This window comes from Argiope bruennichi, chromosome 2 (genome assembly GCF_947563725.1).
Source record: "Argiope bruennichi chromosome 2, qqArgBrue1.1, whole genome shotgun sequence".
NCBI classification, from domain to species: domain Eukaryota; kingdom Metazoa; phylum Arthropoda; class Arachnida; order Araneae; family Araneidae; genus Argiope; species Argiope bruennichi.
The window spans coordinates 132,504,369-132,576,457 of record NC_079152.1 but is presented as its reverse complement, the minus strand read 5'-3'; the positions used below and the strand labels follow the sequence as shown (position 1 = coordinate 132,576,457).

Below are 72,089 nucleotides of genomic sequence, written 5' to 3'. Positions count from 1 at the left end.
TTACATGACAACCAACGGATGATTTAAATTATTTTTAGGTTCATTGCATGCTTTTGTAAGTAAATTGTATTTATGTTAGTTATATATTTTTTGTATATGCTTATAGTTTTAAGTACATCGTTTTTTAAGTAGTTTTTTTAAACCTGTTTTCGACCGATTATTTTAAACGATTCATTTTATTTTCTTAGTGTTTGATGCATTTAAAATTAAACATTGTTAATGAATCGATCTGTTCATGATGAATCTGAGAAATTTTTGTTGACAAATTCTGGAGATATTACATAAATTAAGAAAGATATTCTTTAGTGCCCATAAAGTTTAAACGCTCAGTGACTCTATTATCACTAATCATATTATTAAAAAAATGCTTTGTTTCAGTAAAAAATATTATTATATTAATTGCAAATTAATCATTTACACTTTAATTTAAAGCATAATTTCTACGAGGGGTAACAGAAAATTAGAGAGATACATATCACGCTATGACTGAAGGCCTTTATAATATTATGAGTGAATTATCTGACTATCAAAATTTAAAGTTTTAAAATATTTTGCTGAAGAATGTATTAAAGTTGGAATTGCGTAAAATATTTAATGGTACGACCGGAGTTTAACTCCCTGCTTGGCGCAATTTTTAAAAATCGCCAACAATGGGCTTGCGAAATGTTTAAAAGCAAAGGAGCAGATGTTCAATTATAGTGCATAATAAAGATTGCCAGCTTTGGCGCGTTATCGCAACTTGGCGAAGAAGGGGATTAAACTCCGGTTCAACCTATTTGATTATTAAAATTTAAACGAACATTAAGATTGGCAAACCGGGTGGTTGCCAAAGGCGGCTAGTATTTAATAAAATATTCTGATCAGAAAAACGTTTGCTCACTTCTGCGTATTTTCATTTTTGTATAATACAACAATTTCGGTTATTTTATGAATATAGTCATAGCCATAGTGCCAATATCCATACATAGAAGTAAATTTTCTCTTTAAGAATTATTCTGCCGTAACCTTCTGTTATTTCCGTTTCTTCTCTGATAAGACTTGAGCAACTTTATGAGGAAGATGTCTATAGGACAGATTTTGTGCGCGTATAAAAGGTAACACACACATACAAATATACTGTCTTCCAAATATATGGATATAAACTTATAATTGAAATTGACAGAAAAAATATTTAAAACTTACGGTTTAATTGATAACACTTCATCTGAGCTAAAAGTGATCTAGTCACTAAATAAGTTTTTTTTTTTTTTTTACTTATAGTGTATCTTGATGACTTAAAAAATGATAATAAATATCAGAATAAATAGGAAATTAGTGAAAAATACAAATAAACTGAATTATTTTTATCATTCATGTCTTCCTGATGGGTGACTCTCATCATTCCTCTGAATTCAAGATCCGGATTTGAGCAAAAAATGTACTAAATATTGCATTTATTTCTAGGTGAAATAAATGAATGAACTAACGAAATTTAATTTGTGTTCATTGAAATTATTTAATTTATATTACAATTTTATAATAACCATTTTATTGCTTAACTGAACATGCGTTTTGCTTTTCCAAGTTTTTTCGGTCACACAGCAGGTCCTAATCCTTCAATTTCGGAGAATTCTGTTTACTTAAATATGGGAGAAAAATATAGAGAAGATGTTGTAATTTTTCTGGTGTCATGGTAGATACATATCTATTAACATGTGTATCTATGCAAGCTTTAGCTTAACTATAGATTCCATATCGACATTGCAATCTCAGAAGCCAAAAGAAAACTATACAGTTTTAGCTACTGCTGTTCTAAATGTATGGATATAAACTAAAGGTTATATTGCAAATTTTGCATTTTTTTTCTTCATTTCCAACGTTGATAACTCTGCACTGTACTTTACAGATGTAGAATCTTTCTCCCACCAGATTTTTCAGATATTCTACCAGAGGAAATTGAGAAGAAACTCTAACTTATGATCAGTAAATGCGTCGGAATACCTATGATAAAACCAAACTACTGTAAAAATGTGGCAAGTCATGTTATCACAAGTCTCAGCCTTTATATCGATGGATCGAAAACAGAAAAGGTTCAAGAGCAACGTATTGCTTTCTTAAAGACAATAAAAGAACTCCAAATGTACAGTTTAACATCTCAAATTCTGTTCTGCCACAAATCAGTTCAATATTCCATTACAATACTTCGCCAACAGTAAACGCTAACTTATGATCAGTAAATGTGTCGGATAATGTAAAATCAAACCAAACTACTGTAAACGATGTGAAAATCCAGGTTATCACAAGTCTGAGTATTTACGCAGAGGGGTCGAAAACTAAAACAAGAATGTGTAAATGGCATATTGGGTAATAACAGGAATCCAAAAATAATACTTACCAATTGTTATACTAATACTGTTTACAAAAATACTGAAATTATACTCTTCCATAAATCTGTTCAATATGCATAGCACTTCTTTCCAACAGGTGACCGTCTTTGCGGGCATCCAAGCAACACTCAATCCAAAAAACGATAAATAGGATAAAATACAATAACTCGAGTTATATTTAAACTTCTTCTCCACCCTCGCATTGGAGTGATGTGGAACAAAGCCCGTGTTGGTCACTGGGAATGAAGCAGCCTATCGACTGGTTAAAGAGGATAACAATTCAAAAATCATGGCAGGTAGAAGATATCGTCCTTCCCAGATAGTTTAAAATGAAGCAGGAGACATTGGTTCTTGGCAAATGGGTTGCGATAACAGAAGTACAAGATATCTTACCGAAGTAAGCCTTTAGCCGATCCCCTGGAGGAATGAGACATTATGTTACAAAGGGCATGGGTCCTTCTCTTCGTACTTCATAGATTCTAGAACTAAGATTGGTGCAATGTGAACTTTTTAAATGGACTACCCTGCTGGACATTGCCTTTGAAACCTCGATGGAAAAAGACCCTCTCCGTCTCCTCCTTTGCATACAAAGCAAGATCAGGAGATTAAAAGAAGGTCAAAGTTTTTTAGCTTATTTTCATCCTCATGTCCACAACATTGTCCGAATAATTGTAAAGGTTATAATCAGCCAGAGTGATGGGGGGGGGGAAGGTATGAAGAAGTTTATGTATTTTGGTACATTCGCTGACATCATTATCTTCATTAGCACCTCAGCAAAAGTAAACTCATTAGTAACTCATTTGCTCACTGATAGTACTTTATGTGAAAATTAACTGCAGTTTATCATTTTCCAGGGAAAGTGAATGGTTTGAATATATACAAAATATATACAAATTAACCTCAAATTTGATTTGCATGTTTCATGTTGTGGAACTGAGAAAGAAGTTCTGATTTCATCTTCTGCAATCAAGCTCCCACAACCGTCAGTATTAAAAATTATTTGTGACGAATTTTAGAGTGTGTATACAGACCAAATAGAGATGATAAAGCCGATGGACAAATTTCGGATTAGAAGTACAAAAACTTTTTTATGATTAAATTAGTCATAAAACTTCATTCCATTTAATAGACTGCGAATAATTTGTAGAAGTAAAAAAATATGATAGTTCAAATTTTCAAATTAATAATAATTTTTTGTCAAGTCCAGTTCAATCAATTTATGAGGATAATAAGTGATTATAAGTTAAATAAGGGATTGTCTGATATGTCTGGACCTAAGTGGATGAAACTTTGCATATATATTGTCAAAGTTCATATATAGAATAATAGTTAATAAAGGTTATGCCCCCTCTTTCATATTATATGGGGATAAATTACTGAAATATATTTAATAAATGGACCAAGTAATATGATCACCTAAAATTATTGTGAAATTAAAAAGATAGAGTTAATTCCTTAGTCATTTTATTATTTAAATAGTTTATTTAAATATTATTCTCAAAATAAAATATTATAAATAAAAATATATGTTATATACTATTATGCTTTCTCTTCTCTTACACAATAGCTTCGTTTTAAACGAAAAAAAAATTACATACATTTGCTCATTATTACAAACACCTTTCTCAGACTTCACATAAAGAATATCAAATGAACTTCAATCAAATTTTGTACCATTTAATGTAGATGACACTTTACGAAGTTTTGTTACATAAATAATAATTTTTATTATGTTGCAAAGTTGCTTTTGTCTTTGGCAAACGCACAAATTTCTCAGAATGATTGTGTTGAACAATCATTCTGGTTATAATTAAACTTCTCCCATAAACAGCAACCTGCAACGCAAGCGGGTGAAAGGATTGCAGCGAAATTTGGTATATAGACTATACACGAGATGCGCTCACAGAATTTCGAAAGAAAATTTTAGTTTCGAGATGTCCACCAGAGAGCCCTTTTCTGGAAAAACCTTACATTTAACACAATAAACTACCAAAATGAAATACAGAAACAATATTAAAATTTATTGACTAGTATCTGATCATCTTGTCATCGAACCACAATAAGTAATGGTAAAGAAAAAATAACAGCAGGCTGTTTGAAAAAAAAAGTTCAGTTTGCAGAAAGAAGAACAGATTAGGACGAAATTGCACAAGAGGAACAGTTGTTAATTGTATCCAGGATGATGTAGATAAAGGTTCTCCAAGTGACCACTTTCATTCACCTGCAAAATTTCAAGTTAATGGACAGCGTGTTCAGTAATACATCAGTTGTGAAGCTTCGCGAATGAAGCGTTGTTGAGTTTCCAGCGTTTCCTGGTTTTCCAGTTTATTACTCATAATTCTTGTTCTGGATTATAAATATTGTTTCTGTATTATGTTTTCATCGTTTATTGTGTTAAATTAATGTTTTTCTGTAAAAGGCGCCCTCTACTTGACGTTTTGGAACTAAAAAGTTTTTTTTTCGAAATTCCGTGAGCGCATCTCGTGTATAGTCTATATACCAAATTTCGTTGCAATCCTTTCACCCGCTTGCGTTGCAGGTTGCTGTTTATAGGAGAAGTTTAATTATAACCACCCTGTACATATTTCCTACTTTTAATAAAAAGAGTTCTTTTTTTTAATTTAAAAAAATTTTTAAACAACTAAATCAATTTCTACCTTAGATAGGTTTCTTGATTTAAAATACAAGAGAAATTTTTATTCGCATGATTATAATTTTCAAGCATTTCTTTGTTATTTCTTACCTGAAAAATGTTACTGATTCAGTGTGACATATTTAATGATGTTTTGAGTAATTATTTTTCTTTATTGCAGGAACACATCCCACAATATTGGGCAACGGACATCATGCTTTTTGGTATCGTAGCGGGCTTCTTCTTTACTAAAAGTAAGTTTGAGTAATTTGAAATTTTGTCATAATTTTTACAATTTCTAATAATATTCTAACCGAATGTCTTTTATAAATGTCAAATAATTTAATTTATTTGACTTTTTTATTTAAATTTTGGTCAGGAAACAAATAAGTTGCATATTTTAATTCTGCTCTTTGTTCTTAAGTACCTGGCGTTAACTATTAAGTTGTATGACATGTAATTAAAAGTTAGTTCAAAATTCTCCCCAATATAAATAGTTGAACTTAGAATTATAGAATTTGCACGCAATTATTCCTACAGGAGAGTGCGGTTATTAAGAAAAGAGATTTCGAAATTTTTAAATGGAAATTAGCTGACATTTCAACATTCGAATATCAACAGATTCGAAGCCTTTTATTGCATATAAACTACTTTTGTTCCTTTTTATAATTAACAATTTATCTTTTTTCTTCTTATAATTTCATTTCCATTCAATGTTTTTCAAAAAATTTTAAAATATTTCAAACTGATTGAAGTGTATCCTAAATCAGTGCTTTATATTGTTGCATTGATATTGAATACATTTTTTGTGTGCGTCATCTTTGCTATAATTAAGAGTAATTTTTATATATATATAAAGACGAATGAAGCTTATGAAATTGTCATACTACAATGTTTTGAACAAGTAGTTTGAATCTTATGGAAATGTTTTTAAAATTAGAATTGCTGATGAAGATTTTGATAGAGAGCGATTACTTTAATTTTATATTTTGCATATATTTATGATTTTCTAAACAGACCAGACTTTCTGAATTGGGATTCGAAAGTTCTGCAATCCGGACATTATTTAAGAGAAATTGTAAGGAGTATCAGCAACCGGACATAAACATAAGGTCTTCATCCGTAATATTAAAAATGTAACTAAAAAATCTGGAAACGAAATATTGCCAACAATTTTAGTAAATGCATCTTTTTTTAGTGTCAAGAAAACTTTTTCAGTCAATAGACAAAAGAAAGAACTCTTTTTTTTCGTTATCACAAAACAAACGTAGTGAGTTGCTGAAAATTCGATAAAATCTGAATGATACTTTAAAAGCTCAAATTCTTTATCTTAGAACAATTTGCAAACAATTAAATACACATATTTCTCTAAACAAGAAGAACATTATAAACTTGGAACTTCTGAGTAAACCCACCAAAATTCAATTTTCAAAATGATAAAGATTGAGAGACCCTGAGATCTTCAATCTTAAATTTGAGGAGAACAGAAAAACTAAGAGAAAATGGCTTCTTAAAAGAAAGCAAAAATCAATTTTCCCACATACTAACTGTCTCACGGCGCCTAAAACAATCTTTTCTCAAGGCTAGTGCCTCGGTTTATTGCTTTTCAAATTTTAGTACTTCAAATTTTGTCACAGTCTGTTTGAAACGATACTGGTGAGTATTCAGTTTGTGTATAAACTCATTGTCTCCCAACATTTATTATAAAACGAGCAGGAGCAAAAGAAAGTGGGTTTATTGACAAGATATATTCACAAGAAGAGAGTTAACGACATCAAATTCAATAAACCAGAATATTCTTATTGCGCGGGAAGAACGTTATCATTTAGTTGCGTAGAGAAAATTCGAAGAATCATAATTCCCAGTAGAATCTTGTCATTTTTATACAACCCCAGAGAATCTTTTACTTTTGCTCTGTACATTTTTTTTTGAAGTAGGTCAATTTTTGTTCTACTTCAACATGTATGTTTCTGACAGCATGTTCTGCAATGGATCTTTTAGCAAAAAAACCCGCTATACTGCAGTTAATGTAACACAATTAATTATCACACTATTTTGTAACATACCATTTCCTTAAAAATACTAGTGATAGAAAAAACTTAGAGATACAATAAGAGAGAGAGAGAGAATGAGAGAGAGAGACAACCACATGGAAGCACTTGTTTTCTGCAAATTTTCAATTTTAGCTTCATAAAATATAATTTTACCATGTATGGAACTATATTATGTACCATGTACCGCTACCATGGTAAATATATATATTTACCATGTATTTCAGTATCCTAAGACGATTTGTTTTCGATGATTCTATCTCATTGAGGGGTGAGATGCGGAAGGATGAGAGGGTTTCCGGAACTCTTCGTCATTCTTTGACCTTGATTTCTGCCCAATTAAATACTTTTCGATTAATTTTTTTCAATTTTTTTTTCACTTATATGTGAGTATTGTGCCGATTCTGAATGTATCATTTTATTTTATTTCAATCCGCGACTAATCGCAACTTATTTTTTTGTGAAATATAAATGTCTCCTCCTTTCATCTTTCCTCTCACCTCTATTTTGAAGAATTGAATCCATCCTAACGGATTTGCGGAAGCGTGGAAGGTTTTATAATCCGTTGGCAAACAATGCTGTAAGATAAATGTGTAAAATCCATAATTTTCGCAAATCCAAAATGAAGGAAAACATAATTTTAAAAAAGTAGACGAAATTCGAGATACAATAAGAAGAAGTGTACACGTGCAGGTTTTCCTTTCCTCACCTGATCGCCGTATCACGCTGAATGGATTTGACGAAAGTTGACAGCTGATATTCAAAGTGGAAGTTTTATGGAAAAGAATTAATCCACGAACTGAAATTCTTCCTTTAGCAAAAGAACTTTTTGAGTTTTTCTATGATCATATTAGTCGAATGATGAAAAAAATTCGAAAATTAACAAATACACTGGTAATCTACCATATTGTACAATATTAAGGAATATTGACCAGGGATTTTAACAATAATTAATTGACCAGGGATGTATAATATTAAGGAATTTTGAAAAGGGTAACTGATAGGGTAAAACTAAAATTTATTTAGGGACAAATATGTTAACTTTTGATTTATAATTCATTTGATTTGAGATCCCATTCCAAAACTAACTGAAACAATCCTTCATTTAATGCCAAATATTGTATAATTTTGTGTAAACAATACTGAATTTTCTGTATACTATCTTGTATATTCTGTATTTAATACTATCTTGTATTTTTCATGCATTTTCTCAATAATGAAACTTTAATTTTCAGAAACTGAATCAAAGCCAAAAAATGATAAATATTTAAGAAAAATGATTTTTTTAAGTATCTTATTAATTTAAAACTTATTCTTTTGAGCTTAACTTTCATAATTTAGTTTAATAATTAATCTTATGTACGACGAAAACCACTTTCCCTTTGATTTCAAATCATATTATTAACTCGAAATTTTAAAACAGTAATTGAAATAAAAGGACAATCCAAAATTGGATATACAAGTACATACTATCCATCATTTGCTACTCGCTACTCTTAAACAGTTGATGAAATTTTGAATTTATATCTTATTCACTTTCACGTCAGTTCCGAATGGACCCTGGTCTTCCTCTTTGAGTATATTTTTTTTTATGACAAGATAGTTACAGACTGCTCTGGTTTTCAGAAGGTTACGAAAAAAATTGATAATTCGTATTACAATAGTAAGAATTCGATCACGAAATTGTATAACAACGTCGTAATCTGAGACAACATATAACATTTCTAGAGTTGTTGTTGTTGTTGTTTATAATGGCACTTGCCATGAGCAAGCTCGAAGTCGGCGATTTTAAGCCAAGGGAGCGTCTCTTGTTTTAGTAGCGCCAACTAGGGCCAAGAGTACGTCTTAGCTACTCACACATCTCATTCGCTTGCACAACCCCTTTTTACAGGGGGGCACATTCACACATCTCACAGATAGAACGGAGGAAGAACAACCATGCCCGAACCGGGACTCGAACCCAGGACGCCCAGATCACGGGGAAGACGCGATACCCCTATGCCAGGACGCCGGCACATTTCTAGAGTAATAGTAATTAACAATAACATTGATACAGAAGGATTAAGGAAAGAAGGAATTTAAGACACAAGAAAATTAATATGGAAATGTTAACAATGTTTTACGTTAAATAAAAGTAGTGGAAATTGACTTGTTGTTAACAATAATATGAACAAAAATAATTAAAACTAAATTTTTAATTCGAAATAATTTAGTTATTAATAAATAAAGAAATTGTTTATATTTTTAATTTTCTTACTACATTTCTTTGCTTTAAAAAATACTTCGAAAAAATTAAACAGAAATTACTAAAAAAATTAAACTATGTTTATTTTAACTTTAACTGAAAAAATTATTAATAAAATTTATATATTAAAATTTCAGTTTGTAAAACGAAATTCATTTAAATACTTAAACTTGTTAAATTTAAGAATTATTTTTCTATTTTTCTAAATTTTACGATATTTGCTTATCAATCTGTGCTTCAGAAATACAAGGATCATGCTATCTAGGAATGTTGAATTTAAATTCAAAAAATATTTCAAATTAACAATAAATTCTTGTTCCTTGTATATTATTGCATTTTGTATATTTTCACACTATTTTTGAGTTGACATTTAGTAATTTAAAAAATTAATCAAATATCTGTTTTAGCAAACATTTAACATTCTGTTCTACTGAAAATCATATCCCTAAAAACTGAACTAATGCCCATCACAAATTTTTCTGTTATAATTTTAATTATATGCATCTTCTCCAAATCATAGTCTTGTTTAAATTTAGCTACTAAAATTTTCTAGTATGTTTTTTATGTATTGCTATTTAAATTAGTTTAAAAATATAAAACAATGATGAAGGAAAAGTTAACACTGTACAGATATACCGCTGGGAGAAAAAAAAATCCATTATAATTGATGAAAAAAATTAAAAATTAGCTATCTCATAATATTTGAGAGTTTGTTTCAATGAAGAAAAGGCTGGAACTTTCACTAAATGATTTAGAAAGTGCTGAATAGTTTTTAAACTCTTGCATATGAAGTATAAAAAAGAGAAAGTCTTGCAATTGATAAAAACTTGGATCTGGACATATTATTACAATTCAAATCTTCCCGAATGAAAAAAAGCGAGGGGAAGGGAATTAGGTATGACTGTGCGTGCGCACATATGGACTTCATTACTGAAAAATCTCGACGAGCTAACATAATATTTTTGATGCGCAATCTTGACTTCAATATAATATTTCTGGATCAATTGGGTCAAATTCCTTGAATAGAAGTCTTTATACTCATTTAAGGATATGCAGGTGATTCAAAACTTATCGTTCAAATTTCGTCGGGAGGTAGGGAATACGTGAGGAAACCGATTTCACATAGGAAAGTATGTCCGCCAACGTCTTCTGCACGGTCAAAATGGACAAGTGAAGTGATCACAAGGAAGCAGTACAGTTAAATGGTAAAGAATGTGACTTTTATTCCAACAAGGTAAAGTACAAGTTAACAGTAGGTGCTCAAAATTGCGATCATTAAAACGGACACAGGATTCACAGCGCCTTTCATTGACCGTCGAACATTTTCAAAAACGCCTGGCTTATCACATACAATGTCTGTGGCAGCAAATATTCGTGCAACATGGTTCATTTCACAGTTTATGTGGGTCTCATACACATGGTCTTTCATGACCCAGCGCAGAAAGAAATCCATGGGCGATAAATCAGGTCACCTGAGTGGCCAAGCGATCAGTCCATCTCTGCCGATCCATTGAGCTCCGAATGTTCGGTTCAGATAATCACGCGCAACAATTGTGTTATGGTATGGAGCTCCGTCATGTTGATATCACGTATCTCGTCGGATATGTCGGCCGTTTTTGGAAATACTCGGTGCTCGATGCAACGGAGCTGTGAATCCCGTGTTCGTGTAAATGGTAGAAATTTTGAGCAACTAATGTAAAGTACCAACTGGTAACGAATGCACTTTGTCTTGTTGGCCTCTGGCTAGGTTGGGGTATCGCACAGTATTTTATCATGTTTAAATAAATAAATATATTTAGAAAAAATTTCTAAGTTTTAATATATGACCAAGATTCTCTTAAGTATATTTAATTCAATATTCTTGACATACTGACTTAAAAATGTCAATTCTTCTTTGACCCAAACTCCATCTGTACTTCTAGTTGCCAAATTTTTGAATATAATTATTGTGAATTAATGAATGGTTGCCTGAGAGATTTTCTTGAGGCGAGAAATGAATTGCTTAGGTACCATCTAATATAATATATGAAAATATTAATAATCCCGAAGTCGCAGTCGCATTTAGTCGCAGAATTATGAAACTTCTCTAAAACGTCACTGAGTAAAATATATATTGTTAAATATCACTAAAATAACGGGAAACTGTATAGAAATTTAAACTTAATTTTTACAAACACATTTATTAACCCAAACCTAAAATATAGTTATCCTTCATAACATTTTTCAGAATGGGAGTATTTGGCTTTCAGAAACTATTTAAAAATGAACCATTGGATCACCACTATTAAAATGCAAGTTCCGAACTTGATATAAACATCGATTAGAAACACTGCAAACAATTGCATTGCATAGGCGAGTAATGAATTGCAAATTACATTGAACGTTTAATATGCCTGCACTTAACTATGCTTTGTAACGGTAGCCAGGCTCAATATACGTATAACAGAAGAATGCTTTTCTCTTACAAGTTGGCACTCTTTTGTAGAAAAAGTTTCTGTCCCCATGTAACCAAACTAAACAAGATAATTTTTTTTCCTTGGTCTCAAAGTGCACCATATAAATTATCTTTACACAGTTCACTAGTCCCTCGGGGGGGGGGCACCTCGAAATGAGGATGAGATGCTTCCGGCATGGTGGTTGGATGTCGCCACCCTGGAGGGTACACTAATAGGTGGGGGATCTGGCTCCTCCCATCGATGACGGGACGTACTTCCTTCAGGGAGGGTTGTACCGTGGCCGGTGACGGCCCTTAGGACTCAACCACAGTTCCCGCCAATTGCTGTTGCGGCGGTCAGGTCATTCAGTTTTATGGTTTAAATCCGTGTGCCTTAGGGCGGGTCGGAGAGTTTGATGGCTGACTTACACAGTTCACTATATTAATAATAATTGTTTTTATTTTATGGTAGGGAAAACAAAATTAATGACATTAAAATTATTCAAAACTTCGAGGATAGGGATCAAAGAATGGTACACAAAATCTTTTCGTATTTCTTTCATATTGAACAATATACATGCATATTTCTTTTTGGTAACATGCAAATTCTTTTATAGCTATCGGAAAGTATTTGAACGAAAATGAGTATCAGTGCTATGGTATTTTGGTTGGATACGTCCTTTTCGTGACGTTACTCGGCCCATCTTGGATAAGGACCCGGAAGCCTTTCGATTTAAAAATACCCATGATTCTATACAATTTTTTCATGGCAGCTTCCAATTTAGTTTTGGTGTATCAAGTGAGTATGACTGCAACTATTCTGTTTAATTCCTAGTGAATGTACGGTTAATGTTCATAGGATATGTTCAAATTCATTAGATATGTTTATGTTAGAATCCTCCGGATGTGTTCTTGTTAATGATAATAGAATTATAGTTAGTAGGCTATGTTGCTGTTTTTATGAATAGGATATGATAATGTTCACAAGATATGATTGTGTTGACATTTTTGGCCATAATATAAATTCATATTAATATTCATAAGATATATTCTTAATAAACTAAATAGTATAGAAAATGTATCTAAATCTGATTTATGTCAATATTCATAGAATAGGTTTGTTTTAGTGTAAATGTTCATAGAAAATATTCGTATTAATGTGAATACGATATATTATTCATCATAGAATGAATTCGCATTAATTTGAATATGATATATGAATGATCATTGGATATGTCATTATTAAGATAATACGAAAGCATATTTTTATGTTGGTGATAATATTAAGTGAATATATTGATGTTCATAGTAAACGATCGTAATAATGATAATAGGATTCTTTATGTGAATGCTCATAGATTCATAAAGCGATGGATTTAACAGTTCTTCTCATTTATTCTATTTTACATATCTTTATGATATATCATTGACTCCGAAATGAAACCTTCTACTGAATGCGATGCCATATTTAAGACATATTAAGTCTCATTAAGACTTAAGGAATGTATTCATGATCTCTTCACACCAAGTTCATAGAATAGTAGTATTACGTGCATTTGTATCCTACTAGCCACATTTAGGTAAATAAATCAACAATTCAATTCAAACTTAAGCTTCAATTCAAACCCTTGGATTCACGCATTATTAGAGAATTCCTAGCCTCTCTTAACCTTTCCCTGCATTCATGAAATGTCCATTGTAATTGGAGTTGTGGAAATGGAGTAATGGAAATTTCCATTCCAAGGCTTGGTTGTACAATCACCCACACTCAACAATGCTAATTTGCATCGATTTCATCACTAAAGATCCGTTTTTTAGTGCTTTGGTTGTCAACTATTGGTTTTAAAGTAATGCATTTAACATCCAGAATAAAACTGGGATGTATTTTGCAACATACAAATATTTCCACTGAATGTAAACTATCAGAATAAAATCAACTACTTCATCAATTTCCATTCAAGAAACACAGTTTTATCATTGCACGTGAGAGGAAAAAAGGAAAAAGTATTCCGACGATATGCGTGAAAACATACAGTGACACATTGGAAGATAAGAGAATATAACATTTGAGACACGATTATAATCTATTTAACCTAGTAAGTAGTAACGCATTTAACATTCAGAGTAAAACTGGGGAAAATTTTGCAGCATTCAAATATTTCGAGAGAGTAAACTAAAAGATTAAATTTCTATTGCTTCTTGAATTTCCACTAACGGAATCCAACTTTGGCATTGCAAGAGAAAAAAAGACGAAGCATTACGGCCATATGCATGAAAGCATACAGTGACAGATTGGAAGATATGACAAATAGATTTATCATAGGATTATCATAGGACCGATTGTAATATTTTTAAGACTTCTGCTTATTTTAATTTTTATTTTTCATTTCAGCTAAACACAACTACTATAAATAACTGGCACCTGAGATGTTTTAGAGGTACACCAGAGTACTTCCAAAGGGCTCAGGTAAGAATATTTACCATACTCATTATAGTCCTTCATTAAAGCTACATTATTTTTAATTTCGCGCATATGAACATGAAAGAAAGCGTATTATAGGTAGCAAAAAAAAAGTCGTATTTGAGATTTTGACGAGTTACCATGTGTCAGACCTTGCAGAGACGGGAAAACATTTTTTTTTAAATTATGACATTTATTCTTTTGTCTGTAAACATGATAACTCCAAATCACTTTGAGCTACATGGATGAAATTTAGTATATGTGTGTTACACCAAAGTTGTAGATACCGATTAAATTTTGAACAAATTCTATTCACAGAAAATTTGTATGTCAGGATGTCTGAATACGCTGAATGTCAGGAAGTTAACGCTTTAAATATAAAAGGAAATAAGCTAGATCAATAAAATTTCGTATACAGGTTTGATATGTAAAGTGTAAATGTATCAAATTTTGAATGGAATCTTTTGATGGATTGCCAGTCTATTTGTTTAAATATTTTATTGTATATAAACGTGATAATTCAAAATCATAACAAATCAGGTATATTAAATTTGTTTCACAGTTTATATCAATTAAATTGAAGATGTTTATTAAGTTTTGAACCATATCTGTCAAAAAATTGATCGGCTGTCGGTTTGTGTTTTCACGAGCATCTAAATCCGATAACGTGAAAAGGTGAGATATTAATATGTAATCTTGTCACATTAATCTGTGAATAGGGCCGGAATTTCGTGGTTGGTAGGGCGTTGGATTCATATTCCTTAGGCTGTGATTTCGAACCCTGTCGGCCGAAGATTCTCCATGAACATGGTGGCTGGTGCACGCATAAAACTTTCGTGCTCAAAATGTCTTCCTGATCGAGACAATATTGCTGGAGGTACTGGGTCAGAGGTGATTGTTCTCTAATTCATGTCTAAATTATGATCTGTGGGTGAAATGTAGGAATGAAGCCCGCCCGTGCAAAGGGCTGTGACGCATGAGTAGCTAAGACCTGCTCTTGGCATTGCAATCTAAATGGCATTACGGAAATAGGCGGCGCTAAACGCGGCTTAAATTATCACTGACTTTGTTAAGCTTGCTTGTGTTTGACAATTGCCATAAGCAGCAACATTAATCTGTAATTGTCTAGTTTCAGTGGGTTGAAAAAAAAGGAATGCCAAAAATGTATTTGCTTTCCTTGTAATTTTTTATTAACAGCATTTCAGCGATTAATGGTCCCAAAAATTGCTAAAGTTTGCACGTTATTAGACTTTTTTTAAAATAAAATTATTGTTCGTGATTGGCCTGTAGTTAAAAATATACGAGTATATTTGTGAGATAGTATGCAAGACAATTTCGGGGAGACTATTCCACGAAAATATAATTTTTGTGACAATTTCGAGAGTGCAACAGTTTATTTCAGAAAACCAAAAGTATTAAATCCATTTTCTAATTTAAATTAAGAAAAACAATTCTAATTTCTAATAGTAAAAGAATACCTTGTTTAAACACCGCTTTGCCTAAGAACCGTTGTAAAAATTTGAGCTAACTCAATGAATGAACTCCTAATTAAAAACTTGCAACTTTATCAATTAAAAATTTCTTTTGACATGACATTTTTTATTTCAGGTAAAGAATTTAATGCATATTTCATCACAAGTAGTAAAAGGAATACTGTCGGCTGGATGCAAATTAGCTTTTAATGATCAATGTACAGACTCACTTGAAGGTAGATACCTCCATTTCAAGAAAAGCGATAATCATCATAGTGTGTCGGACTCCCTTTTACCCACATACTCGCCGTTTCTTCCCCTTTTTTCTGGTTTGGTTTAGTTATATTAACGTCCCGTTTGAAGCAAAAACAAACCTTGGGCTATTTTGGGACGGACCTCGTAATTTTGAACCACGGTCAGATGACGAGGACGACACCTGAGCTGGCACCCCCCTCTCCACACCACACCAGCGGAAGGACGTTTGGTCATGACGGATTTAACGTGCAACTGACCCCCTTACACGACGATTCTTCGGTGGAATCGGGTCTCGAACCGGCAACCTTCCAGTTCCGAAGCCGAGACCTTACCACCAGGCCACCGCGGCCCCCTTTTATTTCTGGAGTCACTATCAAGGATCGACTTGTGAATGGAGAGACAGAAGAATTTTCACTGTGAAACCCTTCAAATCAAAATGATAGATTTCGGTGCTAATTTGTAGAGACGTATAATGGAGTTTATTCTCTTGTAATAACAAAAATATAAAATCGTGGGTCATTTAACATTCATACTCTTTTCATGTTACAAGCAATATCTCAATGGCTGAGCTTTGGGCCTTATGATTGGATGATAGAGTGCTCGGGACCAATACTCACTATCATCCGACTTGCATGAAGGTCTAGCGCACGCCAATTCTTTACGTCAGTATGGCGTAGAAGTTTCAAAAATAGGGTGCGGCCTCAAGTATTTTGTTAATCATTCGACCCGGTTTTAAAATTGGGGGATTGGTCCCCAAATAATATGACTAATCATCATAAAATCAATATATGAATAATCGTAGGTTTGATATTTAAAAATACATACAGTAAACCTTTGTCTAGTGCGATTATAAACAAACGAGTTGGTTGTTTATGTTGAACTAGCTGCCTTTGGCGACCAGGTTGTTCTCCTAAGTTATTGGTATTTAAGGGTGTTAATGGATTGATAAAACGTATAATTAAGTGGACTGTTTTTTTAATATTTCGCCGTTTTATACGGCTGATACCATGTATTCAATTTAATTAGTCTATTGAAACTAAAAAAAATGGCCTATATATTACTAAATAAATACGGATACGAAATCTTACTACGGATTTAATGATTGGAATGAGCATGCGATTATATGTCCTAATGGATGAGTTTGAATTCCATCATAACATTCACAAACATTATTAGACATAGTATATGAAATTGATTTAAAATATCATTGAAATTCATGGGAAAAACTGTAGGAAATGGAATTGATATCACTGGATTCTTAATTTTTATGTCTTAAAACAATAAAAAAGACCATTTTTTTCTATAAATTGTTTCCAAACATACGGACATAAACAAATAAGAGCGATGGCCTATTTGTTGATGGTTAAGAATTTTTTGTTGATGGTTAAGAATTTTTGAACTCGATTAAACTTTATTTTTGAAACACGATTCTTGATTTTTTTTCATATATCTGCCAGATGAGATTTTTTTGGTGACACGGCTAACTCTTTACGAAACATTTCTAATGATATTTTGCAGTTTGGAGCGTTGGATTCAATGTAGCAATTCAGAAATACCAAAAAAAATGGCATATCGTTTAAGAGCAGTCAAATTGGGAGTCGAGACCGAGAAGATAATGAAGTGGTTTATCAGAAGTTAAATGATCTGATAAAAATGAAATAGTGAGTATCTGATATTGCAGTGGAGATTGGTTCAAATGAAGGAAGAAGAGAGAAATTTATGATTCGCCCTGAAAAACTGTAAGCTTTATTGTGAAAATTTTAAAGAATTCAATCATTGTCCCCCCCCCAAAAGAATTAGTTCTTTTTAAAAAGTTATAATGATTACTTTTTACTAAGCAGTTAAAAAAAATTTCAATCAACTTTTATTCCCTTTTTCCTTTTAAATATAGAAATACTTCATTTGGTTGAATCCATATAATATATTTTTAATAGGAAGCTAACTTTGTAGAATATATATTTGACATGCTCTCTATTTATAAAGAAATTGTTTCCCGAAAACGATTTAGTAAAGGCAGGCGCTATTCTAAACGCATATCTCTTGTCTATAAAGAGAGAAACATTTCATAATTTAAACTATTTTTTTATATAGATTGGTAGATGTGCAGAATAAGATCTAATGTATGCATTATATGATTTCACGTGCAGAGTTAGCAAGACATAAGTTACCCACTTGAGAGGGCTCTAAAATGCGTTCTGTTGATCCAAATGAGATAAAATTTGAACTACAGATTATTGAGATGGTGCTCTTTACATTTATTAAATAAAACAGATAGTACAAAAATTCACCATTAGGTGGCGTTACACTAATAATAATAACACATAATTATCATTTAATATGATAATAGCACATAACATAAATATGGCTAATAATTCTTAAATAAAGTAAAATTAAAATTGCTCAATTTGTCCTCCTTCTTTTTCAACAATATACTCTAATATCCTCTAATATTTTCTATAGATGCCCGGATCAGTCTGCCGGAATATAAAGAATATGGCGCCGAATATTGTCCTACAAATATGGTAGATGATTGTCTTTGACGGTAGACATTGTCCCTCAAATAACCCTACAACCAAAAGTCGCAAAGGGTGATGTCCAGCGAACGAGCGGAGCATGCTATTGGGAAATGACGGCTGATAGCTCGTGCTTCTGTGAAATGCTGCATTAACAATCGCTTTAAACGACGATCAATATAAGATGGTGCACCATCCAGCATGAAAATGATGTTTTGAAGGCATCCACGCTGAAGAAGAATTGGGATTACAAAATCCTTCAGCATATCATCGTACCGTTGTCCTGTGACGGAACAGGTTAGGATTCCATTTGAAGTTATCTCTTCAAACAAATACGGTCCAATGATAAATGTAACTGTAAAACCACACCGTACTGTCATTTTTCAGGATGTAAGAGTTGTTCCTGGATAACGTGAGGGTTCTTCTCTGCCCAAATTCGACAGTTGCGGCTGTTAACTTCTCATTGAGGCAAAAGTGGGCCTCATCACTCCATAGAATGTTCCATGTCCAAGTCGTGTCAACCATCATTCGAGAAAGGAATTGAACTGCTAAAGTTTTACGGACCTCTATTTCCCCGTTCTGGTAGAAAAATTTCACTTGTGGCGCTTTTTCTGTCAACGTAGGCATGACAAAAAGAGAAGAAACTAATGTCCGTGCAGAATCCATCTTCATCTTCAATGAAAAATGGTAAAAGACATGCGCTGTAACGTAAATTATGTTTCACATTTTCAATATATGCAAATAAATGTCATTTATGTTACAGCGCTATCTATTGGTGAAATTTCGAACTAAATATATTATAATCTGTAGTTCAAATTTTATCTTATTTGGACCAAGAGAAAGCAATTTAGAGCCCTCTGAAGTGTGTAACTTATTTCTTGCTAACCCTGTATATTTAAAAAAATATTATGAGACCCGATGCTTATATAAAAAAAATTCTGCTTCCCTATGTTTAAGTGATCAAATATGGGCAGGAAAATGTCACGCATTGTGATTCAGTTCTAAATTAGGTCAATGATCAATCAATGCAAATACTTCTTAAATCCTAGTGAAGAGAAGAACGCATTTTTGTCATTAATACAATGTTTTGAAATACTCAGAAACGATTTTTTTTATTTGAGGGTTAAAGATTTGTAGCATAGAATGCAATTTTCGAAAAAATATGTCTCATTGTTTGATACGGTAAGCATTTATATGTTTAGAATTATATTATCATTGGCTGCAATGTTTTCTTCAGTCGGTTCTCTGGATAAGTTCTCTAGGTTCTGTTAGTCTCTGGGCAATTGTTATTGCTATAATCTTTGAAAGCTTCGTGAAATATATACCACTTGACTTGGAAGCATGCGCTCTTCAAAAGTATCAAACTCCATCCCTGTAAAGAAACATTCAAATATTTGTTTTTGCATTATCTTGAAATCGGTCCAAATACAAACAATGATTTTTCATCGAAGCATATAGTTTAAAATAATCGAAAATTCTCAATGAATTCAACAATTATCAATGAAAGGTGTTTAAATCTAGAAGTTTTGGGAGTAGCGGAAGAATACAAATACTGTTACTGATTACCAGTAATATTTCCTTTTTATAATTGAAACATAAACGACATAATGCTGTTGACTTCTATTCAACAATATTACGTCCTTTGCTGTTGAAGTTTAGATCAAGGAAATATTATTTTTAAAAGTTTTGCTTATACAGAATCCCTTTTCACTTAATTGAATGTTCAATAATTATAGTTAATTTGTTGATGTAAGAGCAATGCATGAAAACGGGCTCTAACAATTTAAAAGCATTTAATAGATAATTAATTATACAATTACATTACAATAACAATTTCACATTTAGCCGTTACTTAAATTTACAACTTAACATCATTAATTCTCGAAGTCGGTAGGTTTACATGCTCACAGTTTTGCAGCTAGCATCGTACTGCCGCACTTCGGATTGGTGAATAAAAGTTCCCCATTTTCTTTTCCCCAAGGAGATTTCAAGCAGATTTACGAAATTTCGATTTACATAAATCAAACACAGTGTCAGAACAGATTATGAATAGAACAGTCATAGCAGAACAGAATCGATATAAAATTTATTAACTTTTCTTTCATTTAAATCAGTACATTTATTTTTAATAGTAAAAATATAAATTAATGTACTTCTAAATCTCTCATCAATTTTACAATCGATGAATATAAATATGAATAGACACCTAAATTTCATTTTAATTAACGTGCGGCTTAAAATACAGGTCTTGAAAATGACATTTAGAGTTTATAAATTTTAGATTCAATTTTGCTATATATCTTCTTAAATGTCCGCATATTAGCGTTAGATTATAAATATTTATCTGTATGGAAAACCCAATTATCACAACTAAAAATTCAAAAAAGTATTGAACTGTGGATATATTACATAATGATGACTTTATTCGTTTTATTGTTGAATTTGCTGTCCAAAAAGAAATCTCGGATTTGCTGCAGAAAAAATTCAAGTTTGCCCACGGATAAGTTACGAATAAGAAATGAAAGGATTATGAAGAAGGTCAAATTGTGTCGTATTGCTCGATTTTCAAAGAAAAGAATGAAGCAGTGGAAATGAAATTCAAAATTAACATTTTGTATTAATTATTTAGCCTGAATTTATTTTTCAATTACCGTTACGTTTAAGTTATGCAAGCATGATAAATAAAAAAGTTTGAAGGGATGGAATTTGTCCAGGTTTTATCAGATTTATGTATCTGTGTCAAATTTTGAAATTCATGTTCCGTTAGAAGATAATGCCTGTCAATCTAACAAATATTCTAACGTGATTGCACTTAAAAGCGACTTGATGGAAAAGTGTAATTCAGCTTCCGATTTCGACAATTAAACTTTTCTTTATCTGATTTTAGATTTGATCAGTCAAAGAAACGAGACTCAAAAATATAGTGGATTCAATGTTCTAAACGAAGAATTTTAACAGAAGCCTATTAATGTTGTATACGGAATAGGAGAACAGTAAATGAGTAGAGTTTAGAATCATCAGTTAGAAGAAAATTCTTGACAGTCTACAAGATATATATATATTTTTTTATCAAAATAATATTTATGGGTTGGCATGAAAAGTGCTAAAACCATTCCTTCCAACAAAAGAAAAAAATAATACTGCAAAATGTTGCTGAAAAAATGCAGATTGACCGACAATAAATATAACAAAAATTCTAAAAAACAAAAATTAAATATATTTCCAGTTCTGAAATTGTTCAGTTTCCATACACTTAATGCTATAGGAATACTTTCACCATTAGAGTTATTTTTTTTAATTCATTTCTCAAGATTTTCTAGCAAAAATTATTGCAAAATTGCCGTTAATTGAAAGATTTTAAGATGCACTTAAAATTAAGCAAATTAATTTATAAATAAATGTCACTGTTGTAATGTCTCCACTTCTGCATTTCTCTTATCTGGAAAAGAGAAAATATACCATCGACGTTTCGAAATGCAAAAATTTATTGCATATACAATTAATTTGAAATTAAATGAAATTTTTCCAATTTTTTTCAGTCACATGAATAAAATTCTTTTATAAAAATATTTCAATACTATCTTATAATTTTCAGTGAATCATTTTCTAAGTAATATCCTATATCGCTGTTTGCCATGTTTTCTACAAATGGTATTAATCATTTTGAAAACATTTTAAGTGATTTTAATCTACGGTAACAATAAAACTCCCATATACTCTACTAGTATTTTTTTTAAATAATTGTTTGGAATCTTATGAAATTTTTACATCGTTTAAAGTACATACTCAACGGTGTTTAAATGAACAGAAACAAAACTTATTTTTTCATTTTTCAATCGAAGGTCAGAGGCAAAGTCCCAAATGTAATAAATAATGTGATGTAATAAAAAATGTGAAAATTCATTAAAGACTAATTTTTACATTAGAAAATATTATATATGAACGTATTTGTATTCTGAGGAACCCCGAATATATATATATATATATATATATATATATATATATATATATATATATATATATATATATATATATATATATATATATATATATATATATATATATATATATATATATATATGATATATAAAAATCTCATGTCACTATGTTTGTGATCGTACTCCTCCGAGGCGGCTAGAACGATTTTTATGAAATTTTTTATGTGCATTTCATAGGTATAAGAATAGGTCGTAAAGTAATTTCCTAACGCTAGGTAATTAGGGTGTCCCTATTCACGTTCAACGTATTCTGATGATATCAACGCTTGCTTGAAATCATCGCCACTGTGCCGTAATGTTGAAAAACTCCAACTAAAAATAACGTGTACAAATGCTACAAGATCCATTTGCTGACACATTCCCGGACCAATTGTTAGATATCGGCGATGGAAAAGTTGCTGCCTATGAAAATACTAGATACATAAAATTGTCCACTCATTTCTGCACTGTCGTTGATTTGCAACATGCTCTCATTGACCGAATATTTTCCGATGTACGCAAAAAATACATAAATCATGCGTGGCTGGCAGAAAGAGCCATTTTGGCAACAAAAAATTGTGAACGTCGACGATTTAAACTTCAAGACACAGCAGTCGTTGCCAGGCGACTTGATATCATACAAATCGATCTATACAGTTTGCGATGCTAACGAAGTTGTAAATTATCCAACAGAGTTTTTGAACTCACTGGATTTGTCAGACATGTCACCACACCTTCTACGACTGAAAGCTGGATCTACGAATATTTCACTTCGGATTTGAATCCACCACGTCTGTAAATTGGCACGAGATTGGTCATTAAAAAATTGCTGAAAAATGTTATCGAAGTTACCATTTTGAATGGCAAATTCCGAGCCGAAAATGTTTTGCTGCAACGAGTTCCAATGATTCTCACAGACGTGCCAATCGAATTCACACGCGTTCAATTTCCTATTAGATTGGCATTCGCAATGACAATCAATAAGCCTCAAGGCCAAACGATGTCTGTTTGCGGCTTAGATTTGGGCACACCATGTTTTTCACACGGATAATTATACATGGCATGTTCTCGCTTGAGTAAACCATCAAGTCTATTTGTGTTGGCTAAAGACGGACTGACAAAATATATCGTACGCTTAATACCTCTTCGAAATGAATATTGATTTTATTTATTTCATTTTTATACTTAAGGAAAAAAAAATATATATTACTTTTTTCACTTTACGTTTAAATTTTAAGAGATCAAACAATGCATATGTTCGTTACGTTAATGAAATGCATTATACAGAGAAAATGAATGGTTGGCATTTTTTTGTTTTTGTTTTTATCGGCGATCATCGTCTACAGCGCTCCATTCCTCTTTCTGTCATAGATCCCATCTCCAAACACTTACAATACATTCGTTATTATTTAATTACCAATCGAAATATTGACTAGAAATAATTAAAAAATTGCTGAAAAATGTTTTATACATATGAATGAAATATATATAATATTTCCTGATCTATTCCATATTTTTTGTTTAATAAATGCTGCTCTAGCTCTGTAAAACTGCTTTAATCCGCACATTTACGCGCACCAAGTGAAGGGATAAAAATCTGTCAATCTAAGCGAATTTCTTTTAAAACATACCTACACTCCCCTTACATAAATCGAACGTATAAAGAAATCAATATCAGAATCTCACACTGATAGGAATTTCTATAATCACTGGGAATAAATTTCGCTAGCTTCTGCTCTCTTCTTCGGTTCGCTCTTGTACGTAATTATGCCTCCTGTGATAATATAGAAAGGAAGTTCAAAAATTCAAAATATCTTCTCTCTTTTCGACTAGGAAGTACTCAAAAATATGTGTTTTACATTGTATATATGTATATACATATATACAGGGTCTCTCAAAAAACTTGACCGTGGCTTTTATTCCTTAAATATTGATCACAGACATATACTGTAAATTACAAAGTTGCGTAAAAAAAGATGCAACATGTTACGAAATCGATTAACATTTTCAAGGGAATAAACTTAAAAAAATACAAAATTTAAATTTTTATACGAACTACGTACAAGAAATTCCTAGTGAGTAAGATGTTCCCCATCCTCTAATAAGGTCATGTACAAAATTTCAGAAATTTATCACAAAAAGTATCAAAGATAAGAAACTACATAAATGCTGACTCAAACCACTTTTCAATACCTGGATATGAGTTCGCAAAAAGGAAAAATCAAGTCGTATGTTCGTGTTTTAGGGATATTACACAAATTAACAAAGAAAGTAATGGTTGAATAAATAAATAATAATTTTGCTATTTATTGGTTCAAAAGTATTAGAAATTTCTACAAATAATAACTTAAAGGAAAGATTGCATAAGTTTTTTTTACAAGTATATTGACTGTAACATTGCTAAACTTAAGTTATATTCCGTAAAACATGGTATAAAATTTCAAAGTATTTTTCAGGAAATATAGATTTTAAAATTTGTATCTAAAACTAAAAATATGAAGCATATTTTATTTCCTTAGAATGCATTCCTGGGTCACGTCATCTGCACTCAAACTGTAAACATTTGCATTTTAATTTGATTGACCCTTCACCAACTTTGTTTTAACATATCTTTGAGAGTTTTCAAGATAAAATTCTGAAATTTTCTGCATCACATTATTAAAAGATGGGACACATTTTACTCACTGGGAATTTTTTTGTACGGTATCCGTATAAAAATTTTGTATTTTTTAAAATTTAATCCTCTGAAAATTTTAATCTATTTCATAACATTTTGCACCTTTTATTACGCAACTTTGCAATTTACAGTATATGTATATTATCAATATTTAAGGAATAAAAGCCGCAATCAAGATTTTGAGATGCCCTGTATATATATATATATACATATAATTTTATATATATTGTCACGGAGGTACTCTAGCGTGGAACTCCATGACACACACAAGAAGTAGAGGTAAACCAATTTATTAACTCAACTCTGAACTCAGCGACAGACAGATCTTCTGCTTTTATACTAACAGGGAAAGTTCCAGAGCACTTTTCTGGAGACAGTAAGAAAAGTCCAGAACACTTGTCTCGTAAATTAAAGAAAGGACCAGAATCTGCTGAAATAAAGGAATTAAATATTATATATATATATATATATAAAGAGAGAGAGAGAGAGAGATGAAGTCACATTATATGGAGAGCAAATATTTTTAAAGCAAGAATGTCTTGTCTTTTATTCTCTAAACCCTTTGACAAACACTATTAATTCCTTTTCAACTTTGATATTATTCAAACAAGTTATACTTAAATCAATTCTTTCTTTAAAATGATGACCACTCAGGAATAGAAGATAAGATTCATAATATTCATATTAGCAAATCCCAAAAAAACCCCAAAAAAACTGGTTAATCCTCTCGCTCTTTCACCATGGAAATATTAAAACGCTTATAATGTTTCAGATCTGAAAATTTATTCTAAGTCGGAATAAATTTTCCATCCATGACATAGATTCCAATCCAGATAAATCCGCACATATTCAAAAACAATATCGTACATTTTCCGACGCAATTACAATTCATTATCCCATGAACGTGTAATATGTATGTTAAAGTAAAATGCGCTTGTAACATTTGATTCTTAGATTGCAGGAGGAATTGTTTTATCACAGGTAGGAAATTGTTATCTATCATTTTAAAAGAATTGTCAGCGATTTCATGTTACTTTTTGATCTGTACATACGCTCTAGGAATTTGGTTTTAATACTGTTTTACTTTTTTTTCCAATGAATTTCTTCTCTATAATGAAAAGTTATATCGTAAAATTTAAAATAAATTCAATCTCCTTAAGGGGACAGTGGCCTTTATTAGACACTTTTCGGAACTATTCAATCAGAGTTAAGAAATTTTTTTATGTATATGTATTAAAATTTAAATACGCCATATTTCTTATAAACATTTTAAAACAAAATATATTATTTTTTTTAAAAAAATTAAAAAATATATAATTTTTTAAAATTTCAAAAAATTCTAGGCGATTTAAATTTTTCTATTATTTTTTTATTATTATCCAATATAAATCTAAGTATGATTTTGTAATTCCAATTGATTGCTACTATTTTAGAAAAAAATTTATGTACACATACTGAATTTTCATAGGAATTTTATGTTTTTCTGAACTAAAATTGACTTTTAACGAGCTAAAAAAAAACTCGAAACATAAAATTCATGCCCCATTTTCTTTCAAAGTTTGACCGAAATCTTTATTATCAATTTCATTTAATTTCTTCTATAATTCGGGCACCTGGAACATTTTAAATATATTTAAATCTAGTTAAAATAGCATTTCAGAAAATTAATTAAGTTGTACTTTTTTTTCTTAATCCTACAAATATTTTTTATAGAAAAATACATTTTATAACACTATCTTAGTTGAATATAAACATATATTTTCGTGATGAAATAAAACAAAATTGCACGTTTTCGTCCATTTTTTATTTCGTTCATTTCAAATTCCACTGTCTCATTAAAGTCATTTAATTCGCTACTTTAATGTCATAATTATGCAAGCATTGTCTTTAATATTATTTTTTTTACTAGAAAAAGTTACTCAGAAGACTTTAAGAACAAATATTTATATCAGATATTATCAATCATGTATTTTAACGAAAGACTTCATTCGCTTCTTGAAGGTAGTGAAACATTAACATGTCGTTACATCCTCAGAAAGGAAACGTTCTTTCTTTTTTTCTTTCCTTAATATTTTGTTAAAGTATTTTAGAGATAAAGTTAGAAGAATTCTTCGAGGGGTTTCGTACAACTGTTGATCAGAAAGAAATCGAATGTTTCCCTGAAATGCAAAATGTAAAATCTTTTAAATGAGAAATTAAAGATTGTTCTGGATTTATAATATTCATACCTGCAATGTCACAATAATTTACATTTTCTGGTTTGAAGGAATAGCACTTGCATTAAAATAATAAATTTTTGCATTATTTTTGATATTTTAAAATTATGATATTTTTGGTGTCACACTACGAATTTTCAGAACTAATAATTTAATTGTGAGAAATGAATCCCAAATTCATTTTGACAGTAAATAATTTATTAAAAATAGTTTGTAAATAGAAACTTCTAAACAATTTTACAAAAAGCCAATTAAAGGTGTATTTAGGAATAAAAGAAGATATTTCGTATTCGCTAGTTCATCTTGCAGTGGAAATGTAAATTTCAAATCCAATAACATAAGTAAGTCATTGAAATGAATCTGATTTGCTTTCATTTATGAGGAAGGGAAGCAAATAATTTTAAATGGTATTCAATAGATTTCAATTTTTTAAAAGTAAAAGAGTGGGTTATGGGAAGAAAAATACTGTAGAAAATTTGTGAATATGAGCAAATTATTATATGAGGGAGTTTGAAAAAGGGAGGGAAAGGGTTGGAATATGAGTTCGGGAATTGAAAGTTTTCTTAAAATTTCTAGCAGAATAAATGTTGTAAGAGTGAAGAATTTTAAAGCACTAACTGCCTTTGGCAACCAGTTTGTTCGTCCAAAATGCTCCCTTTTTAGGATATTTAACTATTTACATAGAATGTGTTTAACTCAAACTCAACCATGTTATTTAATGAAACATATGAATGAAATGGAATACTACTACAAGATATTGTGCTTAAAATATCGTTTAACAAATAATTTGGTTATATTATATTTTATATTTCATTATAGAAAATTTAATATAACCTAATTAAAATATCAGACTTTATCAGACGTTTAAGACTTAATATCAAAGTATTGTTCACAAAGCTGATTTGTGTTTGGCGATTTCTTGCCAAATGCAATCGCTAAAACTTAAAAAAATTTGGTAGTCTTCCAAGAGAGTGAAAATTTGGCGAGTGTTTGGAAGACTGACGCGTTTTTGATGTACTCGGCAAAAAAACACATTGATTTTAAATCTTGCCAAATTTGTGCAATGTCACCGTAAAGGTACATAATTCAGTAATTTCAGAGAATTCTTAGTTTTTTTCATAAAGTAACTGATTCTGATTTATTTCATAGAATTTTTAGATATTTCATGAAAAAACTTTCCACATTCTGTGAAAGAAAGAATTTCTTGCTTTATCGATAAGCGATTACGATAACAATAAAACATAGCGATTATTTGCCGACCAACAGTAAAGCATCATTTCGCCCTGGATTAAATTCACTGTTTGACGATAGATTGATACTTGATTTTTTTTTAATTTTAAACAAGCGAACCCTTTTTCCGAGTATTTCTAATAATATTTTTCAGTTCCATTAATTAGTTAAGCAAATCATTGTATTAAGTTCAGCTGAAAAAATGTTCTATGAATTAGTTGAAACGTTCATAAGAGGATCTATTTACATTTGATTGTTGCTAATCGATAATATATATCTATCGATATATAATATATATAGTTATAATGCCGAACTTGTTTGTATGGAAAAGCATTAAAATTGCCATTTAAATCATGTTGATGTCTTTGTAATATTACTGACATTATTCAAAAGAATACAAAAATCACAGCTCCGATGGGAAGAAGTCATCTAACAGCAGAAATTTGCAAGTGAATGCAAATGTAATATTAAAAAAAATATTGATGCGTGTCATCAGATAATCGATAATATGGTTTTAATTCTTAAATCATAACTTAAAATTTTAAAAAGAACTTAATGTAAACAAAAATTTCTTCTGATTTAGTATTTACTGTCACCTATTAATCAGTTTAAAATCAAGATCAAATTTTTTTAGCGAAAACTGTTTTTTTAACCATCTAGTAAATTCATTATCACTCATTTATTCCTTGTAATTAAACGAGATCTTATTAAAATCAAATATTTTGTGTGAAATACATTTATGGTATTGTATTTTTCTGCTTTTTCTAATTTTTCGTATAATTAAAACGTTGTAAAAACGATACTAATTTTTCTTGAAAATATTTTAATTTATTTGCATATATATTTAACTCCAATACAAATACATTTAATTGAATAATAAATTTTGAAGCATTTTATAACATTTTATGTACAATTTTCTCTTTAATAATATATTTTAAATCATTAGAACCCAATATGTAATTTTTTAACATGCCTCCAATTGCTGGAATTTAATTCAAACCTATTTTATTGTTTAATCAAATCTTTCATTCAAATATTTTGCCACTATTAGAGATATGATAGAAAGATTGATTTTTTTTAAATGTTTAACAAATGCTGAATTCCTAAAAGCATTAATTCAAGAATTGAAATTGTTCTGAATGTTGAAAAAAATCTGAATAAAATTAGATCCTAAAATTTTATTTTCGTTTAAATCATTACATCAAAGTAAAATACTATTGCATTTTCTCCTCGAAGATTGTAATATTTTTCAGAAAGAAAACTGAAATGTAATACAAATTATATTTCAAATATAAATATGAAAATCTATAAGAAAAATTTTCTTTTATAAGTTTTATTTTAATTAAAAGTTAGTATGATATGTATGTGATTATTATTAGTAATTATTACTTTAATATGATATATTTCTTCTAATTAATGTCAAAGTTTTTAACTAAAATCTATCATTTTCTTTTAATAAAGCGTGTTCCAAAACAATCCATATATCTAATTCCTAAGAGATGCATGCAGAATTTTAATTTAAATAACAAAGGGCAGGAATCTTACATTTAGATTATGTGGTCTGAAAAAATTTCCATTTACTTTCTTTGAGCAAAGTTACAGTCTTGTAGACAGAAGCAAATTAATAAATACAATTTTAAAGAATTTTTTCGCTTTTTTACAATTAATTACTTTTAATATTTTTCGCTTTTTTACAATTAATTACTTTTAATATTTTTCACTTTAAATACAATTTTAAAGAATTTTTTCGCTTTTTTAAATTGTAAATATCCGCGAGGTAAACTGTAATTGCATTTTATAAAATATCCCTTAATCATCGACAATTTTCCTATCAGATGGTGAAGTAGGGATTCTAAATAGCCTTTCTAAATGTCCGCCAATTTTTTCTGCAAAGGTAAAGTAAGTTCCTGTTTATTTACAATACTAGCGCAAATAGTACTAGTTCATGAGAGTTCGCCTGCCACACACCTTAACATATTACCTTCTTCACTATTTTTATAATCAGATCAGATATAATAAGTAAGAATTCCCTTGTTCTCTAGATCTGTTTGTCACGAATCTCCATTTGGTTTTGCATTGGAGGTTATTGGAATGGCTGCGCATACAACGTTGTCTTAAAAATGTTTAAGGAGTATGTTGTATTACTTTTAATATTTACATTCTATTGTTTTCAGAATTCAAATTTTAGATTTTAAAAGTGTACCGATAATCTTAAAATTAAACTCTGCATAATAAAATTTAAGGATTCTTGAAATTTTTCCATGTCCGAAATTTACAAAAATTTAATAAATTAGCCACCACTGAAGGTCAGGTTGTTCAACCAAATTATTGACTTTTTAGGCAGCTTAATATGAGTAAAAAAATGAATTTCATCGTACTATTTAATAAAAATGAAAACTCTGAGTATAATTGAATAAGTCTACAGGATGAGTTTGATCAATTCTGACAAACGAAAGAGCGTACAGAAAAGCCCATGGGAATATTATCAAAAACTATAATAACCCTGTCCCATCTCCAGCAGTTCCATCTATAACAGTTTACAAGTTAAGGCGAATAAATGAGTTCTGTTAAAAATCGTGAAAAATCCAAATTAAAAAATTCTGGGATACATCCTCACGTAAAGTTGGCACATATTCTGAAAGAATCACTAAAATCCTTTAATATATCACCAGTTTTATGAAAGTACACGGATTTACAGCCGAATAATATGCGCTGAAACGTTAGCGAAATTCAAAATTGAAATGTTGCCAAAATTTTTAATTTTGAATTCCGAAAAAAAAAAAAGTAAAGCTACAATTTGCCAAATGCAGCAAAAACATGTCCATACCATCGGCTTTCGAATGAGAACACCATAAATCGTTTAGGTGTTTTATTTCAGGAGAAATGAAGCCTTTTGGTGCCAATAGATCACGGAAATCAGTGTTCATTGAAAGAGACATTCGACAAAAATTCGTCAAGTAAAGCAATTACGGATAAATGGAAAGTATGCAAACCAATGTTATGATTTTTTTCGGATGTGCTTATGTTCTGTAATCTACCTGCATGGGCATTTCACACACAATCACAAAAGACAAGACAATCCACTGATTACAGAATTAACTTATCATTCTTTTAGATGTTTATGGCTGTTATTGCTTCAACATGGAACTTTGGATGTGCAATTCTTCAACTGCATAGATAAAGTAATAATTAATTTAAAATTATCCTTCGTCTTCCATATTATATGGAGATAAGTCACTGAAATGCATTTTTATAAATAGCCAAATTCTATGATCACCTAAAATTACGGTGAAATTAAGCAAGTAGAATTAATTCTCTAATTATTTTATTAAAATTGAAATATTATATATCATAAATAAAAATATATAAATATAATACATTTAACTAAACTATTATATATATATATATATATATATATATATATATATATATATAAATATATATATATATATATATAATATATATATATATATATATAATATATATGTATATATATATATATATATATATATATATATATATATATATATATATATATATATATATATATATATATATATATATATATATATATATTTATATATATATATATATATATATATATATATATATATATATATATATATATTCTTCTATTACACAAGGACATTTTTAATGGGAAATAATTTTTAAGCGTGGAAAATACGTTGCCTCTTATCACAAACAGCATTGTTAGACTTTACTTTAAAATGTCAAATGCTTTTCAATCAGATTGGTTCCATTTAATACAGATTATATATTGAACATTTTTTTTTCACACATATATTAATATTCATTACGTTGCAAGTTTCTTTTGTCTTTGGAAAACGCACAAATTTTTCAAAATGATTCTATCGTACAAATTTGCTACGTTATATTGAATGACGTTTTTAAATAAATTTAAAAGTGTTTTAAAAGAATTAAGCAACTTCTGCCTTAGAAAAGTTTCTTGATTTAAAATACAAGAGAAATTTTTATTCGTATAATTAAAATTTTTAAGCATTTCTGTGTTATTTCATACCTGAAAAAATGTTAATGATTCAGTATGTCTTATTTAATGCTGCTTTGATCAACTATTTTTCTTTATTGCAGAATCACTTTTCGGCATCATGTTCGCTAGTACCATATACGACTTTTTCACAGCTAACCGTAAGTTTCAAAATTAATTTCAATTTTTTTTCATGGTTTTCACATTTTTTCACAATATCCTAACATAATATCTTTTAGAAATGTCAAATAATTTTTTGTTTGACTTGTTTATTTAGCTATAGCTCAAGAAAGTTGCACATTTAAATTCTGCCGTTTTTTCTTAAATATATTGAAAATGATGAGTTTTGATAAATCATAAATCAAGATAAATGATAAATCAAGCTATATTTTATGAAAGTTAACTCAACTTACTAATTCTGAATATGAAATATTCATGTTAAAATATAATGCTGGATTTATTTCAAACATTTTATTTAAAAAATTGCAAAGGAAAACTGCAGCATTCAATATGGGAAGCCTGATTTCATTAAAAAATATATCATCAAAGATCACTCTATTGATTTCACAATTTTATAAAGGAATAAAGGAAGGTTTCAGTGTGCTTTTACGAGGATCTGAAACGAGCTTAATTTGACCAAAACTGAGGTGCTTTAATACAGTAACATTGATATAAAATTATAATCTATAATTATACGATAAGTCTGCAGCAAAGTATATAGGTTTTACTAAACTAATTTTCTATTTTTTTGTTGTTGTTTTTTTCATTTATTCTTTTTTAAGTCAATTAATCTACAGGGAGGTGTCATCTTATGACGTGGCATGAGTCAAAACCTCTTTTCCTTTTCTACTTTTTATTTCTATTTTTTTATTCTCAAACAAAAGTGAGAGTTCCCCAATGCTAGATGTCGCCGTTCTGTTTGCTCCATTCTTTCAGCTGACTACTAAAATCACATGGGATGAACACGCATGGTGACCGTTTAGAAGGGTAATTCTAGGCAAGCATTTCGGCTTATCCATCCAGCTAAATGCAGAGTCTTAAAAGTATTGAGCTTGCGTTAAGAATGGTCTCCTGTCCTGGAATGACTTTCCTAGCTGTTGTTGGATATAACTCTGATAAGGTCCAATTCTGGAAATTGCAAGAATTAGATACTGACAACCTTTCTTAGAATTCCTTCTTGCAATAAATTGCAATCAATATCATATGGCTCCTCTAAATTTGAAAGGGGTTGCTGTTGATGCAATTATTTCAACTTCTTCAAAAGGGAACTCAATTAGCTTAATTTCACCTTATATAAATTAATTTCATTTTACGTCTTCGTATTGAATGAATAAAGGCTATTCAGACATCAATTGTAAAAGGATTGACCGAGTGAAGTGATTTGACAGTTACAGTTTCTTCTCAAAAGTCTTTGACCTTCTCGCGTGGTATCATTGGACATCACACTGCACGCCGAACAAATATCGATGATTGCATAATAATGTCAAAATATGTTGTCTAAATCTTTCTTATTCCAGATGTATACGAATCCATTTCTATCAGATATTTAATTCGAAAAACTACAATCCAAATTTCGCAGTATGCTTCTAGTACTAAGTAGGATTCAGTCGTAAGTCACTCTCAGTAAGAGTGCCGTCCTAAGACCACATGTGCCGAATGTGAAACACTTGTTCCTGACTAAAATAAATGTGAATGAGATATTTGCAATTTTGTTAACAGCTTTGGTGCTCGTTACTATCATTCTAGGAGAAAAATCTGAGAAATTACCAAAAACGTTCAAAGAAATATATCTTTTCTAGTTGTCATGAAAATTGTTATCAGTCAATAAACAAAAGAAGGAATTTCTTATTATTCGCTATTATAAAAGAAATATATTGAATTGCAGGACATTCGATGAAACCTGAATGACATTTTAAAAATTTAAATTCTATATAGTAGAACAATTTTTCATAATTAACTACATATATTTCTCTAAACAAAAAGATCATTACAAATTGGTACTTTTGAGTAAATCTTGATATGTCCAATCTTAAAATTAAAAAGAAAAATGTACCACTTCTTGCAGACTTGCGCTTCATTACGAATCTCAGAAACCCTCTGAGATCGAATAATCCTAAATATGAGGATTAGAAATCCCGGAGAAAATTAGATTTAAGCAGAAATTCGGTTCTTAAAAGAAATCACAAATTTTTTTTTCCGCATGTTAACATTCTCACAAAAAATACAGAACCAAAAGCATTCTTTGCTTTCTTTCGCTTGTTTCCAATTTTTTTCCACTTTGGACACAGTCACAAATGAGACCGTTGAGTATCGAGCCTGTGTATCACTCCTTGTAACACAATACTTTTTATAAAACAAGTGGGAGCACAGAAACGTGCGTTTATTCACAAGTTATATTTATAAGAAGAAAGTTAACAACATCTAATTCTATTTATCAAAATATGCTTATTGTACAGGAAGCGCATTGTCATTTAGTTCTATAGAGAATTCTGAGAATCGTATTTCTATACAGAATCTTGCCGCTTTTGTACAGCTCCAAAAGTACTTTTGGTACAAAAGTACTTCAACTTTCATGAAGTAATTTAATTTGGATAACTCATTTAACATGTATGCATCTGACAGCATGTTCTAATTGACCTTGACCTCTAATTGACCTAAACACAAACTGCACTGTCGTTAATGCAACCCAACTATTTATCAGCATAATTTGCACCATATTATTTCCTTGCATATATAAGTTATGTGAATAGTTTCATGAAAATATTCATCATTTTATCATTTTGTAGATACAGACTACAGATTTAAACTTCTATGGATAATAACAATTATTTCACTGGAATGAATATCAAAATTATCACATACACAGTTGTAAAATACATTCCACAAACTAATATATGGAGCTTGCTTAAGAAAATTATGCCGTACATTAAAAAAAAAGCAAGATAATTAAGAGAAAAGGGGCCATTTGTATTTTGCAAAAATTCAATTTTCAATTTTCGGATCATAATATAGATTTTTACCAATTATGGAATTATACATTTCAGAAAAAATGCCAAGGATCGAAATTTATCCTAAATACACACCTGAAGAAGACACAATAAGGAAAATTAGAAGAAATTGGGGATACAGTAAGAAGAAGTGCACATGCGCAGATTTTCTATTCTCACGTGCTGAATTAATATTTGAAGGATTAAACGTATGTTGTTTGATGTTTATAAATGAGAACTGACGGTCTGATCAAAATGCAAAATATTATCAAACCATATCATTATAGTGCTGCTGAAAGCAGAGTCTGATATGATATAATCAGGAAATTTGTAACTGATTGAGAAAGATCTACGGGAAAATTTCAACATTTATTTTTATTCTAATACATAATGTATACAGTAAGAAGAAGTGCATATGCGCAGATTTTCTATTCCTCGCCTGCACGCCCCGATCCTGCTGAATAAATATTTGAAGGATTAGGCGTATATTATTATTCGAAGGAGAGGTTTTATGGGAAAGATTTAATAAAGGAATATACATTTTAACATTATCATAAGAACCTGTAGATTTTATGTATCACCCTATTATTTGAACGGTCGTAAAATTTCAAAAATTAACAAAGTCTCCTAGCCTCGTAGCACTATTATGTTATACAATATAAAGGAATGGAATATAAATCAACCATTCTTTGTGAATACCAAGGAATGCCGTACAATGTTCATTGTATAGCAATATTCAAAAGACAAGGGAATTTTAAAAAGTATTGATACAGGAAAATAAATTCTAACACAAATATATTAGTTTTTGATTTATGATTCATTTGATTTGGAATTCTATTCCAAAACAGTTACTGAAACGTTTTTTTTCAATTACTGCCAAATATTGTATATAATTTTCTGAAAATAACATTGAATATTCTATATTATACAATGTTAAACACTATAGTGAATACTACATATTATTTTTTATCAAAAGTAATTTAAAAGCTATTACTTTTGAACTTAACTGCCATAAATTGCGTTAACAGAAAATCCTATTCACTTGAAATGATATTCTTAACTAGAAATCGTGAAAAGTTATTGAATTAAAAGAAAAATTCAAAGTTATATGTAAATTTACATCCTACTTTTCATTTTCTATTGCCTGCTATTAAAGCACAGTGAAAAAATGTCGAGTTTATCGTTTCCTCTTCATTTGCTCGACAACTGCGAATGGGTTCTGGTCTTCAAGCTTATTTATTAGGTTATTAGGTCAATATTTCAAAGCAGTTACAGACAATTCTGCTTTTCAGGACGTGCAATCAAGCATTATTGTAATTGATTTTTCGCAGAATTCTATTACGAAATTATACAACAACGTCGTAGTCGCCTGCGACCTATGACATGCATGTAGATACCCTATAGTGGTAATTAATAATGATATTGGTAATTAATAATGATTAAGAAAATAATTAAAATTATGTTTCTAATACTTAATATGTTATTTATTAACAACAAAAGAAATTTCTTATGCTTTTGAGATGATTACATTTTTGTTGCTTTACAGTGATTCGAATAATTTAGACATAAATTACTAAAAAATAAAGATATCTTCATTTTGACTTTAGCATTGAAGCTTAATAAAAAAAATTACATTTCAATACTTTAAATTTGAAAAACAAAATTTATTGAAACAACAAATTTCCTTTTTTTTTTTTTTTTTGTAATATTGGCTTATAAATTTGTAGTTCAGAAATAAAAGGATCCTGTGCTATAAAAATAATGGTTTTAAATTTAAAAAAAAAATAAATTACAGTAAATGTTTGTCTATTGCGTATTATTGTATTTTGCGAAATATTTTATTATTTTTAATTGAAATTCAATGCACTTAAAATATTTAAACAAATCATTTCAGTTTCAGCGAACACTTAACATTCTGTCCAACAGAAAATAAAATCCCTAAAAACTAAACTAATGTTCATCAGCAATTACGGTGTCATAAGTTTAACTGGATGCCTCATCTCTAAATCAGACTTGTTTAAATTTAACTATTACTATTTTTCAATATGCCTTTTATGTATTGAGATTCATCCTTGCGATAAAATAATGATGGAAAGGTTAACATTGAAAAGATATACCGCTGGAAAAAAAACCCATAATAATTGATGAAAACAATATGAAAAACTAGCTATTACCCTCAACTTCGTTCGCATGGAAATTTTCATGTTAATGCATGAGAACTGAAGATCTCATCAAAATGAAAAATGTTATCAAACCGTATCATTATAGTGCTGTTTAAAAGAAACTTGTAACTGATTGAGAAAGATCTAGGGGAAAATTTCAACATTTATTTTTGTTCTAATACATAATGAATACAACATTAAGTCCTGGTTTGGCCTTGGGATTTGTTGATCGCCATTGTAAAAGTCAATTTTAAGGGAAATTGCGACCTCTTGAAACAAAATGGTAAGATCTTTGGAATAACAGTATGCGGGGAATTAAAGCACTGTCTCTTTAGCAGCTCCTGTAATACGTCAATACTCCTGTAATAATTTTCTACGTCAATTAGGATAACGCAATGCAGATTAGAATTTTTTTTAATTTCCTTTATTCTGTTTTATTTTAATTTAAAAGTACTTCAGAATGAATACGAAAGATCAGTTAATTAACAATTTTTAATTTTAAATGAGTCAAACACTAAGAAAATAAACAATCATTTGAAATAATCGATTGAAAATATGTTAAGCCTAACCCCTTTAGCGCGGAAAAGAAAAAAAACTGAAGCCCTACACATTTGGCGGTTGGGAAATGAAAACTTTTGGCGCGAAGTTAGTTCTTAATTAATAAAAAATTAAGCACTCGATTAACCGGAATAAATAGTAGCCTATGTCCTATTCCAGACTATAATCTGTCTCTGTGCTAAATTTCATCCAATTCCGTTCAGTAGTTCTGGCGTGATTGACTAACAAATATCCATCTATCCATACATCCAAACTTTCACATTTATAATTGTATAGATTAGCTGTCTTCATTTTTAGAATTCATTTTAACGATTAGAAGACTGCAACAATCACTGAATGATTTAAAACATGCAGAATATTTTTAACTCTTGCATATGAAATGTCAAAAGAGAAAGTCTTGAAGTTGATAAAAACATCCCTCTTGACATATTACAAATATCACCAAATTTAAATCTTCTTGAATAAAAACATTAAAAAAAAAGGAAGGGGAATTAGGCATAATTGTGCTCACATATGGACTTAATAATTGAAATTTGCCATTGTGCCAATTGTCCTCTAAATTTACTTGCTAGATCACTCATAACTCTCATGCTATGACTTTTTCCTCCCTCTTTTGACCTGGATACTTTTTTATTATAAATATGTGTCTTAAGAACAAATTAAGTTTTACAGTTACATACTGAAAATATTTTGTTTCTATATTTAGATGGTTTGTTTAACACATACTTCTCAATGGCCACGAAAATAACTAATTGTTCTTATATTATAACATTTTCATCCTGATGATAAAATTTTGTTTGATAGTCGATTTCAAAAAAAAGCACTGAAAATTGAAATTGACATTTAGTCTCAATGATTAATTCATTTTCCTGTTCCAGATTTCGAACACTATTATGTATTGCGTTTTCAAATTCAGTTGCTAAAATATAAAACTCATTTTTTAAACCGTTCAATATATAACGGCAATTTAAATGGTAGAATAATACTTTAAGAAAAAGTTTTACATATATATATATATATATATATATATATATATATATATATATATATATATATATATATATATATACGAATTTGGACTAAAAGATTGTATTGGAAATTAATTGCTTAAATAACGTCTAATACAATACGAGGCCCGACACACATTTAAAAAAAATCACAATAGGAAAAGTATTGCTAGAAAAACATTATAATTGCATGAGTGTGATAAGAGAACATTTGGATTTTTCCGCATTAAAAATATTTAAAATATGACCGAAATTTGGCGCTCACATGTCAAATACAGACCACAGTAATTTAACTCAATGAATTTTATTTTAAAACAAATGATGCTGAACAAGGTATTAAGCATGTGAGATGTTTAAATAAGCCTATTATAGCTGAACGTAGCCTGTCGACATCGATGTCACCAACGACCCCTTGAACGGCATTTTACACCACCAAAGTGGTTGGAGACTCCCGGTTTACACGAGATTTATAGTATAATCACAACCAAAGATCCGATTGTGTAAAGTCTGGGGATCGTGAGGGCGACTGAATATTACATCCTCGGCTTGACACTCAGTCCTGAGTATCTAGGAGGGACATCTTGACGAAACGAGCAACGTGAGACGGGGCGCCATCTCGCATGACGGATACGGCAGGTAACGCTTTGTTACGAAACAGCTCGCAAAAGCGTAAGATAATGTTCTGCAGTGACGGATCAGTTTTCCCAACCGGATGTAGGACAACGCACATCAAAAAAGAAAGGGTCGTGGATTCCCAGTTCTTATAGAAAGATTGAACCACATTCTATATTTGGTAACGATAACATGCTGCTTGCATCAAATGATGGATCCTTTTCCAGTCTTGTGTTTTATAGCAATATCCTGATTTGCATCAACCATCTCCTGTTGGCGGGTCAGCCCATCTATTGGTCATTTTTTGAAATAATTTTGAATGGGAAAATAATCCGAAGACTCCTTGAAAATAATCCGAAAACCACGATATTCTTAGAGCATTCATTTTTTTATTATAATTTTTTGAAGTTTGCACGAATTTACAGCGCACCCTATATATAAATATATAAATAGCTTCTAATTTATATATTCTCAGAATTATATTGACTCAGAATTATGAACTTTCCTTTTCTAAAATGTTAACACGTCAAAGATATATTGTTAAATATCCCTAAAATATCTGGAAACTGTATAGAAATTTAGACTGCTCAATTTAATAGGAACATATTATGGATCCAAACCTAAAATATACTTATCCTTTATAGTACTTTTCCAAATGGAATCACTCCATCGAAGACTACTAGAAATGAACCATCAGCATTCAATTTGAACTTGATATAAATATCACTTTGAAATACTGCACACAATTTAATTACATTTTTCGATTCCTATGTCTGCGCTTAACTATTCTTGGTACCTTGTAACGGTAACCAGGCTCAACATACGTGTAGCAGATGAATGCTTTTTTCTTTCAAGTCGGTCTCTCTTGGAAAAAAAATTTTCTGTTCCTAGATAAAACAAAAATATTTGTTACATGATCTTACAGTTCATAATTTAAATAAACAGTTTTAATGGTAGAGCAAATAGAATGAATGGCATTCAAATCATACACCAGTTGTCGAGGATAAGTAACAAAGAATGGTACAAAACAGTTGGCCGACATTTTTTTTAACGGTTTGCCGACCTTTTTAGATTTTGAATAATATCCCGTTTGGTAATAATCGAATTCTTTTACAGCTATCGGAAAGTATTTGAACGGAAAGGAATACCAGTGCTATGGTATTTTGGTTGGATACGTCCTTTTCGTAACGTGGCTCGGCCCATCTTGGATGAGAGCCCGGAAGCCGTTCGATTTAAAAATACCCATGATCGTGTACAATTTTTTCATGTCAGCCTTCAATTTCGTTTCGATGACACAAGTGAGTATGACTTCAATGATTCTGTTTGATTTTTAGTGAATGTACAATTAATGCTTATAGGACATGTTCGTGTTCATAAGATGTATTCATGTTAGCGTTCACAGGATATGCTCATGTTAATGTCAAATAGTATGATAATGTTCATAGGACCTGACTGTTTTGATATTATTGGTCATAAACTAGATTCATGTTCATGTCCATAAGATAGATTCTTGTTAAACTAAATAGTATAGAAAATGTATATTAATATTAATATATAGAAATGTTCATAGAATATGTTTCCGTTAATGTAAATATTCATAGGATATATTCCTATTAATGTGGACATGATATATTATTGTTCATAGGAGTGAACATGATATATTATTGTTCAAATTTCCATATGTGGGTATTAATGTGAATAAGATATATTAATGTTCAATGGATATTATGGTAAGATAATACAAACACATCTTATTATATTTGCGTTAGTATTAAACAGATATAATTAATGTACGTAGTATAAGTTCGCTTTAATGATAATAGAATATCTTCTTTGCATTGATTGTAGCTTCATAAGACGATAGATTTACCAGGGCTCATTTATTCTATTTGACATTTCTTTATGATACAGGAATGACTCTAAAATAGAGACTTCTATCTACATGCAGAGTCTAGTTTAAACAAGATGCATATCCAATGCTTATAAATTATGAAGACTTATGGAATATATTCACGATCACTCCACACCAAGTTTGTAGAATTGTCACATTCCGCTTATTTCTTGCATATTAGTCCATCATTTAGGCTAGTAAATCAACAGAGCCAAGCCAGCTTCAATTCAAAACCTTGGATTCCCGCCTCTGTTATCATTTCCCTGCATTCATGAAATGTGCATTGTAATTGGTATTGTAGAAATGGAGTAACGGAAATTTCCATTAAATATTTTGGATGTACAACCACCCACACTTCACAAAGCTAATTTGTATCGATTTCATCACTAATGATCCGTTTTTGTTTCCTTTGGTTGTCAACTATTGGTTTTAAAGTAATGCATTTAACATCCAGAATAAAACTCGGATGTATTTTGCAACATACAAATATATCCACTGAATGTAAACTATCAGAATAAAATCCACTACTTCATCAATTTCCATTAAGAAAACACAGTTTTATCATTGCACGTGAGAGGAAAAAAGGAAAAAGTATTGCGACCATATGCGTGAAAACATACAGCGACACATTGGAAGATAAGAGAATATAACATTTGAGACACGATTATAATCTATTTAACATATTTAAGCATTTTTAAGACCTCCGCCTGCTTTAATCTTTTTTTTTTTTCATTTAAGCTTTACACATTGACAATAAATGAATGGGATATGAGATGTTACACCGGTTCTCCAGAAACCCTCCAAATAGTTCAGGTAAGAGTCTGAATTATTCCTTAATTCATTATAATCTTTCTCTGAAGCAATTTCCCTTTTTACTTTCTTGAATAGGAAATGCACAATATTGTGAGCTCCAAAAAATTCAAATTTGAGATTTTGACGAGTCTCCATGTTTCAGATCTTCTAGAGCCGATAGACCAATTTCTTATTATCATAATATTTATTCTTTTGTGTGTGAAATTGACAACTCAAACTCTCTTTGAACTTGAAGGATGAAATTTGAAAAATGTGTTTCACACCTAAGATGTAGAAACTTATCAAATTTTGAAAAAGCTCCGTTCAGAGGAAATCTGCCTGTCAGGATGACAGATTATAAACTGACGTTTTAACTACAAACTGAAGTAAGCTAGATCAACAATATTTCGAACAAATATTTAATATCTTAAATGTAAATGTATTGAATTTGAAATGAAATCTGTCGAGGGATTGTCTATCTATTTCATTAAGTATTTTACTGCTCATAAACGCGTTAATTCAAAAGCATAACAGCTTATGTAAGTGAAATTTGGTTCAGAGTTTTAGCATTTAAATTTCTGGTGTTTATCAGATTTTGTGCCTTCTTGATAAAAAAAAAATTGATCGGCTGATGGTCTGGGTTTTCACAAGAATCAAAAAACTATAACGTAAAAATGCGGTGAATTAATATATGCAATTTACTATGTAATCTTATTATATTAATTTGTAATTCTCTTATAGTCAAATTTTGGTTAAATAAAGGCATTCCAAAAATATAACATTATTTCCTAGTAATTATATATTAATTGCATTATAACGATAAATCGTTCTAAAAATTGCAAGCGATTAAAATCTTTATTAACCCATTAAACGCCAAAACTCAAAATCATTATTTGTTTTCGATGCAAACAATACAAGTTATTATTTTGACCACTTATAATAGTAATTTAATGTAAAAATAAGGAAATTGCACTTATCTTTAAAAATATAGGGTGCTGCGTTGGCGAACGTCAGCGGAAAAGAAGTACGAATGTTAATCGTTATCACCGAGCACTACGCCTTTTCTTCACGTTTTAAAAACTAGAAATTTTTGTGAGCTTATTAAAGGGTATGAAATAATCAAAAAACGTCTTTGAAAATTTTTATTTATTAAAAATTAACGAATAAATGTAGTTGACAAGCTTATTTTGTAAGAATAAGGTGATATAAATTTCAAGTATGATATGCTTCACTACAATTGTGGTGTAAAGCAATCCACAAAGATTTCAGCGATACTGAGGCAATACTTGCAACGTAGTCTTCTACTTCTGTAGACTTAACAATAAAATGTCCTTCGGATATTGGTTTTGTAAGGCTGAATTTGCTCGGACGTCCTGTGGCTGACCTTTTCTTATTTATCTAACTATCCAAGGGCGTCTGTAACAGATGAAGCACAACGTCTCGTCCAAAATCCAACAGTGACATTTTTCTTCCTTCTTCAGAAAATCTTGATATTCTCCAAGCATTTGTTAGTGCAACATCGATGGAATTTGAAAATATCGGCCACCACCATCTTTTGCCACGGACCCTAATTCTGTATTGAAACAAAATTGTCTCGCAAATCTACACCATCTATTTTCTGATTATATTGCTCAATGCAGTGAGGTTGGGCTACTAATATTTTCTTCTTCTGATTTTTAGAGTATAGAGAAACATTTTTTAGTGGTTCAATTTTTCCAAACGTTGAACCTATTGTCACAACAGAGTTGTCGTTCCACCGAACAACAAGTATATTTTTATTTTCTTCATATTGAAAAAAAAGATTGAAAATATCTGCTCTAGTTTTATCTTCCATGACTTGTTTCATACTATCAATTGAAGCGTTTTCTTCCTTTTTTGGCTGAGGCCTATCAATTGGTTCCTTTCTTGCCTATCGCAATTCTTCCTTTTTCTGTTATTTTTTGTTTTTATAGCAGAACTTTTGGGAGGATCTAACTTCTTTACATGAACTTCAACTTCCCCTTTAGTATCTCTAGGTAAAACTTCATTATTGTTATTTAAAATATTTTCCTTACCTTCATCTTCATCACTAGCATCTGCTGTTTCTGGAGGTACGAATACAATATCGTTCTCATCTGCATCTTCGTCATCGGAATTTTGTTCGAAAATTTTTTCCAAAACTTCTTCTAACGTAAGATATCTTGTTCTAAGCATTTTAAACCACACAGGATAGAAAAGTTGCTACCAATAAGACGCAAAGTACTGAAATGAAATCTTTCAAGAAGGATAACAGTTTACCCCCTCTCCGCTAACTTTGCGCGAACGCAACACCTGTTTTTACTTCCCCCCCCCCTTCACCACAGAAACACCTGATTTGTGGAATGTACTGACAAAGAGTGACCTTGACTAATGTATTTCACAACCAAACCCCAATTTGTTTTTAATTTTAATTTTTCTAAGAAAAACCGAGTTTGGAAATTTGAACAAAAAAAATGCTTAAAGTAAAACATCGATTATTAGGTGTAAAATAATTTTTTGAAGACAATTTTTTCACTGATTTGTTAGTAGTGCTATTCTTGAACATAAAACTGTTATTTATTCAAAAATTCGCTTAATCGTTATTTTTTTATATTTATTTATATTGGCCGTTGCGTCAACGCAACACCAGCGGTTAATGGGTTAAAATTATTGTTCGTAAATACAATGTTGGCATGCAGTAAAAATGCATGAATATATTCATTAGACGACAATATGCAAAAAAATTTAGTGATGACTACTCCTCGAATATAAATAAAACTCATTTCGTTAATTTAAAATACACGCAGTAGATCCTTGCCAAGCGCGATTATGCACAAACGCGTTGGTTGTATTTATTAAACCAGCTGGCTTTGACGACCACTTTGTTCGTCTAAATTATTGGCGTTTCAATGGATTAATATGGCGTATATTGGAGGGTTTTTTTTAAAATTTCACCAGTTATTTGATAAAATTACAAAAAATGAATTCAATTGAATTTCAGTTTACTGAAAAAAAATGTAGATTATTAGGAATAAAATGTAGATGAAATTTTACTACGGAGTTAATGGATGCGTTTGAATTTCACCATTACATTTACAAACACTGTTAGGCATACCGTAAGAAACTGAATTTAAAATATAATTAAACTTTATGCGAAAAATTGTAGGAAATGGAATTTTTCATTTATAAAAGATAATAGAATGATTTTTGAAAGAAAATAGAATAATTATTTTTTTCGTAAAATAATTGTTTTCAAAGATACGAACATCAATTTCTGTTGCATGTAATAGCGATTACCTATCTGTCGATGGTAAAGCATTTTGAGCTCTATTAAAATTACTGTTTGAAGTATGTTTCTCGATTTCAGCATATCTTCTTTCCTCTGACCGAACTGAATTTTGGCGAGACGGTGAAATTTCTTCAGAGCATTTCTAAAAATGCTTTTGCCGTTCAAAGTATTGAATTCAATGTATCTAAAAACTAAAATAAATAAAATAGTAAGCAGTTTGAAATTCATATGATAGTTTGTTTAAATTCGATCGTTGCCATTCGATAGAATGTAATTGGATATATATATATATATATATATATATATATATATATATATATATATATATATATATATATATATATATATATATATATATATTAAAATCAAGTTAATAGGAAAATCAAATAAACCAAATAAAAAAAGAATCCCACCTGAAGACATTTTCAAGTATCACACTCAGGCAGGGATTCAAAAAAAGGGATTTTTTCTGTGAGGGAAGGCAGACAAAAAGTCTTATAATGATTCCTCGTGACCCAAAAATCCCCTGAAATTAGGCCTAAGAGATATACCATTTTAACAAAAAGGACAATACAAAACAACAAATTAGAAGAAAATAACCACGAATAAGTAAAAATACAATAACAAAATAACAATAAACACTTAAAACACTTAAACCACTAAAGTAAAACAAAAAGGAAAGTGCATACCAGCAGCAAGCAAGGAATTTTTAAGATATCGCTTGTGATTCCTGTTTTTTAAAAACACAAAGCTAACGTATTAAAGGTAAATAATAATTGTAGTCCCTCAGTGCCATCCATTCAGTGATCTAATATGCAAGGAAAGTTCTATTTTTATTTTTGGTAAAGGATAAATCCCAAACCATACCTTGTTTAATTAAAAAGTTGACGTTACAGTAATTTTTCGGAAATTCATTTTTCATTAAATTTTTAATGAGTTTATTTGATACATCAGTATAGGAATTTTTGTTATTGCAAACCCTTTTGATCCTGTTAACTTGTGAAATAATTAGATTTTTGAAAATTTTAGAGTTTAGATTGGAATGATAATTACAAAGTTTTGTTATTTTAAAGTTGAATTCATTCCTTTTATCGTATATACCAACCATTGTTTTATCATTAGAAATTTCGATTTTTAAATCCAGAAAGGTAGCCTCAAGTTGATTTTTATTAGTTTTTGTTAGAATTAAATCTTTTGGGTAGCAATTGGTAACAATATTAGTATTGTCGAAGTTAATCAAAAGCAGGTCAACAATATACCTCCACCCGTTTATTGAATTATATTAAATTATTTTTTTTTCTCATAGTAATGTAGGAAAATATTAGCTATAGCACTTGAGAAAGCTGTTCCCATTGGAATGCCCTTTACTTGTTTATAAAAATTAATACCATAAAACACGTAATTTTCAGTAATATTAAAATTACATAATTCTAGTCAGTTATTTTTAGGAAAACATCTTCATTTAAATATTCTTCATATAAAAAGGTACAGACCTTTATTAATTTGTCATGAGGTAGATTGGTGTATAAATTTTCGAAACCATAAGTATTTATTTTATTAATGTTGTTATCTTTAAGAAAATCCAGTACTTATTTGTTACTAGAAATTATAAAATTGTCTTCATCTTTGATTTTGTCAAGGATAATTTTTAAATATTTAAATCTCTTAATTCTTAAATTCTTCTTCTAATTAATTCTTAAATATTTAAAGTTATATAGTAATTATAACTGCCAGTGCTACAAGTCACGAATCTGAATTTTAATGGTTTTTATGAAATTTAACTGTTGGGAATAAATAAGGATAGTTTAAAGAGTAAGTCTTAATTTGAGGGTTTTTTTTTTTTTTTTTTTTTTTTGCGAAAGCTAGCATTCTTTTATCTAATTCCTTTTTCCCGGTGTTCTTTAAAATATAAGTTTCATTAGAGTTATATTCATTAATTAAAAGTTCTTTATAATAATATTTACAAATTAAATAGAAATTATTTGCTGATTTATCTATTACTGTAATAACAAGTTTTTCTTTTAAATTTTTTATTTCGTTTTTTAATGTTTTGCTAAAATAAATCCCGCGTTCTTTAGATCTGTTAATATCAGTATTCATTTTTATTTTTATTTAATATAAAATTCTCACTTTCCATTCTCCGAAACCTTTCGCAGGCCAATGGTATTTTCTAGATAATTTAGCAACAAAAATTTCCAAATATTTACCAATAGAAATTAAAATTTTATTATCGTTTATTTGTTCTCTTAATCTAAATTTAGTTCCTCTTTCCTCTGGATTCAATAATTTTTAAATTACCTGTAATAATATGACCTTTCTCGACATCTATAAAATCTTTAAAGTTTTCTTTATTACAGTAACAATCTGTTTTATTTATTTTGAAAATAACTAACTGGCTAGAGATAAAATAACTGGCTAGACTTATGTAATTTTAATATTACTGAAAATTACGTTTTTAATGGAATCAATTTTTATAAACAAGTAAAGGGCATTCCAATGGGAACAACGTTATAAAGTGCTTTAGCTAATATTTTCCTACATTACTAAGAGAATAAAATAATTAAATATAATTTAATAAACGAGTGGAGGTATATTGATGACCTACTTTTGATTAACATAGACAATACCAATTGCTACCCAAAAATTTAATTCTAACAGAAACAAATAAAAATCAACTTGAGGCTACCTTTCTGGATTTAAAAATCAAAATTGCTAATGATAAAACAATAGTTGGTATCTACGATATAAGGGATGAATTCAACTTTAAAATTACAAAACTATGTAACTATCATTCGAATCTAAACTCTAAAATTTTCAAAAATCTAATTTTTTCACAAGCTAACAGGATCAAAAGGGTTTGCAATAACAAAAATTCCTATATTGATGCATCAAATAAACTCATTAAAAATGTAATTAAAATTGAATTTCCGAAAAATTACTGTAATGTCAACTTTCTTATTAAACAAGGTATGATGTGGGATTATTACTTTATGTAAAATAAAAATAGAACTGTCCTTGCATATTAGATGACTCAATAGATGGCGCTGGGAGACTACAATCATTATTTACCTTTAATACGTTAGCTTTGTGTTTTTAAAAAGCGGGAACCACAAGGAATTACAATCGATAGCTTAAAATTTTCTTGCCTGCTGTTGTTATGTGCTTTACTTTTTGTTTTCCTTTAGTGGTTTAAGTGCTTTAGTGTTTATTGTTATTTTGTTATTGTATTTTTACTTATTAGTGGTTATTTTCTTCTAATTTGTTGTTTTGTATTGTCCTTTCTGTTAAAATGGTTTATCTCTTAGGCCTAATTACAAGGGATTGTCGGGTCACGAGTAATCATTCTTAGACTTTTTGTCTGTGTTCCGTCACAGAAAAAAAAATCCCTTTTTTTGAATCCCTGCTTGAATGTGACAAATGAAAAAGTCTTCAGGCTGGATTCTTTTTTTATTTGGTTTATTTGATTTTCCTATTAACTTGATTTTAATACTTTTGTATCAATTCATCTGTGTTTTAGAAGTAGCTGCATTTGCTCTCTCTAAATACTATGAAGTTTTTCCTGTTCTTTTTTTGGTTTTAGTTTGAATAAGAAATTATTTTTAGTTGCGATTCCGAAACTATATCGTTTCGTTTTCATTTTCAAAATATTTCTTACTTTAGATTGGTTACTTATATATATATATATATATATATATATATATATATATATATATATATATATATATATATATATATATATATATATATATATATATATATATATATATATATATATATATATACAGGGTGTTGGAGAGCTGTTGGAAAATTAAAAAATTGATAAAAAATGATTTTTTTTTATTTGAAAACACATTCTTAAATGCTATTTTTCATGTAAGTAACATGCCGATTTCATGAACCAGATAGTCGTAAATTATTGAAAACGAAAAAATAGTTTAGAACCCTTATCTTCAAAAATATTAAAACTTTAAGAAAAATAAAAGCTTGAAAATATAAAGAATTTTATACTCTTTAATTTGATATAAGCCTGTGGTGTGAAAACTGAAGAGGTTTTAAAATATTCAAAAAAAAAAAAAAAACTAAAATGTTTGCCGGTTAACATCGCTGCAACATCGGCACCGATGTTTACAGAAGGTATTGCAAAATTCTACCAAAAAATTCTGTGAAGTGATAATAGGCAAAAAGGCGATAAGAATTTCCAAAGAAATAAATATAAAGTCGCAAAAGATGGTGGAAATTTATTTGGTGGAATACATATACAGCATACATTTGCAGCACAGACATTTTAATATAAGAAAGACTGTAGTATGAGAGGAGACGATGGGAAACTTTTATAAAAGTTACTCAATGCTTCGGCCGCGAAGGTCATTACACAACCGACACCGACGTTTAAAGGACCGCCGGACGCGCTCAAACATACCAACTGATCCTGCGATTTCTCCAACAGTGACGACGATCCGTGCTACGAGATCTTCCACTGTATCCAAAGGTGTCTGATAAACAAGAGATTTCATGAGGCCCAGAATAAGAAATCCAAGGGATTGGGGCCCGGGGAAAGTGGTGGCCAATCAACAGGTCGGAGATAAAATCTGAGAATAACATTCTTGCAGGAAAGAGTGCATCTTCCTGTGTGGCACCAAGCATCCAGCGTTCCGAATACCCAATTCAACTGCAACTGATCGCATGCTTGTCGATGGGGTATCGGCAAAATGCTTCAAATATCGTTTTTCTGTTTCAGATGTGCGCACACTGCGTTCTTACCCTGCTTTTGGATTCATTATTTTGATGGATAATGTCTCCAGTAACCGTCCATCAATATTTACCAAGATGCTGTGATGTGGACAACGCCTACTTGTATATTTCTCTTGATATATTCTTTGTGCTAGGCGTCCATCACCCTCCACTCGGCCATAAATTAAATGCATATCCAAATATTCGTCATTCGTGAAATTTGACACGTTGTTTATGAATGAAACTTATCGACTATCAATTTTGCAATACTCTTTAATGAATACAAACTGCTTTTATACGCATCGAATTATAAATTCTGCAATGCTTGCCACTTTTATATTCCCGTAACGCATGGAAAATTTACATACGAGAAAGCTTCTTCTTCTCGACTACTTTCTTCCAAATCCTCGCATTCATGGGGCCATTCTCTTCGCCAGGCTAATTGTCTCTTCCAATGTCTGTTTTTGCGAGTTTCAAAGAATAAACGTCTCCTGCGACCCAATTTTTTATGATAATTTTTCATCTCCTTAATGCCTACTACTATCACTTCTCTAAATTTACCTTTCGAATTTGGCAACACCCTCTGTAAACAACGGTGCTGATGTTATAGCAATGTTTCCCGGCAAACACTTTAGTATTTCCTGAATATCTTAAAACCTCCTCAGTTTTCACACTATAGACTTATATCAAATTAAAGAGTATAACATACTTCATATTTTCAAACTTATATTTTTCTTAAAGTTTAAATATTTTTGAAGATAAGGGTTCTAAACTACTTTTTCGTTTTCAATAATTTACGACCCCCTGGTTCATCAAATCGGCATGTTTCTTACATGAAAAGCAGCCTTTAAGAATGTGCTTTCACTTTTAAAAAATTCATATTTGAAAACTATTTGTTATTTTTTTAAATTATCTTGTAGAAAACGATTTAGTAGAGCCAAACCTTTTTCCATATCTAATTTACTGGCGCCATCTATTTTCTTGAAAGTGAAATACCTTTTATAATGTCAGCTATTTATATATATATATATATATATATATATATATATATATATATATAGAGAGAGAGAGAGAGAGAGAGAGAGAGAGAGATTGGTAGATGTGCAGACTGAGTTCTCATGTGTGTATTATATTATTTCGAGTATATTTAATAAACTATAAAACTCAATACTTATAGAAACAATATTCTGTCTCTCGATGTTTTAGTGTTCAAATATGAGCAGGAAAATGTGGAAATTATGATTAAATGTAAATTAGATCAACGTTTATATGGCGCAAATGTTTCTTCTTACAGTCCAAGGGAACAAAACAAAGCATTATTTTTCATTAATATAATTTTTTACATAAAAATTTTAACCAAAGCATTTTTATTTCAGGGTAAACTGTTTATACTATGGAATATAGTTCTTGAAAAATATTTAGCTTTATTTGATACGGTAAGTATTCATGTGTCTAAAATGATATTATCAATGATTCCAATGTTTTCTTCAGTTTGTCAAATAATTCTTCGGGTAATTCTTATTGCCATAATCTATAAAAGATTTTAGGAAGATACGCTGTTGGACTTGGAAACATGCCTTTTTAAAAGTAGGCAAACTGCAATCATATAAAAAATATTTTTGAGTAATTTTGAAATTTTTCAATTACAATCCCCGATTCATAATTTTTGAAATAATTCTGAACAATGAGGAATCCCCAGATAAAAGACAAATCATTTCAAAATAACTGAGGATATAAAAGAAAACGGTTTAGGGGCTATTTCAGTATATACAACAGTAGCATAAAGGTTCATCCATACATATTTCTCCTTTTTTGAAATCTTTTTTTAATTTAAATTCATTTATAACTTTAAATTCCAGTTTATTCAGTCGTATGCTGTAACTTTACTCTAATGAAAAATATATTTTTGAAGTTCTCCTTTGGAAGCGACAAAACATGACTAAAGAAGAATTTGAAATAAAATATTTTTATTTGTGAAGGTATCCGAACAAGTTCGGAACAACGTTTTAGAAACACATGGTGTAGACATACTTTAACAATATTTCTGGGTTTAAGACTATTCATGATTAGCAATAAAATGTCAAAATTTGAAATAAAAATTAATAATTTTTGAAAATTGATATTTATTAGCAGAAATTTAAGCGAAATCTTAAAAAAAAAAATTCAAAGTAGCTACAACGAAAATTGTTACTCTCATTTGAAAAAAACTTACGCCAAAATAAACTACGTAGTTTTCTCTAGGGAATGAACTACAAGCTTATGGTTATAATAATAAACTAAAAAATTTAGAACCTGTCGAAAATTTATGACATTTTTAGTAAATTTATGACGTTATTATTCAAACAATAGACTGTAAATTTAAAAAAAAATATTCACTCAATCTAAATTCTTTTAGTTCATTCCCTGGAAAATAGTACAAAGAAAAAAATCCACCAAATTTCATAGTAATATGTTTGTTATATTTTGAGTTATTTGACTTGAAGTGAGCAAAAAATAAGTAAAAATCGATTTTGAGAAAATCCATTTAAAGTATATAGTAAAAGGTTTTAATAATAAATTATGAATTTACATACTTAAAATTCACCATATGTATAGATTATACCTTTTTCCTCCTCAACGTTTAATAATTTTCCTTTTCTTAATCTTTTTTTTCTGGCAATTTTTCATTTGGCAGTGAATGTCGCCTAGATTCATTTATTCTGTTTTTGTCAAACTGAGCAAATGCTCTAACTGCTTTTGCATTAGGATACACTCTAATAACCTTAAGGATATTCAGTAATCCTATAAAACCTTCTTTAAAATGTATTACAGAGATAAATGCCCCTAATCTGATGGTTCGGAGCTCAACAGAAACTTTAGGTACAAATTTCCACAAAACACCGTAGAAATTCTCATTGCGATTTTACGGTTTTTCGTGCAAACACTTCTTTTACATTTTTTATCACACAGTTTCATGCATTATAGTTTTATGACATTCAAAATATTTTGTGGGAGTCCCTTTGACTTGTCGCTGTAATCTAATTTATTACATGCAGCTCTTTGAAATTTGCACCAATGCACCAACTGTTGGGCCCAGTTGGGCATTGACCATGCATAGGCTGCTTTTCATTTGAGCAGCGACGAAAAAAGGACGCAATGACTGCGCTTTGCATTTGTTGCAAATTGTTTACATTACTACGAATTGCAATTCCGTTATAATTTTGCGATTTGTCAGTAAAAACATCAGTAATTCTGCTTTCCACACAATTTCCAAAAGTGGCATTAGTTTAATTACTTCATTAAAAGTTTACTAAAATTATATTTAAAACTAAATTTCTGTTTATACAAATTTTTAACAGGTTTTCAGCCTTTGAAATCGGTTATTCCGGTTGTTTAAATGCCAAGTTCCGGTTTACCGATTATTACGAAAATATTAATATCTTGACTTCTAATTAAGGTAGAGATAAAAGTAAACCCGTTTGGGATAGCTCCAAGATTAGTATATCCAATAAAAGGATTTTTAAGAAATGCCAGTTTTAGTGAAAATAGGCCTTTTTAACGAGTTCGGATAGCTTAACAACAAAAATTAAATAATAAATAATTAAATAGTATTAACGAAACATATTGTTTAAAATAATAAAAAATTCTAAATAAACTTAACAATTAACATCAATAAAAGAAATTTAAATCAAAACATTTTAGGAGCAGCTAAGGAATATTAGGACAGGTAGTGATTGCCTAAAATATTTCCTTTTTATAACTGAAATATTAATGAAATAATAGTATTGATTTACATTCGGCAATATTATGTCATTTGTTATTCAAATTTCGATAAAAGAAAAATCATTTTTAAAAGCTTCTGTTTATACCTAATCTCCTTTCACCGGAATGAGTGTTGAATAAAATTAATTATACTACTAAGGTTTTGTTTCATTTTTAAAAATCCATTTTACCAACGTTAAGTAACACAGAAGGACCTTCTTTGGTGTACTATTTTATGTTCAACGCAATATAATTACACATATTTTTACAAAATTTGGCTTCTGCGCTTTTTATATTAATTATAAACCCCAAGAATCATTTCTACGTTTACAATCGACTCATATTTGCTTCCAACGAAACAGCTTGTAATATAAGCTGAGTAGAATCTATTAAATGCAAGAATTTGTCCTCTTACCAATACATTCTTTCCTTTATACATTTAATATATATAATATGTAATATATACAATGCTGCAAGAAATATTTGTTCTCTAAATCACATCTGTGTACTCAAGAGAGATGCAGGAATAATTAAATCCATTGTTTAATGTTCCATTTTTGTGAAACTCAGATGTGCAAAATGAGATATTCGGAAAGTGCCTTTTAAAAAATTTGCAATTATTCTATTGAATAATTTATTTTATTTCTATATAATTTTAATTTACCACTTTTCAGATTTTCTTTGTGCTACGCAAGAAGCAAAATCAGATATCATTTCTTCATGTTTACCATCACATTGTCGCTTGTTTACTAGTTACCTGGATTGGGGCAGCACCTGACCTAAGTACTTCATTACGTCTTTTAATTTTCTTTTATCAACTTATTTTTCAGATTTTTTACTTGATACCCAGAGTTCTATATGTAGTATTCTTACTTTGTACTTTCATGATGAAACCGCAAGTGTTTCATAGTTCCACTTTTACTTTTACTAACAAGTCAATACTTATTCCAAAACTCAAAAGTTTACAACATGGCAACTTTCGTGTAATAAGAAGGATAATATAATTCTATATATTATCTCTTTGGTCTGAAAACAACTAGAGAGTTCTTCCGTATACAACAGTTTAATTTCACATTAAAGATAAGGACGGTGCTTAAATCAATGGAGAGAAAAAATGACTGGAGCATAGTGCGGCCATAGAAACAGAATACAAACTATTGACACGCAGCTATGCACAAAAAGACAAACTCAATGGCAACAGAATAAAACTGGTTGTCAGGTACAATAGTATAATAAATAATAACAAAACACAGAAGGACAAAAGCAAGATAAAATGAAAGAAAATATTATTAAAATATTATTATGTATTATCGTAATATTGTTTTTATAATATCGTTCCAATTTCAATTTAGGAAACAGCAATGTTTAAAAATGAGCGAAATTAAAAAACCTTTAAATTTCTTTAAAAATTCTTTTTAATTTTGACATTAAACATTAGGTTAAGAGCATTAAAATTTCAAATAGATGCCAAAAGCACACTTTAAGGGGGTCCGGGGCACATAAATCGTCAAATTTTCGAAATTTTTTTTTAGCTGAAAAAATCCTGCATGCGTTTCTGCCTAAAATAACATTAAAATCATGTTTCTATCTTAATTAGAACGGGAGATATCATAATTTTTGTTGACCACTGCTTTGAAATTCCAACTGTCAAAAAGGCGTTGCCATGGCAACTTCATCTCTTTAAATGTAAACAAACATTTCCTGGCGTTGTTTTAGCGTAATTTTTGATTTTTTGGAAATAAATTTTTAAAGAATTTATTTTAAATCCTAGATTTAGTTTGTATACAACTCAACTCCTTCAATAATGAAATGAAACGAAGAGATTCAGTGTTTATTTGAACCTCTGTGTTTACATTTCATGAGACAACGTGCTTTTTAGTTCCCTGCTCTAAAGTTTGTTTTCTTCTAATTTTTTCTGAAAGTTTACGCAGTTATTTGGTTTCATAAGCTGTTAAAATGGGTAGAAAAAGGAAATCTCAACTTTTGCGGTCTGAAATCATGAAAAAAAATCGAAAACAAAACTTGGATTGTGATACTTTGGTAGCTGCTGAAAGCAAAGTTGTTAAACGTTTGGATGAGCGAAACATAATTTCTCCAGTGAAGAAAAACTTGCCTGAAGAAGTAAATGAAAATTACATCATTTTAAAACAGTCTGTATTGCATGATATTTTATTAAGTTGTTGTTGTATCTGTTGCAAACAGAATACATTAGAACTTCACATTGGCAAACAGTTTGGTTTGGCCCAAGATATAAATGTAACTTGCAAGAACTGTTTTTTTAAATTTTCAAAGAACTCTTCTACGAATGTGATTGAAAATAAGAAAAGCTCATACGATATTAATCGAAGAACAGTGGTTGCTATGACTGAACTGGGAAAAGGACATGCAGGACTTGAAAAATTTTCTTGTATAATGAACTTGCCTTGCATGGATTCTAAATCTTTCACTAGACATTTAAAATCTTTTCATTCTTCTACTCTAGAAAACTTTCAAGAACAAAAGAAGGCCACTTTAAAAACAGTTAAAGAAGTTCATGGCCTTCTATCCAAATCTTCATCTAATATTTTGGATATAGCTGTAAGCTATGATGCTACTTGGCATAAAAGAGGTCACACGTCAAATTACGCTGTGGGGTGTGTGATCGACGTGCTGACCGGATATGTAATTGATCACCAGGTTTCATCGAAAGTTTGTAATCACTTATTCAAACGAAGAAAGCTTTAGGTAAAGATTCACCGGAATTCGCTGTGTGGCAAAAAGGTCATGCTCCATCTTGTGATGTTAATTACGTTGGATCTTCTGGAGGAATGGAGGTAAATATGGCTTTGAAATTATGGAAGAATTCCGAAAAACTAGGATTTCGATACGTGGAACTGGTTGGAGATGGAGACACTAAAACATTCCTCGAGCTAAAAGCTTCAAATGTTTATGGTAAGGAAGTCTCGATACAAAAAATAGAATGCATAAATCATGTTGGGAAAAGGATGGGGACTGCTTTGAGAAATTTAGTAGATGCTGAAAAGAAAAGAGGATTTACACTCGGTGGAAAGAAATATGGCAGTCTAAGTGACGCAACAATAAAAAAAATTACCAGGTATTACCGTAATTCAATTATAAGAAATAAAAACAACGTTAAAGCTATGAAAAGGGATATTTATGCCATTCTTCAACACTGCAGCTCTACAGACTCAAAACCAAAACATACGACTTGCAATGCTGGAAAAGAATCTTGGTGTTTTTATCAACGAGCCATTGCTTCAAATCAAAAACCTGCTGCACATAAAAAAGCTTTAAAAACCCCGTTGCGTGAAAATATAATTGTGAAAATGATGCCTATTTTTCAAAGACTGGCCTTGGATAGTCTTTTAGAGCGTTGTTCAAAAGGGGAAACTCAAAACAGAAATGAGTCTCTGCACAACATGATTTGGACCCGTTGTCCCAAAAATATGAACGGTTCAAAAGTTAGAGTTGACATTGCTGCGGCTAGAGGAATAACAGATTTTAATAAGGGAATCAAACCCTCAACTTTAAGTATGTTCAACTCTGATTTCCTTTCCCCATGCCAATCGTCTCTCAGTATGTTAAAGAAAGTGCAAACGCGACATCTCCGAAAGGCATTATTTAAGTCGACCGAGACTTTTAAGTTATATCGGAAAACGGTTGAACTTGCAAAAATTAAATTAAACCAAACACTTGTGAGGAAGGGAGGTGTCTCTTATGCATCTGGAAACTTTTAAAGGTATTTAAATAGTTTTAATTCTTATAAATTTTATTTTAAAACTTTAAACGCATTTTTAACCATGTTGCTTTTTTTCATTATTTGTTGTGATCAAATTGATATAAGTCCAGATCATATAAAGATAGAGGTCTGAAATTTGAAACACATACTTTTCAAACTGTTTACTTTAATTTTGATTCAGCAAATTTTAAAAAAATTACTTTTCAAGATATGAATTTTTTTAAAAAAAGTACCCAAGATTTTTTCAAAATTTTCATTCAAATTTTTTTAATTTTTTTTAAAATTAATATTTTTTAAATTGCCGAATCGAAATGAAAGAATATATATTTGTGTTTGATTTAATGAAAAAATTTTGAAAATTGATCAAAAATATTTTGAGTTATATCAATTTAAAACAATGTCACTTTTTTCAAAAAAAATTTAAATTTTAAATTTAAAAAAAAAAATTTGAAAACTTTTGTGTTGTGATTTTGCTTATTAATAAGATGGTTAATCAGTACAAAAAATTTCAAAATTTTAAATTAATTAATGAAAAAATTTTCAAAATGTGTCCTGGACCCCCTTAAACAATGACTACTTATTTGGAATAATAGACCATGTCGTCATACCTTCATATTCAATAATGAAACTAGAAACCAGAATTGTATATTTGCAGCAATATTGAAAACGATTTTTGAATTTTTTTACAATAGTTAAATATATTGTTGTCGAATACGCTTAAAATACTCATTTATTTAATGCTTATAGAATATTTTCGAATTCATTAAAAGAAGATAAAATATTTTATCTACAATTAAGTTAAATCATCGAAAAGAATAGCTTGATGGAAAAATGGAAAATATCAAAAAGAAAATTATTTTCTTTTTGATATTTTCGGAAATTTTGGAGGAAAAATCATTAAAATTCCATTTAATTTTGAATTAATAATTTTAAATAGAATTTTTTAAAAAAGGATGAGAGGAGCATATTTCATCATCCTAGATACAATTGTGTTAAATGTGTTAGCACAAATTCTTACGCATATTCGGTAGAGCGCCAACACACACACACACTCAGATAATAATAAAGTAATCTCAGCTAATAATAAAATAATCTCAGCTAATAATAAAGATAATTGTGAGTGCATATCTGCGTCAGTGGTTGTCTTACTGTAAGACGGTTTGGCCAGAAGTAAATAACTCTGAAATATACATATATATATACATATATATATATATATATATATATATATATATATATATATATATATATTGGAAAATGGGAAAATGCATCTATTTTTTGTAATTTTGTATTTAATTTTTTTTAATTAAAAATATTCGAAATTTCAAACTTTTCTCATCATGACTTTAAAATTATTAGAGCTTAACATTTTTTTTACATTATTTGGAACTTCAAAATATCTAATTTATGAATTCTAAAATTATATGAATCATTTTATCAGTTGAAGAAATGCTCTAAATATAGTTAATAATATTTTATTTAGTTTCACTCAATAGATACATTTCTGAAAAATTATGAATTCTACATTTTATACAATGTTAAAGTCATATAAATTATATCCAATAAAACATAATTTAAGCAATAATTTTTAAATAAAAAAATATCTTTCAATCTTCTAAAACAAAATATGTCCGAGTTTTGAAGCTTTGAACATCATTACTTTAGAACAATAAGAATTTCATTATTTTGAACCAATCAGGTTTGGGGAAAATGTAGGCACTCTTTGGCGCGAATCTTCTATTCAAATGTAGCCAGTTTAGAATTTGTTGTTTGAATTGATTTTTTCCATCACCTTAACATTAGCATCGAAAAGAAAAAAAAATGTCTTTATATGAAGCTGCGATAAAAGAAATGTTTTGTTTATAATTCATTTTTAACGATATTTTTACTTCCGTCCAGTGAACCTTTTTGCAACCCCACTTAACTCCCAACAAAAAAAAAATTATACTGCTTTTAAACTTTTTGGTTATTATTATATAACCAAATGTTTTTTGAAAAATATTAAATAAATAAAAAAATATTTTATAGAAATAAATGTAATTTGGGGCAATGCTTTTTTAGATCTGGCTCCTTTGATTGGTATGAAATTTGTATGACTTTCTTTTCAAGAATGTTTAATTTGAAAAATTAAAAATTAGCAAAAAAATTGAAAATATACTTCCATATTTTAAAAATGCATGGCTTTTATCTTATTTATTAAGTATTTTAATGCAGATTAAGAATTATTTGTAAGATCATTATATTATTAAATGTATTGAAATAAATGAGGAAACTCATTTATCATTAATAATTCAAACTTTCAATTACTTATAAAACATCAGCTATTTACTTAAAAAAACGAAATGTTATATGCATTTTTAACTATTCGAAACTGCTTGAAAAAAAAATTGACTTGGACTAAATCCAAATATGCTGATGACCATTAAATGGGAAGCAATTTCACATCCTTATAGAAAACATATTTCTACACCGGCAGTTTTATTGTACGATAATTAGTTTTGGAATAAAAAGCTGTGCATGTCTTCTTCTTCAAAAGATTGTACAACAGCAATTTCAGCATCGTATTTTGAATGATTTAAGATATTAGTTTAATATCTTGAATATGTCTGACATTTATTGCACGTGTTGCTTTTTGAAGTAAACCTTTCGTGGAGTAGAAGCTATACTATTTTTTGAAAAGCATAAAAATTATTAACAGAAAATTATAGAAGTCTGCATAATGAATTGTCATTTGTTTTCTTTTTCATTTCAGTTTTCTTTATCATCATCAGCATGCTTCTGAATTCGTTTGTGCACGTCATCATGTACTTTTATTATGGCTTATCAGCTTTTGGAAAGTCCATACAAAAATATTTGTGGTGGAAAAGATATCTAACAATAATACAAATTGTAAGTATTTGTCTCAAATCTCTAATTGATTACATTCATATATATATATGAATTTTAAAAAAGCATTTACGATTTCACGGATAAAATAATTCTATATGGATCTATTAATATATGGAACAATTTTTAGTTGTTATTTTTTTTTCATCACAATACTTTATCAGTTTAGTCTCATGGACATTAAAAAATTGATCTAAAAATACCATATACAGCGCTGATACTTTTGAATTTTTGCGTCTAAAACTGTCAATCGACAGTTTCTGATCAAGAAGTCACTGGCCAACGGTAAATTTAATGAAAATCAATCACAACCATATATATATATATATATATATATATATATATATATATATATATATATATATATATACACAGGGTGTTGCCAATTTTGACCGACAAATTCAAACAGGTGATAGTATGCCTCAAAAATATAAAAAAAATCGCCATACAACATAGGGTCTCAAACGACGTTAAGTATGTAAAAAAAGCAAAAATATAGGAAGTGCGAGAATTGCTGGAAATTTTAAAAATAAATTAATTAATTAATAATTATGTTTCACCTCAGAACTCTTATTTGCAGTAATATTAAAACTTGAAGCAAAATAAAAGCTTGAAAATGTTATACTCTCTAATTTGATATAAGCATGTGCTATGAAAACTGAGGAGTTTTTAAGATATTCAAGAAAAACTGAAACAGGCATCAGAAAACATTGCGGCAACATCGGTACCATTATTAGCAGGGGGGTGTTGCCAAATTCGAAATATAAATTCTGAGTGGAGATAGTAGGTATTAAGGAGATGAAAAATTAACATAAAATAGAGGGTCGCAGTTGACATTTATTAAATGAAAATCGCAAAAACGGACGTCGAAAAGAGAATGCGCCTGATGAAGAATGCGAGAATGCTCCTATGAATGCGAAAATTAGAAGCAAATATTTGAGAAGATAAAAGCCTTTTCGTGTATAAATTATCCATTCGTTCAAGGAAAACAAAGAAAGAGAGATAGATTTCATTAATGAACATTGTAGAAATGATGGTCGTTTTACTTTATTCCACAACAGCATGATAGATTTCACGAATGAAGAATATACGGATATGCAATTAACTTACGGTCGAGCGGATGGCAATGGACGCGTAACACAGAGAATATCAAGAGCAATATCCGATTTGGCATTGTCCGCACCTTTCCACGTTTGCAAACATCAATCCACAGCTATGGGAGACAGGATTCTTCAAAATACCAAGACCAAATTCAGGACAAGAACGCAGTGTGCGCACACTTGAAACAGAAAACAGCGCTTTGTCGATGCTCCATCTACAAAAAGACGATCAGTTGCAGCTGAACTGATTATTCGATACAAAACAATAAGGTTATGCATGCTGAAAACATTAACCCTTTACAGTAACAGAAAGTCCGACTTCAATGCAATGATTATTATCAATTGCTGGTGGATTTCGCATGCTGGATGCTTGAGGACACACAGGAAGATGCATACGTTTCATCTAGAATTTTAATCTCAAATCAATCCTACTCTACGAGAGAAGACGTTTTAAATAGGCACAAAGCCAGTATTTAGTCATTCGATAATCCCCATATCATTATGTCGTCGAATGTACAAGTGTAATATTAACATCTGGAAAGGGATTACCGGATATTATCTATTGGGACTACATCTTCTGCCCGAACCTTTCACCTTGTTTTCTTACAGCAAGTTCCTCCGGATTACTATAGGGATTACCGCCAATTGTACGTTAGAACAATTGATTAATGCATGATGTTACAGCAGCACATTTTAATAGCATTCGTGAAATCTGTCATATTTGTGAATCAAGTTTAACGGCCAACAAGTCTGCAGTGCCCATTAATGAATATTTGTTTGCTGCTTTTAATTTTCTCTAACGCGTGAAAAATTTGCATTCGAAAAGGCTTCTTCTTCTCTATTATCTTGTTCCTAATCCCCACACTCATAGGGCTACTCTCTTTGCCAGGTTCTTTGATTTCTTGACGTCTATTTTTGCAATTTTAACTGAATAAGTTGCCTATGACCGTATGTTTTCTGAAAAGTTTTAATCTCCTTAATGCCTACTATCACCGTTCTAAATTTATCTTTCGAGTTTCGGAACACCCTCTGCAAACATCGGTACCAACGTTGCAGCGATGTTTTCTGGCGCCCATTTAAGTTTTTCGTCAATATCTTAAAAATTCCTCGGTTTTCTCACTACATGCTTAAAGCAAATTAAAGTATAAATTAGCAAATAAAAGTATAATTATAGCAAATAAAAGTAAGCTTATAGCAAATTAAAGTATAAATTTAAGTATCTTTTCTCGTTTTCAGTAATATAAGGCCCCCTGGATCATCAAATTGGTATGTTACATACAAGAAAAAAAATTTAAGAATGTAATTTTAAAAAAATCATAGTTAAATCATCTTCTTAAAATTTTTTATTAACTGTTTGCAGTTTCCAACAATTTTTGTACTCCCTATATTTTTGCAATTTTTACCTACTAAACCTAATTTGGGACCCTATGTTGTATGGTGATTTTTCATCCTCTTGATGCCTACTATCACCTCTCAGAATTTGTCGATCGAATTCGGCAATATCCTGTATATATAGTGTCGCCTAATTGAATTGAAATTTCTCAGCAGTTGCATGAACCATATAGTGAAAATGCAATGTCAAACTATCGCAAAGTGGTGTAACATGTTTGTGAACGGACGTACAGATAATGATGACGTTGATCGCGAAGGAAAATCAGCAGCTGCGACAAATCCTGAAACTCGCTGCTCGCATAAAATTATTCTTACAAACAGACCCATAAAAACAGATGAAATCTGAATTGAACTGGATATTTCTCATGGAAATGTGCATAAAATTATTGCCGATCAGCTTAAATTTCATGAAGTTTGTGCTCGATGAGTTGTGCTCGAGGAAGAAAATGAGTTTTTGGATAAAACTGTGATTGGAATCCCAAACTGGAAACTTTCCTCTTCCGCGACTCGAAAGGTGATAATGATGCTGTTTTTCCAAAGAGAACGTTTGTAGTGTGCTGAGTTCTTGCCCAAGGTTGCTGAAATTTATGCATCTTATTGTGAAGCACTAAAAATATTGCTATAATTACTTAAATATTGATGCCCACGTAAACATTCCAAATGCATTGTGCACCTCCACGACAATGAATGGCCGGATGCAGCAAAACAAACGTGAGGTCCTTTGAAAAAGTTTTAGGCAGAAAGTGTGAGATAACCCTCCTTGTAGTCCAGACTTTTCATTCTGTGACTTTCATGTTTTTGAACCCATGAAAAAAGATTTTTCGAAGCGACGGTATTACTCAACGGTATCATACGAATTTGGAGGTTAGCTCGTAGGTACATTAGTTGAAAATTTGAAGCGAATTTATATTTCATGTGATAAAACTGTGTACCAAATTTTACTTAAGCAACTCTCTAAGTTATGGAGCTATCGAATTGAAGTGCAATCGGACATACAAATTTCCTGTGAATAGATTTCACTCAAAAATCGACAAAAATAAAGACTACGTGTCATCTACCTCTGTCAAAGCAATGAAAATAATAATTCAATTATTATTAATTGAACTATTATTATTATTGCTTACCCAGACAAACATAACTCCAAAAACGTTTTGTCAAACTTTGGTTGTCGAATGTGTTCCATTTACTCTAGTTTCTCTTTGTATATGAGAATTTAGACACCCAAGAAACTATTGTAAGGTAATACATATCATTTAAGTACTTTTTATACGTATGTGATCGTAATTTATTTTCCGGCAGATTGATATTTTCTTGTTGTGCATCGCATTTTGAGAAACGTTTCAAATTTTTATGTGATGCTTCCTCGTGCTGATCAATGCATTTCAAGCCAGCTTCAACGATGCTTAGTCCATCTTCATGAGTGGCTTGAACATTATCGAAGTTACTTGACTTTTCTTCAACTATTGTTTTAAACTTATACTAATTCATCGCCCGCATTTTTCCACTTTCATTGGCGCTCGTCTATTCACAATGATTTTTCACTTTAACCTCCTTATATCTAGTAATATGCTTTGTTAAAAAAAAAAAAATCGTCTCTACCATCGGATTACGGATTAGACCTAATTAGTTTCCAGTTTCCAGTGGCACTTTGCTTACGATTTCTCAGAAATCGCGTATCTACTAATCTTTCAGGCCCGACTAATGCCAAAGCACATAGTCATTAAATGGCCTACCAAACAATTGATAATAAAAAGAATGTGCTTTTTAAATATGGTAAATCCAAAGTTAAAAGTAATGTTGGGGAATGAAAATCTAATCTAATGCAATAAATTAACCTTTTTGAAAAAGTGAAACCCTTTCGTATAAACGTGGGAAGTTTTTTCTCCGAGGGACTAGAAAAAATATTCACAAGTAAATTACAAAAGAGCTTCATCACAAAAATGTGGATATTTTTCGACATAATCAGTGAAAAATTCAGCCATTTTTCATATTGATGGGCCAATTTCGATTTCCATTTTCATTGAAAGTAGCTGCAAGAAATGTGATATAAAAATTTTATGTTCTTTTGAAACTCTTCCTTAGTTTGAAAATTATTTCAATTTTCATTTACTGAAGAGATAAGTCGCAACAATGAACCGAAGAGATCAGTCGCAGCTAAGAACGAAGAGATAAGTCGCAACTATGAACGAAGAGTTAAGCCGCAGTTGAACATTCATCCTTCAAAGTTGCAATTTTTGGATACTCGTCAACAAGCTCATTATCTGAAATTTTAGCATTCCTCCTCTTCTTTCAAACTACTTGAAGCTCATTGACGAATATCTTTTTTCATATTAATTGATTTCTTGGTGAATGAAGTAGTCTGGCTTAAAGTCCAGTGTATATTTGATAAATTAATGACGGACCAGTGTTATTGTTTTTCTATATTTTTATTGACATAGGACAAGACAACACAAAAACATTATTATAGATAGCAATAATTTTTGTTATTGTGGGTTTCGATTCATACTTTGCACTGTGATTACCCACGTTAGTTATTGCCGACATCCGTGCGGCGTTTGCCGAAGAATTTTTGTTTTACACTCGTGATCACATGACCTGTTGGGAGCGCGCATGCGCCAACATGAAGAATTCGCTGTGTTATCAAAATAATTCTCATCTTGTGAGTATCTTCAAAGAAGAGGTAAGGCCAGTGTCAATTTACTAATGACAAAAGTTCTCTTTTTCGAAATGGGGTCAGAGAAACTTGATTTTCCCGTCAGACACATATCTGAATCTCATTTCGAATTATGTTGGAAATCAACCATTTTTATACGTATGTTTCGGTGATAAATGCATTTGATTCACTAATATTGTTTCTTTATAACGTTCAGTCATCGAAGCTTGAAAAAAACGAACACCATCCCTCGTGAACATACATCAAGATTGGTATCTAAAAAACATTCAGTTTTCTTCCGTAACAGTTATTGAATACTCTGGAGTTATAGATTATAGTTAATATTTGAAAAGTATGAAAATTTTTTAATACATTTCAAAAATTAAAAATTGTAGTAAGTGACTTGATCTTTTTTTAGGTGCAGTTTTTGCTGGTGATTGCGTATATAATTATATCCGTTGGTACCGGCTGCGAGAAGATGACGAATCTACAGATATTTTATGTTTTTTTCGTCGTCAGCATTCTTGTTCTCTTCATCATTTTCTATAGAAACTCCTTCAAGAGAAAGAAGATTGAATAACGCACCAATAAACAAGTTGCGGAATCAAATTAATCACTGATAAAGTGTGTTCATTTCATTAAATAAATTCTTTCTAAATATTTTGTTTTTATTCGAGTTTATTTCCTAAAAGTAGCTTTCGTGACCAACTAGTTCACTGTTGATATATTTCAGTTAAGTTGTTGAGATATAATTTCTTGTTAATGATTACATCACATAAACAGACATTAAAAGTGTGCTAATTCATTTGTTTTAAATATGTTCTGTTCATTGTGTACATGAACTTTCCTAATAGGTATCATTTCCATAACTTCATGGTGCAATTAAAAAATCAAGTATCTGGTTCCATTATCTCGTAAATTTCGCAGTACTGAAACTTCACTCTTTTATTTGTCATGAAGACTACGCAGGTGTTAAAAAGAATCCTTTTTTCCTTAGCTTTCAAGAATGGATGAAAATCGCGCTATTAAATATTTTATGAAGCCAATTACTTTGAACTAAAAACTAGATTCAAAAACTTTGAACGAATATTTATTTTTTGTTATTCCAAACATATATATTTTTTTAATTTTAAGAGGACCTAAAAATCAATTTTTGTATTTTTTTCGAAATTTTGATCCATTGTTAATAAATTGAAACTGAAAAAATTCTTTCTGAAGTGCATGTTTTCACATTCTAGATTATACGTTTAGCACATTATTTGATCTAGATCAAACTATCTGGCCTTTAAAGTGAATAACATTCAATTACACATTATTTATCTTTATCATTCTTCTGACCGCTTTAAGGACCCAGCTTATTCGCCATGAACTTTGACTGCTTCAGCAAAATATTTCAGGCATCAAGTATTGATAATCATAAACAATATTATTAACGAAGTCTTACACCATTTTATTTTCATTTTATTATATATTTATATAATGATCGAAAAAAATCAAACTTCAAGCATATTAAAGCATTTTTGCTGGAATCAGATATTTTTTATAATTATGAGTACAGTAAACAGCATCGTTTTGTACTGAATTCACATGGGCACTGCGAAGTTGTTTTTTTTTTTTTTTTTTTTTGTAATTTATGCAATATGGTAAAGAATTATTCAATTTAATTTCTCCAAATCATCATAAAATTCAGCTTTATTTTTGCTTTCAAAAGACATTAAATGACATGTATTATAATATTTTACTTTGTTTCAGTTAACAAATATACTTCTGAAAAAATTATGAAACTTTTTTTATGAAATCTTTTAAAACTACCAACGACCATACCACGCTGAAAGCACCAGTTTTTCTCTGATCGCCCTAATCCTGCGAAATCATATTCAATGAAATATTCTTCACACCCACAATCTTTAAATTAAAAAAAAGGAAAAAAAGACATTTTTATTGTCTGCGACGAAAACCGATTGCGTAGTAAAGCTTTAAATATGATTTTTTTTTTTTTTTTTTTTTTTTTTTTTTGAAAAGCAACAAATTCAAAATCTTAGTTAATCAGGCAGTAAGAAACACCGAATGTTGACTGGTATGTCTAATTTGAAATGTCCGATGGAATAATCAAAAATAGCACGTTTTCATAAGAAAGTAATGTTTAAATTTTTAAGTTTTTTTTTTTCATTCAGTTTTACTAAGACCGACGCTTTGTATAAAAATATAAAATTCGTTATTCTCAGGACATTTATCAAAACTGCAAAATTAGTATTATCATATGAGAACACGATGTTTTTTTGGTTTAAGGTTTTTGAAACCTCAAAATGCACATAGTTTGAAAACATTGGCGATTTATCGCGTTTTGAGGTATTAATTCTTCGTTTCTTGGACTATTAGAAAATAGTATAGAAGGTTGACACATTTGGCGACTTATCGCCAACAAAAAGTTACAACTTGACGCAAATATCCATCAAGTATTCAATTCTCCTGTTTTCGTCCGAAGAAGGAGGCACAGAGAAGAAAATGGAATGAAAGCGAAGCAGGGAGGAGAAGTATAAAAAGTTATATATACAAGTTTAGCAAGAAATAAGTTAACCAATTCAGAGAGCTCTAAAATGCTTTCTATTGATCCAAATGAGATTATTCCAACGCGAACAATCTCTAAATTATAGGGGAGTACAATCGCTTACCTTTATTGTTTTGTTGGTGGGAATCTCTTTTTTTACATATTGATGGTGTTGTCTCCATCTGGTTACAGCTGAAAATCTCGAATTTCTAATTAGTGGCAGGTTTAGTGATTATGACTTCATTAATACGGGGAACTTGTCTTTAAGAAGAAGATTATTTTATAGCTACTTGATTATATGTTACATAATTAAGAATATATTTACAAATTAGAAGAGAATACAGAAACGCGTTCGTTGGTTGCCGCCAAAACGAGAGGAAGTCAACAAGCCCCTGGTGGCGAGAAGGGAAAGTTCCTTTCAGTCAAATCTGGTTCCAGTTAAGTCCTTGTTTCCGACATTCTCCCAACTCTGAGTTTCGTAGAGGAACTCAGAAACTCAAACAAATGAGTCCAGAAGAACACTGGGCTTTAAAAGCCGGACATAACGGGATCTTCTTGGTTGGCTCACATCTGGAACAGCATGAGAGTCACTAGATGTAGGTGTACCATCAGGAATCATTATTGTGGATAGAGAATCACTCTTTGGGAGACATGGGACAGCAGATTTTTCACTTTGACTGATCTCAAGAAGGAAAAGTCTCTGGATTGGACGTAGGAAAGACCCAGATTTGGTCTGCACTTCCACGAGACGAACTTTCTTGTCTTTTCCAAGATATAATTTGATGACTCTTCCCAAAGGCCAATTTATTCGCTTGATGTTACTATCACCGATGAGAACAATCCTTCTTTAATTTTAGATTCATTACGAATATTTGAAAATTCTCTAAGATGTCCAAGATATTCGATTCTGAAACGTTTTCTGAGATCTTGACACAATTTTTGCCTGTAGAAGAATATTTTATTCTTTCTCTTAGCATCTATTTGATCTATATCTGGAACTCCTATTTCTTTTGCATCTTGCAGAAACATAGCAGATGTTAATGCTACAAGGTAATTTAAATATGACAAAGGTCTTAAATTTATAATGCCCTCAGCATCACATAGTACAGTGTACAATTCTTCAAACTGTAAGGAGGTCTTTCCAAGAACTTTTCTTAAGATAGATTTCAACATACCTATAAGCCTTTCCCAAAATCCGCCCCACCACGGGGCTGATGGGGGAGTTGAATTTCCATAGGATTTTCTTTACTGAGGCATATTCTTGCATTTTCCCCCAATCAACTGATTTCAGCTCATTAGAAGTACCCACTAAGTTGGTTCCATTATCTGAATAAATTGTAGCTGGTCTTCCTCTTCTAGAAATAAACCTTCGTAAAGCTAGAATAAAACTATCTGTTGATAAACTAGTTACCAGCTCGATGTGAACTGCACGATAAACTGCGCATGTAAAAAGTACAGCCCAACATTTGGTTTTGTTTTTCGAATATAGTGGTCAGCACAAGTCAACTCCTACTACTTCAAAAACATAAGCATCTCTGACGCGAACTTCGGGTAGTGGAGCACTTGCTACTTCTAATGGCCGAGATGAAAAACGTTGGCATATTACACCTTATTACTTGACGTATTGTCTTCCTGCTTTTTAAGATCCAATAGTTCTCTCTTAAACTCGACATCAAAATCTGTATCCCAGTATGACAAAGTTCAACATGCTTTTCAAAAATAAGTTTTCCGATAACATCATGCTTTGAAGGCAGCAAAATTGGAAATCTAAATTTCGGTAGATCACTTCTTTGAGAAATTTTAGTCTTTACTCTTAACAAACCATCTGAATCCAGGAATGTCTGTAAGTTAAGTTTTCCGTTCCCCAAAAAACATTGACTTTGAACTTGTTTTAAAATGAACTTTTCTGCAGCCTCTACTTCTTCAAAATCTAAAGTGCCGCATTTTCTTTCTTTTTTCTGGGTTTTAGTATTTTTATAAAAACGAAAACTCCAAGCCGTGATTCTGGTCATTTTTCGGAAAGAAGATACCTTAGAAAAGTACTCTAATTGCTCTGTCGTGGTGTTAGTGGCAGACACAATAGATTTTCTTTTTTCGGAGTTTACAACGTCGAAATCTGGCATAGTTTCTGAAACAGGCCAATCTTCTATAGGCATTCGCAGTCAATTTGGACCGTTCCACCAAAGAGACTTCACAAGTTCCTCTGCATTGGAACCTCGTGATGGAAGGTCAGCTGGGTTTAATGTTCCATTTATGTGCCTCCGGTTTTCAGGATTAGTGAGTTTACGGATTTCCAGTACCCTGTTGTAAACGAACGTGGCCCAGTTCTCATTTCTTTTGATCCAATACAAAGCATTCATGGAGTCAGACCAGTAGAAGATTGGTATGTTCTCAAGTCCAAGTTCGGAGATGGTTGCTTTTGCCAATCTAGTTCCAATTGTGCAGGACAAAAGTTCTAGGCGTAGAATAGAGATCTTTTTCAAAGGAGCAACTCTATTTCTAGCTTGTATTAACTGGCACGACGTGCTATCAGCAGATTCAGCTCTCAAGAAGATACATGTAGCGTAGGCACTCTGACTTGCGTCACAGAAAACATGGATGGAAAATTTAGAATCTTCTACAAAGTCCTCACGTACACATCTTGGTATTTCAAGAGCATTCAATTTCGGTAACTTCATCTTCCAGAGTTCGAATATTTCGGTTATCAGCTGAGGGAATTCAGCATCCCATGACAGCCCCAATTTCCAACATTCCTGCAACAAAGATTTGGGCTCTAGAGTCACTGGACAAGAAAATCCTATCGGATCAAAGATTCGATGAACGGTTGATAGGATTTTTCTTTTTGTAATAGGTCCCTTACCTTCTTTTATCAAACTTTTCAAATCTAGAGATATAGTTTCCTTTGGAAAATTCCACAGAAGTCCAAGAACTGGAACCTTTCGGTCTTCTTGCATTTCTTCAGTTTTGTCTTGAATAGGAGAATGCTCCCACCCTCGAAGTTCAAACATGGAAGTAGATAATAGTGCTTGCGATTCCGAAATAAATCTAGCGAGTTCTTCTTTTCTGTTGACGCTGAAAACACAATTATCGATGTAGAAAAACCTCATAAGTTGCTGGGCTGTTTCCTTGAGATGATATGAAGAGCGTTTTTTAAATGAAATTCTAATGTAGCTCCCAGAAGGAAAGGACTGGAGGATATTCCGAACTCAACTCTTTTGTGCTGCAGGATCTTGATATTTCCTTCTTTTCCTCTATCGTTCCATAAAAATCTGAGATATGGTCTATCTCGTTCTTGTAATCCAATTTGCAGAAAGGCCTTTTCTTGATGTCAGATATCACTCCATATTTTCCAACACGAAAGCGATTTATGAGAGATGGAATGAGTTCAACAAGATTTGGTCCCTTTTCGAGGCAGTCATTAATAGAAGGTACATTCTTTTCTTTAGCTGAACCATCAAAAACGGGTCGA

At 30.4% G+C, this 72,089-nt stretch overlaps 2 protein-coding genes across 2 annotated transcripts; one reads left to right on the top strand and one right to left on the bottom strand.

Moving 5' to 3' along the window:
- The first annotated feature begins 25,936 nt into the window (after positions 1-25,936).
- On the top strand, positions 25,937-66,724 carry LOC129961940 (elongation of very long chain fatty acids protein 4-like). Its single transcript, XM_056075584.1, has 8 exons — positions 25,937-26,064; positions 32,640-32,696; positions 40,978-41,159; positions 42,491-42,565; positions 51,938-51,997; positions 54,977-55,085; positions 60,794-60,930; positions 66,491-66,724. Exons 2-8 carry the CDS (start codon positions 32,657-32,659, stop codon positions 66,650-66,652), a joined length of 765 nt encoding a protein of 254 aa, XP_055931559.1. The 5' UTR covers positions 25,937-26,064; positions 32,640-32,656; the 3' UTR covers positions 66,653-66,724.
- Positions 66,725-70,782: 4,058 nt separating this feature from the next.
- LOC129962341 (uncharacterized) lies at positions 70,783-71,727 on the bottom strand. The gene has a single exon (XM_056076087.1). The coding sequence runs from the start codon at positions 71,725-71,727 to the stop codon at positions 70,783-70,785; it is 945 nt and encodes a 314-aa protein (XP_055932062.1).
- Between the last annotated feature and the right edge of the window lie 362 nt (positions 71,728-72,089).

Coding starts and splice junctions, on each gene's coding strand:
- LOC129962341 (XM_056076087.1), bottom strand. CDS start 71,727: ATGAGGTTTTTCTACATCGATAATTGTGTTTTCAGCGTCAACAGAAAA.
- LOC129961940 (XM_056075584.1), top strand. CDS start 32,657: ATGTTCGCTAGTACCATATACGACTTTTTCACAGCTAACC. Junction 41,160..42,490: donor ATTTCGTTTCGATGACACAA/GTGAGTATGACT, acceptor TTTTCATTTAAG/CTTTACACATTGACAATAAA. Junction 51,998..54,976: donor ATTTAGCTTTATTTGATACG/GTAAGTATTCAT, acceptor ACCACTTTTCAG/ATTTTCTTTGTGCTACGCAA.